This window comes from Meles meles, chromosome 1 (genome assembly GCF_922984935.1).
Source record: "Meles meles chromosome 1, mMelMel3.1 paternal haplotype, whole genome shotgun sequence".
Lineage (NCBI taxonomy): Eukaryota > Metazoa > Chordata > Mammalia > Carnivora > Mustelidae > Meles > Meles meles.
In genome coordinates, this window is record NC_060066.1 from 189,218,518 (window position 1) to 189,269,392 (window position 50,875).

Genomic DNA, 50,875 nt, shown 5'->3' on the forward strand with positions numbered 1-50,875 from the left:
AGGACTTGCAGTCTGGCGCACCTCAAGCCAAGCCCCACCTCCTCAACAAACCTTCCTTAGTTCAATAAATATTAAGTGCCTATTGTCCCAGGCCTGAGTATTTAGTGGTGAGTAAGAATAGATTCCTTCAGATCTGCTGACAATCCTCCAGAGCCTCCTTTCTCTGCAGGGCCTTTGCACATGCTTTCTCCCTTGTCTGGAAAGTGCTTCTCTCTCCTTTCTCCACATCCCTGACTTTGCCCAGTCAATACCTGCTCACCAGCCAGATCTCAGATGAAACACCATTTATTGAGGGATACCCCTAACTTAGGTTCCTCTGTTAGATGTTTTTAATGCTCTATATTCGGTCTTCATAGCAGTTACTGCATTCCCTGCATTTGTATTTGTTTGCATGGTGATTTAGTTAATTTAACCCACCTTCCCCACCAGCAGCTGCCAAGTCTGCTTGTTTGCTTACCATCCTATCACTCTGGTGCTTTGCTGGTGCTCCACACTATAATGAATGAATAAAGGAATGAGTAAAGGATTTGCTTGCAAGAATATTCAGAGGGTGCTGCTGCCAGGGAAATGTTGGGTGTCTCTGCCTCAGTGGGAATAGGAGCTGGGGCCTGAGCAGAGGGCTGGGGTTGGGGGTGGTATGAAAAGGAGATGTCACCAAGGAGAGGGCCAAGAAGCTATTAGTCCCTCCTTGGGGCTCCTGGTCACAACGCCTGAAACTTGGCCTCGCTCATCTCTCCCACGCCACCCAGCCCTCCCCAGCAACCCTGCTCCTGCCCCTACTCCCCAAGGGCTTTCCACACACCAACCCCACCACCTGCACCTTGTCTCCCTGTTCTTTCTCACATGGCTGGCTCCTCCTCCCCTCGGGTCTAATTTACATGCTGCCTCTTTAGGACACGCCTTCTCTAAGGAGGTTTCTCTGATATCGCTCATCCTTTCATCCAGTTCATTTCCTTCTTTGAAACAGACATGCACGTACATATCTGTTTATTGTCTGTATCCCTGCATGAGTTAGAAGCTTTTGGTTACATCAAACAGAGAATCCAGCTCCATTGGCTTAAACAGTTAAGTTGTCTGGTGGCAGGACTGGATTCGGGCTTGGTTAACTGAGTGGTCTTCTCAAGGACCTGGGTTCTCCCCATTTCCTGGCTCTGCCACCCTTGACATTGGCCTTGTCCTCAGGTTGGTCAGCAGGATGGATGCAGCAGCTCCAGCCATCACAGTCAAGATCCTATCACACACGCAGTTTTCCCCTTGTTAAGGGTCTTAGTTAACTATTGCTGTCTTAACGAATCGTCACGGAACTTAGCTGTCTACAACAATATTTATTATCTCACAGTTTCGGAGGGCTGGTAACCCAGGAGTGGCTTAGCTAGTTGGTTCCGGCAGAGGAGCTCTCATGAAGTTATTGTCAAGCGGTTGGCCAGGGCTGAAGTCATCTGACGGCCATACTGAGGCTGCAGAAGCTGTTCCCAAGCATATTCACAGGGTTGCAGGGGGCTTCAGTCTCTCAGCATGCAGGCCCCTCAGGCTATATGCTGTGTAGCCGCTGCCTCCCCCACATAAGTTCCAAGAGTGAGAGAGCGACAGAAACAGAAGCTGCAGTGTCTTTTGTGACCTACCCTCTTGTGTGACATGCCATCACTTCTTCTGTGTTCTGGTGGTCACTCAGCCCCACCCTGGTACAATATGAAAAGGGACAACCCAGGGTATGAACACAAGGAGGTGGGGGACACTGGGGGGGGGCCTCATTTTGTTGTTGTTTTGTTTTGTTTTTTTTGTTTTTCAAAAGTGAGGATGCCTCTCCTAGAAGCCCAGGAGACTTTTCTTTATATCTGCTGGCCCCAGTTGGGTCACACGCCTGGACCTAAACCAGTCACTCATAAGAGGTTGGGGACCATCATTTTTGCCTCATTACAATCTTGATTCACCCCTGGGCCTAGGCTCTACCTCCGCTGAAGCACAGAGCTGGGGGTAGGAGGGGATCCAGGAGGAAGATGGCCACCTGAACAAAATCATTTGTTTGGGTAAATGGGAATGGATGTTGAGTAAGCAACTGAGTGTCTAGGACACTCACCTGCTAGACTGTAGATCCTGTGAGAATGGAGGCTACATCTTTTCCTACTACTGCATTCCTAGCATGCAGCCCCCTGCCTGCTACTACATTTGTTCAATGAATGCATTCATGACAAGATGGAGACCACAGGCGGGAGGTCTAGGACTAGTCCTGGGTAGGGGTAGATAGCGCAAGGTCCTGGCTCCTTCAGTTCTTAGACTGCAGGAGGCCACCTGCTCCCACCCTCCACCAGCCCCAAGGATAGACAGGACTGGCAGAATTATTCTCACTTTATTTCTGGAGAAGTTTGATCAGATGCAATAACACTGATTCCAGGCGAGGGCAGGGGGCATGGGTACCCCTAAAGCAACCAGTATCCTGTGGCCCAAGGTGCCCCCCCATCCCCTCACCTGGGTTCCCCCTCAGTTACAGTTAAATAGAGAGAGGAAGACCACCCCGGGGAGTCCTGGGAGGGTCTGCCTCCTGCACCCGCCCCTCCACGCAGAGGAGTCTGAGCACAAGTATTTACAGTATTCACATCCACTGTACCCCACCGAACCAAGGCAAATACTACAGGCGGCCCTTCCCCGAGGGAGGAGGCCAGAGAGGCTGTGAGTGTATGTGTGTATACGGGAGGGAGGCAGCCGCGCGTGTGAGCACACGAATGCACTGAGGGGCAGGATCTGGCTCCGGCCAAAGAGACATCAGTCTATAAGGTGCAGATTAAAAATAACAGGAAACCCACCCCCAGGGGCCCAGGCCACTTCCGGCTTTGTTCTGTCTCTCTCTCTTCCAGACCTCCTGGAGGATGTGCGGAGGAGCCCTCAGAGCTGCGCCTGGATCCAAGGCGACCTCCTAAAGGACTTCTGGGAAAAAAAAAAAAAAACAGGAGGGGAAACAGTCAAGGCAAACCACGCCTCCAAGCCCTGATGTCTGGGGGTCTTCAGGGTGGAGTGTGCCAGGGTCCTGTGGCAGAGCTGGAAGAAAGGGCAGGGCTGGGGAGTCCAGGGAAGGCTGCTGGGAGGGGAGGCTGGGGGTCCAGGAATCAGGGATCCGTACCTGTGACCTGTGGGGGCTGTACCACAGCTTTCTTGAGGAAGGCTTCTGCCTCTGCGAAGGGCAGGAGTGCTTCTGGCGTTCGGCCCAGACTCTTGTCCCCAGAGGGTCCCTTAGGGGAGAAGCCATTCTCCTGGTGTGCAGGGAGAGGCTGTAGGCCATTCACCAGGGACCCGGGCGACTCCTTGTTTGGCAGGCTGTGGGTGCAGGGCCAACACTCAGCACTCCCACCCCAGGACCACCCAGGCACCCCCCAGCGCCCTGCTCAGGGCCCCTGGGACTGGTAGCCGGTACCTCCACTGAGGCTCCTGGGGGGCCAGCTCCTCTTTCTGCACTCCCTCCTTCTGGAGCCCTGAGGGCCTGGCCTCCCCGGCTTTCACAGGTTCTGTCACAGGAGAAGAAGGCCCATCAGTCAGGGGCTGGGGAGAGGAGGTTTGAGGAGGGGTGGCTAAGGGGACAGTGATGGGGGGAACAGGGCCTTTACCTGGGCTGAAATTGTTGGCTTGTGCCTCCTTCCTGTCCGGCTTCTGCTTTGAATTGGAAGAATGGTCAGACTCCAGGGATAGCTGGCCCCACCCGGTTCTAGTCCTGACTTCCTCTCTCCCAAACCAGATTCTGAGCGCCCCCTCCCACCTTCCTGGCACCCCCACTGCCAACAGGGCCTTTGGGGAATCCTGACCTTGGTTTCAGCAGCTTCTGACTTCCGAGTCCTCTTCATGATTTCCTCCAGGCGCTGTTTGGAGACCCCGCAGCAGTTAGGCCCAAGTCCTGCCCTACTTCTAAACTTCCCACCAGCCAGCCCCTGTACTGAATATCACAGCCCTTCCAGCTCCTACCAGTCCTCTCCAGGCCAGGAACCAGAACTCACCCCAACTCCTTCTTGACTCGACCTTTACAAGCCCAAGGCAGGGCCTGCTCCCGCAGCCTTCACTGGCTGATAACGGCAACCCTAACTGCAGCTGGCACCTAGCACGCGGCACGCCCACACGGCCCCGCCCACATAAGCCCCTGCCTGCTCTGCACACCTTTTTGCGCTCTTGCCGTTCTTGCTCCTCCCGCTGGAAGTGCTTTTCCCGCTCCAGACGCTGCCTTTCTGCTTCTTCCCGGGACCGAGCTTCGGCCTCTTCTTTCTGCCAAAGACCCCCATGAGCTCTAAGCAGCTGGATTCCCCCTTTCCCTCCGGGCCAGTCCCCAGCTCGCCACCAGGAGGCGCCTGCACCCAGCCCCGCACTGCCTGCCCGGTGGGGGAGGGGAGAGGGGTGCACCTGCTTCTGCAGCCGCTCCTGCTCCTCCTGCTCCGCCTGCGCCTTCTCTCGGGCCTCCTGCTCCTCCCGCCTCCGAGCCTCTGCCTCTCTCTCGGCCCGAGCCTCGGCCTCCCGCGCCAGCTGCTCCTCTCGCATGCGCCTAGGAGACAGAGGAAACTCGGGCTCCAACCTGCGCTTCTCCCGCAGCCTCCATAAAGCCCCCCTCAGTCGCCAAGGGCGCACTCACTTGTCCCTTTCTGCTTGCAGCCTCCGCTCCTGTTCCTCGCGCTCCCGCTGCTCCCGTGCTTGGCGCCGCTTCTCAGCCAGGAGCCGGGTGGCCTCTTCTCGGTCTGTGGTGCCTGCCATGGGTTTGCTAGGGGTCGTTGGTGGAGCAGGAGCTGGGGGTGGGGTCAGGACAGCAGCTTCTGGGGTGGGATCCAGAACCAGAAGTCAGCACACACATCCATCACCGCTGTATGCCACGAGCTTCCTGGACCTCAAGCGACCCCTCCCCCGCAACTTCTGCCATGGACTGGGACAACTGTGTGGTCCTCTTCTCCCGCAGGGCTTCCGGGCCTGGACCTACTAAGGGCAGGAGCCTCCTCTTCCTATCTCCCAACACTCAGTCCCCAGGCATCCCTAGGCTCATATCTCTGACCACCTCTCCCATGCAGGCAAAGTCAGTTCTCTTGCCCTGCCCACCTGCCGGCATCTCGGCTGTAGGCTGCTCCTTCTGGGGCTGAGCTGGGGTTGGGGAGGGCACAGGCGAGGGTGCTGGTGAGGCTGGAGCTGTTGGCTCCTTCTCCTCACGGGTCTTGCTCTTGCTCTGATTCTTGTCCACAGGTCCTGTCGCACTGAGGCTCTCCTTTGCCTCATCCTTCCTCCGAACCCGCCCCTTGGGTGATGCAGTGGTGCCCCGAGGGGATGGTGGTTTTGGGGGTAAAGCGTGGCCTGGCCCTGGGCTGGGGCAGGGAGAGGCAGGCCTGGGCCAGGTCGTGGAGGGAGAGGATGGCCGGGCCTTGGCTTTGGGACTGAGAGAAAAGAAAAAGTTAGGCTTTGAGTGCAGCGTCCATACAAACCGTCTGAGCATGTCATTCCCTCAGGGAAGCATCCTCCCCACCCAGGCCCGGGGAACTCAGCACTCCCCCCTTACAGGCTCTCACACAACCAGATGATTTCCTTTCAGAGCATATAGCCCAGTTTGTAATCACATATTCACGTGTGAGTCTTTGATTAATGTCCAGCTCACCAATAGAGCAAATAAGAGCAAGAACCTGGGCCTGGCTTGGCTCCCGGAGGCATCCTCAGGGCCCAGAACAGTACCTGGCAGGTCCGGTTCATTCATTCAGCAGGTGCCTGCTGAGTACTTACAGACCCCAGGCACTGTTCTAGGTGCTAGGGTACCTCAGCCATCAAAGCAAAACAAACAAAAATCTGCCCTCAAGGAGCTTTCATTTTCATGCTAGGGATGGGTGCCCAGCAACTATTTGTGAAAGGATGGATGAACGAGTGAGCTAACAGCCAGCTGACTCCGGCGCGCAGGCCCCACGGCACACACCCACCTGAGCTCGCTGTGGCCCGCAGCCAGGCGCGGGCGCGGAGAGGCAGGCAGTGACTGGCGCTTCTTGAGGCTGCGCTCCCGGGCCAGGGCACTCTTCTCCTTCTCATTTTCCCGCTCCTTGTCCTTCTTCTCCTTTTTCTGCACCTGGCGGGGAGGAGGAAGGAGAGGGGGAACAGGGGTTGCGGGCGCCGCGCTCCTGCGCCCCGGCTCCCTGCCCCACCTGCGCGCCTACTCACCGGCGAGGCCTCGGGCCGGCGGCGGACCAGGGCCGGGCTGCCCCCAGCGCTGGGCTTGCGGCGCTCCCCGCGCTCCCCAGCTGGGGCACAGCGATGCGCGCTTCGGGGGGCGCTACTCGGCGGCGTCAGGGGGCTGGCAGAGGCCGAGCGCGGGCACACGGGCACGGCTGCGGAGGGATGAGTGCGGTCGGGGTGCGGCCCTCGAGCAGGGCTGGCCCCTGTCCCGCCCCTCGTGGGGGCTCTCCAAGGGCCGCTGCCCCTACCCTGGTCCCGGCCGTTGCGGGGCAGCGTGACCGCACTGCGACTCCGTGCCAGGAAGGAGAGGGTGGGTGTCATCAGGCGGTCCACGATACTGCTCTCCCATGGGCTCAGCTGCAGGCTGCGATCTAGGAGGAGAATGCCGGGAGCGCGTTACCGCTGGGGGCCGCGGCAGGCAACGCAGAAGCAGAGGGGGACTGCTGGGTACCATCCACGTGGAGCCCAGGGAGGCTTCCCCCAGATTCTTACCCCAGTCAGGTGGGGCCACATTTGTCTGCCCTGGGGCCTGACCGCCACTGCAGACCCCCCGCAAGGAGACGGCTCCCAGGGCAAAGTCCTGCACCGCTGGAGGGCCCCCTCTACCACTTTCCCTAAGTGAAAGACCGTGCCTACACCCATCCCACCGCTGAGCCCTGCTCCTCCTGCTACCAGAGGGCTGGCCTGGGGAGGCATGACCCCATGGACTGGGGACAGCGAGGGTCCCTGTGCACCTAACTGAGGGGTGTCCCATGCCAGACGGAGGCTGCTAGGGGGCCTGGCTGGCCTGGGCCACCCTGCTCTGTCCCCTCAGCTGCTGGGTTATTTTTAAGCCTCAGTCAGGTGGAGTTGGTACAGCAGCTGATTTGGTTGCTAGGCAACAGAACAACCAAATAAAAGCTGGAGAAACTTATAAATAACTCCTACCATGGCCCCTTCACATGTGAGCACCAGGGCATGGTGGGAACACAGAGGCCCTGCTGCGTTGGTTGGCCACAACTCTGGAGCCAGCTAAGGCCACACGGCTAGGGCTCTGAAGGTAGAGAAGTGTGGGGTTGCTTGGGCCCCCCCAGGGTAGAGCTGGAATAAGGGGCCCCCTCTGCACACACAGCACCCAGGCTAGTCTGGTACTCAGTGGGGCAATGCCACCTGCCTAAGGCTAGCCAAGGCCAGCTGGCTGTGGTTGGCGATGAGGCTGCCTGCCTATTCCCACTCTCCACCCCTACCCCTAACCCCACCCCTGCCCCCACCTCCACCTGCTGTTGAGGCCCCAGCCAGGCTTTCTGTCTGCTGGGACATTGCCCCTTGTCTCTGTTCTTCTCCCCTGCAGGGCACACCTCTGTCCTCAGGGTCCAGACCCATACACCACCACCAGCTCCCCTGGAGGGGGTGCAGCACAATGAGTGGGGTAGAGTGGGGATGGAGACCTGGCATATGTGAGGGGTCCTGGGACCTGGGGTTCTTGCCGAGCTCTGGAGGAGGCTTGGCAGGGGCTACAAGGGGCTCTGGAGGTAGGGGGCTGGGCCTTCTCTTACTTCTACTGGGGGAGTTCCAGAGCGTGGCAGAGGACTTTGAGAGCCGCTTGTTGATTATAGAGTCCACGTGTTTAGGCAGGTTTACTGCCGACACGGAGCACCTGCTCCCACCTGGAGGGGAAAAGACACGGCATTAGGGCCGGGCCAGACAGGAGCCAGGGGGGGCACTGAGGCCTTCCATGCAAGATGCTCCGCGGGCAGGGTGGGAGAAGGGGGAGTGGGCAGGCTAGGAAGGGGAGGAGGAGGCAGACTTGGCTCTGGGAGGAGGGGGAGGATAGGGGACCAGAGACAACCTGGATTGGGGGAGCTGATGGAGAAGGAACAGAGGAAGGGGATGGAGCAGAACTAGAGAAACTACAGCCTTCCTGGCCAGGAAGCCATTCCCTGGGGCTGGGCGCTGCAACCCCTCCCCCACAGCCACCCAGCGTTGGCACTTGCTGGCACAGCCCTGCCAAGGCGCTATGGCTACAACACCCACATACTAGGACAAATGCAGAGACATTCCTAAACAGAAGAACCCACAGTCACGGTCACACAAATCCACACATCCCTAGGGGCACACAAAGACAAAGACATGCAGGCACGGGCATAGAGAGTAAAAGGCACACTTCGACATGCATGTGTGTGTGCAGACATGCACAGACACAGAAACACAAACACTGACGGATAATGAGCCAGACCCAGATGCACACAGGCACAAACACATTGCAGCAACTTAATCATGATATTTGTAACAGCTGACGTTTTTTGGATGCTTACCACGTACCAGGCACTGTGCTGGGCACCACACACATGTTACCTCACTTGATCCTCCCAAACATCTACCTACAACCTCGGAGGCAAGTAGTATGGTTATCCCCCTTTTACAGATGAAGAGACTGACATCGAGATGTTAGAGGTCACATTGCAAGTGCCAGAGCTGGGGTCCTAACCCAATTCTGTCTGACTTGGGAGCCCTCACTGAGGTACACAAAGCCCCATAGACACACCAAGGCAAACAAACGCATATTAAGACACACAACCCACAGATCCATGAGCACATACACCGAAAGGAACACAGCTGGAAATACTAAACTGGCCATTACATAAAGACATCCAAACACGATGGTACATACATGCCAGTCAATAATCAGACCCAAATCCTGATGGCCCTACATGAAGAAAACTCAGAGATGCATATCTACCTCCCAAGACAGGTTCACAAGGGGGCGATAGTTCTCTTAAATACCCAGCATCTGCGGGGCATTAAAGTGTTCTTTTCTGTATCATCAACTAATAGTAAAAACATAAACAAAGAAGGCTCATCTAAAACGAAAGAGGTTTGAAGAGCAAACCACATGAAGAGAATTCACCTCTGACTTGATACCAGAAGTCTTGGGAAGGGACAGTTTGTCTTAGAAGACCATTCCAGAAGACACAAGTTACACAAAGCAAGGCATACCTGCTGCTGCAGAGAGGGGCCTGCTGCTGGCAACGAAGCTGCTCCCTGGCCCGACTCGTCAGGCCCCCCCGCCTCGCCCCCCTCCCAAGGCCCTCCAGCCCACTCACTGGTCTTCCGTCCTGGGGAGCTGTGGTGCAGGGCTCCTGCCCAGGACCAGCGCTGCTGCCGGATTTCAGCCCACGTCTTCTTCACTGACCGCTGGATGGCTGCTTCATAGCGCTCCTGGTGGGGCAAGGGGCGAGGGGAGCGGTCTGGGCTCAGCATCATTCAGCATACCTGGCAGAAAGGCCCTGCTCTCGGCTGTGACAATGCCTTCTCCACCCAAGAAGTTGTCCCTGACTCATTGTAGGTAACCAAGGTTACTGAATCCCTGCTATGATTGAAGCCGGTTTGTAACAAGTCCCTTCCAACTTGTGCTTGGGGAGCTTTTCACTGTTCTTGAGTCATTTCCTGGATGTATGAGCTGTTTCTCTGAGGACAGGGTGGGACTTTCCCTGCCTGGGGCTCCCAGGTGGGGCCATGTCCCCCTGGCCCTGAGGGTCCTGACCTTGGGGCTACGTTTTCCTTTCAGCCTAAGCCCCCACCCCCCCACCCCTGCAGGGGCCAGGCCGCTTTCTCCTTCCTTTCCTCCTCACATCCTGGAGCTCAGCACACGCAGAGACACACCTCCGCATACACACAAACACGCCCCGCTGGGACCTACACACAAACACTTGCACTGACAGCACACAGTGCCCCCCACCCCGCACCAGGCATGCGCAGAACCAGTCGTGTCTGCCGCGGCAGGATCCCCAGCCCGTGCACACTCAGGAACACAACCGCAGATACGGATACAAATACTGCCGCGGGGGCACAGAAGGCACGGAGGCGCCGACACAGATGTGTGTCCACACTGAGCCAGCGTCCACACGTGTGCGCGCGTGCACGTGTCCGCAGACCCGCGCAACCCTCGCGGGCGATGAGCTCGCACGCACCTTGTTCTTCTCCAGCTTCTGCCGCTGCCGCTCCTCCAGGGCCGCCCGGCGTTGCTCGGCTTTAAGCCTCTGCTCCTCCAGCCGCCGCCGGCGCTCCTGGAGCTGCTTCTCCCGCAAGGCCTTGGCCTTCTCCTCCTTCTCCAGCCACACTGCTTTCTTGGCCGCTGTGGGGAAGGAGCCCCAGGGCGGGTGTGACGGGTCTCAGCCAAGGAAGTGGCCTTCCCTGCTGCCCTGGCCCCAGGCGGGTCTTTCTTCTGCCTGTTTAAGGGCAGTGGCGGGGAGGGGGGAGGCAGGAGGGATGTGCCTCTGCTCCCAGACCCCCGCCTCATGCTGAAGGGCTTCCAGAACACGGGCTCAGGTCTCAGAAGGAGGATTTCCCTGATGGAAGGTCTCTCTCCCCCATTGGGCTCGTGGTTTCTCCGTGCTAAAGGAGACATGAGTTCTTTAGGGCCAGAGCCCTGTCTGACTTTGGAGCCTGCTGGACAGACTTTCACGTATTGTGTGACTAAGAGAGCATGGGACAGAGGGTGAGATGAGGCTGTGGGTCTGAATGGCAGGGATTCCACGGGCTGTGTGTGGCTTAGGAAAATGATTTCATCGCTCTGAGCCTCTGCTTCCCCCATCCACAGAATGGGTGGAGAGAATTAAATGGGATAACATACATACTGCTCTTAGCACAGTGTGCAGTAATTTAGCTTCAGAAGTGTTAATGCTGCCCATCAGAGACTGATGGTGAGGGTGGGGGGAATGAGGACATTTCCCCAACACTCACCCAGGTACTTGGCCCGTTCTTCTCGCCGCTCCTTTGCCAGCTTGTGTCTCTCTCCTGCCTTCTTTACATCTTAGTCAAGGGAATGGGAACAGACTTAGGTCAGAGGCTCCCCCCAAAAAGGGGAGTCAGCCTCGGGGCCCTCCCCCAGGCCTCATCCCCGTCCCTTTTCCCATCTCCTCCTGGGCCCAGGAGATTCCCTCCAGTGGCATCATCCAGGGCTGGGAGCCTGAGCCAAGGAGTCTGGCCCAGGACAAGGGACATCATATCTACCTTGCTTGGTGGGAGGGCTGTCAGAGGCTGGCACCGTTGTCGGGGATGGCTGGCTGCCTCTTCGAGAAGGCCTGGCATCCCGTGGGCCTGTGGCTGGTGGGGTGGGTCCCCTGATCTTCACGTCTGAGAAAGGGGACTCTTCCTGCTGGGGGGCTGATCGAGGCCCAAATGGCCCTGGGGGGCTCTCTGGTTCCAGTGGGAGCTGCTTAGAACTAGCGGCATTCTTCAGGGCAGGAGGGGTGTCTGGGGGTGTGTCGGGGACCAGGGCTGACATCGGTGGTGGTGGCGGCGGCGGGGAGGGGTCACCTTCTGGAGAAGGTCTTGGCTCTGGGGGGGTCCTGGCTGCTACTGCTGGAAGACAACACAAGAGAGGAGAGAGAGTCAGTTGGCACACCCATGCCGTCAGTTCCGCACGGGGCTCTGTTCCTTGTCCAACTCACATTCATTCATTCACACAACATGCTTATCGAGTTCCTTCTGTGTGCCAGGCCCTATTCCAGATACTAATCATACCATGGTAGGAAAACAGCCATGGCCGCTGTCTCCATGGAGCCCACCTTCTAGCCGGCAGACAAATAGCGAGGCAGTTATGGCACAGGATAAGGACTATGTCTGAGGGTAACACAGCAGAGATGGTTAATCAACATTTGGGGGGCTTCCTGAAGAAGGAACAACCAAGCTGAGGGCTGGAGTTTGAGCTGGAGTTGACAAAGCAAGGAGGAGAGGGAGCTGGCTAAAAGAAGAGCATCTGCAGAGGGGCAGAAGGGAGCAGGGTGTGTTGGAAAAACCAAGAAAAAGTTGGTAGCCCTGATTAGTGGCCGGAGTGGTAATGATTGGGGCACGGAGGGGGCCAGTGCTGGGCACAAGTGGGATGCTGTGTTGCTCACTCCCACGTGGGGCGGGCAGCCAGCTGCTTTCACTTTGTCATCTTTTTTCCTTTCCCGAACACCCACAATATCTCAAGATGCCTGTAAAAGATATAGCCAAGGGGCGCCTGGGTGGCTCAGCGGGTTAAAGCCTCTGCCTTCAGCTCAGGTCATGATCCCAGGGTCCTGGGATCAAGCCCCGCATTGGGCTCTCTGCTTGGCTGGGAGCCTGCTTCCTCCTCTCTCTCTCTCTGCCTACTTATAATCTCTATCTGTCAAATAAATAAATCTTAAAAAAAAAAAAAAGATATAGCCAAGCGCCAAGTAAGGAAGCCACGTGACTTGGTCCGGATGTGTATCGGCACACAGGTGAGCACGTGTATATTCTGGAGAGTTGAAAGACAGGCCCAGCTCTGATTTTAGCACCCCAAGAAGGGACCGGAGGGCATGCTTCCCCAGCAGTTCGTGAAGCCACTCCCACTTTTTTAAGTCTCAGTTTTCATATCTGTAAAATGGGGATAATGAGCGCAAGCTAGGGAAGCGCCTGGCAGAACTCATGTGCCAGCCAATACCACCTCCTGCCCTTTCCCTGTGGGTCTTATAAAGATTTGCATGTTGAGCACACTGCCATCTGCTGCTTCTGAGCACTGAAGGGAATAAGGGGGACACAGCCCCGAACCCGGGCTCAGGGGGCAGGGCCGGGGTCCGAGAGAAGCTGAATTGATGGAAGCATTTTTTACTTTTACTGGATGCTTCCACCAGAGTCCTCTCCTCTGGGAAATCTGGCCCTCTTGGGAGGGGGCAGACCCTGATCCCTGTGGGTGACAATGGGTATGTAGGGAGAGCACACTCCCAAGCAGTCACATTTGGGACTCTCGGTACCTTTTTCAGAGAGACAGGTGTCCTGTGGCTGAATGTGGGCTCTGAAAGCAAACTATTTGCAAGTGAATGCTGGCATCCACATTAACTATGTGACCTTGAGCTGGTTACAGACCTTCCCTGTGCCGGCAGGATAGGGGTAGCACCTATCCCACCAGACTGCGATTTTAGTGAAAGCAATAACCTTTAACAGTCATAGATTTCTCCATTTCTCAGCTTCCTAGATTCAAAACATTTTACACATATTTGTTTTAGTCTTCACTGACAGTCACTTATGAAGGAGGCACTATAAATACCCTTTTTTACAGGTGAGAAAAGTAAAATTTGTAAAATTTGGGGTCACTCAGCTGGTAAGTGAAGGAGCCTGGACTTGAACCCAGCATCTGTCACCCAGCCCATGCTCTTACTCATTACAGCCTCCTGCCCCTGTTTAAGGCAGTATGAAGTAATATGTGTTATGCAATGAAATCTGAGGCTCACAGTTTTTCCCTCATTCCTTCCCTTGCAGCTTCCTGGGCTCCAGGCAAGAGCCCCAGCTGAGGCCCTGTCTCCCTAATGGCCCGTCCAAGATGGCCAGCCCCAAGGCTCTATGACAGCCCACTCCGCTTTCCCCATACCAGCTGCAGAAGGCTGCCTGGCCCCTATTAGCCTGTGTCCCAGACGCCTGCAAACTGCATTCCAACTCCAGTGGGCAGTCTGACTAGTGGCAATCATTTAGTGAGCATTTACTATATGCCAGGAGCTGAGCTAGGCCTTTGTAGCCCTATCCTGCATCCTCCTATGAGCTCTGAGAGGCAGAGATTCTTATCCCCATTATACAGATGAGATGCTCAAAGCTTACCCCACAAAGTGATCTGCCCAGGGTCATAGAACTGGCAGGTGGCAGAGGCAGGATTTGAACCCCAGGACTAGTCTGGGGCCAAAAAGCTTAGGTGTGTGCGTGCTAAGCTTGAAAGCTTAGGGTGAGGCCTGTTTACTGTCATTCTCCTAGCACCTGTACGTGCTGCTGCTGCGGGTGTTGCAAGGAAAACTGGTAGGTGGATGTTTGTCTACACCTAGGTAAATCCCACCCACCAGGCAAGACAGGGAATCTCCCAGTAGGTCCCAGCTAGCTGTGTGTGCCTTGGGAGGAGGGGGAGGGAGAGGCCTGGAGGGACCTGTATTCCCATGTCAGATGCAGTGGAGTAGAAAGAAAGGTCCTGGGCTTCCGAGTCCAACAAGCCTGGGTGGAAAACCCCAGCTCTGCTGTGGGACCTTGGGCGAGCCCTGAGCCTGTGTGAGCTTCAGTTTCCTCCCTGAGTTGCTGGCATCAGTGGCGAGTCGGTTAGCGTCTGTGGCACCTGGCAGGAGCTCAGCAAGCAGCACCTGCCCAGAGGAATCTGTCCACTTCTCCCGACCTCTGCTACTAGAGCCCATTTGGGTCAAGCCTTTACCTGCACACCTCCATGACACCACTCTTCTCAAGGGCACCAGTGAACATTGCTAAATCAGCACCTGTTCTCGGTCCTCGTCTTGCTAACCTAGGGGCTGCGTTTGACACGGTTGATCCCTCCATGCTCCTTGAACACTTCTGCACTGGGCTGTGACGACAACACACTTTCCTGGCGTGCCTTCTACCTTGCAGTCTTCTTCGCTGATCCTTCTTGAATTGCCTAACCTCCTAGTGTCAGGTGCCCCAGGCTCGGTGGAGGACCTCATCCTTTTTCCGTCTGCATGAACTCCCTTGGTGATCTCATCCAGACTCATGGCTTTAAATACCATTGCTCTGCTGACGACAACCAGGCTTGTATCTCCAGCCCAGACCTCTCCCTTGCGTTCCAGTTTCGCTCATGCAACTCCCTGTTCGACACCCCTGCATGTCTTGCAGACACCCCAGATTTAACACATGCCAAACTGAGCTCCTGATCTTCCTCCCAGAACCCTGCTTCTCCCCCAGTTTTCCCCCATCTCAGTCCATGGCAACCCCATCCTCCCAGTGTCTCAGGCCAAAAAATCTTAGAGTCATTTTGGAATCTTTTCTTATCTCATACCCCGTATCTAATCTCTCAGTAAATCTTTTTGGCTCAATGTGCAAAGTATATTCTGAATCCAATCACTTCTCGCCATTTCCACTTCTGTCATCTTGGTTCAGCCACTCTTGTCCCTTATGAAGACTCCCTGCTGGGGTGCCCTGGCTGGCTTAGTAGCCCTATCCTGCATCCTCCTATGGATGGTGGAGGTGGAGTGTGCTCTTGATTTCGGGGTTGTAAGTTCAAGCCCCATGTTGGGTGGAGAGGTTACTTAAAAAATGAAATCTTAAAAAAAAAAAAAGACTCCATGCTGCCATTTTCTGTTCCCCTTTCACCTTTTCTAAACACAGCAGTGGAGTGATTCTGCTTAAAAATAAGTTAAATCAGGGGCGCCTGGGTGGCTCAGTGGGTTAAAGCCTCTGCCTTTCGCTCAGGTCATGATCCCAGAGTCCTGGGATCGAGCCCCGCATCGGGCTCTCTGCTTGGCAGGGAGCCTGCTTCCTCCTCTCTCTCTCTCTGCCTGCCTCTCTCCCTACTTGTGATCTCTCTCTGTCAAATAAATAAATAAAATCTTTAAAAAAAAATAAGTTAAATCAAATCACTCCCCTGAAGAAGCCCTGTGTTTTGGGGAGGAAAAACCAAAGGCCTTACAATGGTCTCTGACCACGTTCAGGATGCCCCCTCTTCAGCCCATTACCTCTTGGGCCTGATCTCCTCCTCCCCTCCACCCCGCCCCCAGTCTCTTCCAGCCACTTTTCCAGGCATGCTCCTACCACAGGCCTGTGTACTTGCCGTTCCCTCCGCCAGAGAACTCTCTGCCTCCAGACTGGGGCACCAATCACCTCCTTCGGGGTATTACTCCAATGTCATTTACACCCTCCTTAACCCTATTTAAAATTACAAACTGCAATGGAAGTCTCCCTCCCGCTTTCCAACTGTGTGTTTTCTTTCCAATTCTCTTTGACTCTGTAAGTATCGACACTATTTTAACATTGTCTCCCGCCTCTAGAAGATACTCTCCACCAGGACACATACGTGTCTGTTTTGTCAGCTGTTCTGTCTCTAAGGCGGGCACATAGGTACTCCACAACTATCTGCTGAATGAATAAATTAGTGAACTCCACCTTGACTGATGCCATCAGCATCTCTCCTACCTGGCTGACTACAAAGTCTCCCCACTGCTCTCCCCACACCCATTCTCACTCTGCTCTCCATGGAGCAGTCTGAGTTCAGTGTTTGCAAATGCAAATCTGATCATGGTACTCTTGACACTTGAAACCTCTCAATGGCTTCTCATTGCTTTAAAGATAAAAACAAAACTCTTGCACCCAAACTATAAGTCTGGCTTAGTCTGATGTCCCTGTCCCCATCTCCTACACCTCTTGAATCTCTTCTCCATGCTCCCCACTTGCTTTCTGCACTCCGGCCATGCTGACCTTTGAATTCTGTTAACTGTGCATACTCGCTCCTATCACAGGGCCTTTGCACATGCTCTCTCTACACTTCTCTTAGGTAACCCCCATTTAGGCTTCAGATCTACACTTGGACATCATATACTTGGGGAAGGCTTCCCTGGCCTCTTAGATCAGAATAAATTCCTTCATTCTATACAGTCATGGTTTCGCATGCCTCTTGTTTGAAGCACTGTGACTGTTACAATTTTCAACGTTCTTGTGTGTTTCTCTTGGTATAGTCAGCCTCCCCTTAGACTGAGAGGAAGCCCTCCAAGAGCTGGGCTGTGTCTGCTTTGCTCACCACCACATCACCAGCAGCTACCGCAGTGCCAAGGACATGGAGAAGGTCACGAGATGCTATTGAATGAGAATAAAGTGCTGTACTCGAGAGCCACCCCAGCCTACAGCTGTGTACAGAGAATAAGAGTTTTGCTCTAATAAAGAGCAAATCCATGTGGTTGATAACTTATTGCAAAAGGACAGACACTTGAAGGGAAGCAAATCGACCCCTCCATCTCAATGGAAGGTGGGCAGCTTCCTGGACTACGGCACTCAGGTGGAAGCTAAAAATCATAATAAATGTTCGACTCCAGCAGCTCAACAAGAAAGATTTCTCGAGAAGCAAACGGGACATTTGGACCTCTTCTTTTGACCTGGTGGACGATTGACCCGAAATACAAATATTTCCCTCAGAGGCATGCCAACACTGATGAAATGGCATTGGGACAGTGTTACCCAGAACAAATCATAGTAAACCGAATTAAGTACTTGGTGAGTTATCGACAGGGCATGGTTATACAAACTTCTGATTATTCCTATTTTCACTCATCCAATGTAATCCTTATGCGACTGCCTTGTCTTTTTGGTGTGTGTCAAATTGTGAGGTTTTAGCCACTGTTAGTTCTATTTTGTGAAGCTGATATCTACCAGAAGTATTTGTTAAGAACTGGATAAGAGACATAGTTTGTGTTTATTTCTTGGCACAAAAAGCATTCGCCGGGCAGAGGTGACAGAAGCTGATCATAGTGTCAGTGAGTCTTGTCTTCTCAAGAGCCCCACGAGGGCCTGTACCTGGGGTCCACAGAAAGATCTGGACGCAGTGTCTCAGTGGGCCGGTCACACGTCTCAGGGTGCTCGCTCCCCATCTCTTCCCTTCCTCTAGCCCCTCCCTCCTCCCATACCAACAAGTGCTGTTGGTCCAAATACTCCTCTCGCAACACTGATAACTGAGTCTGGCTTTTCTATTTGCCTGCTGCCCCTATCTCTGCCAGCATGACTGCTCATGGAGAGAAGAAACTGGGCCTTGCTCATTTTTAGAGGCCGGGGTTTATCTAGGACCGGCTGGTACAGAGCAGGAGTTCTGGGTCTGTTTAATGAAGGCACAGATGGGTAAATGCGTGGATGGATGGGGGGACTGCGGGGAGTCACTTAGCCAGCACATCGTCAAACCTCGAGCTGCTCCAAAGCCGAGCCTTCCTGATCCTAAAGGTCGTGCTCGAATCAGAGCCCTGAGTGTGCCCTGCCAGCTCGTAAACCCTGGAAGGGTTTCTAGAAGGCCTACTGTATGCCAGGCACTTCTCCTCATCTCATTTCATTCTGATGACAGCCCTAAAATGGAAGTTCTGCGGATGACCCCTGTTTCGCAGGTGAGAAAACTTACTCAGACACATTAAGTGAATTGCTCATGTCAGCATCAGAGGGAGGATTTGAACCCAAGGCTATCTGATGACAAAACCCTTATGTCACACTGTTTCTGGCAGGCATCACATCACCCCTCCTTGAGGCTCCTGCCTGTTCCCTAAAGAAGGAAGGGATTCGGTGGTTCCCTCAGGGAGGTTTCCCCCAAGATGGTGAAGGGTGCAGGTGGGGCAGGCAGGCACTGAGCTCAGAGGGCAGGAATGCAGGAAAGGCAGGCTCCTGCCCAGGCTGGCCACCAGGAGGCAGGAAGTGAGACACCTGGGCAGGGGGTGGGGGTGTGTGGCCATCCTCCCGGACAGAGCAAAGGAGCACCCGGGGAGAGCCAGCAGAGGGGGGTGCAGAGAAAGCACCCCTGGGCAGGGAGCAGGGGGAGCAGAGGCACAAGGCAGAGAGAGGAAACAGGACAGAGAGGGGCACCGGTAGTCAGAGCCCTCCGGCTCTCACAACAGCTCCTCGGATGGCAGCGCGAGGCCAGACAAATGAAGATGGCGAGTCCAATGGAGGGTCAAAGACACACAGAGAGACAGAGTACACACCACAGAGGGAGAAAGACACCCAGATAACGTGGACAGAGCCTGAACAATGGCAAGAGACAAGACACGTTCTTTTCTCCCTCGCCCACCCCCCCCCCCCCACATACACAGGAATCAGACTTAGCGGGGATTTGGAACTCTACACACACACACACACACACACACACACACACACACACACACCACACCACACCCAGAGCCAGGTACCCCCTCCAAGGCACAGATGAAGCCTCACAGATGCACACAGCACACAGACATCGTGTCCCCAGGGTACCTGCACAGCCTCATCCAGGTCATGTCCTCCCTGTCCCTTCTGGACGCCCCCTTGCCTGGGCCCAGGGGAAGTCCAGTTAACAGCAGCAATACCTAACGCTGTGTCAGATCCAGCTCAACACTTTAAATACATCAGTCCCTTTCATCCTCACCACAACCCTACAAGGTAGACATCATTACCCCATTTGACCAGTGAGGAAACAGATTCGGAGAGCTTAAGACACGTGCTTAAGTCACACAGCTGGTGAGTAGCAAAGCTGGGGTTTGGGGCCTGAAGCAGCGTTGACAGTCTACCTTCACTCTGCTACTCAAAGAGGGCAGCCTCTTTGAGGGTTTCCCCGCCTGGAGAGCTCTGAGCTGGGAGGGTGAGGATGGGGGTAAGGGCGGGTCCCGGAAGGATGAACTCTGAGAGATGCCTGGTCATGGGGCTGGGACAGAGGGAACCCTTAGGGGGCAGCATTACTCTCAGCCTGAGTGGAGCGGAGCCAGAACTGGGAGGGAGTGAGCGAGGAGGGGGCAGCCTGCTTCAACAGTCCTTAGAACCTGGGCCACAGGCCCTTAGGAGCAGGGCACTAGGGCCAGGCCATGGGCCTCTGGTGGGGAGATAAAGCCGGGATCACCACTGAGACTGCAGATCTGAAGGAGCTCTCTGGCCTGGTTGGCGGCCATTGTTCCCAGCCTCCAATCAGGAGCACCCACTTCCTGTTATTTTAGGCGGCAGGAAATGACCCCATCCCGTAGCCCAGGCCCCACCGCAGGCCCTCCCTCGGCCCCAGCAGGGCTGTCTGTGCTAGGGCCTAGCAGCTCAGGGAAGAGGCCTGAGAATGGCCTGCTGGCTGGACTGTGACCACGGCCTGGGTCCAGGGCCTCCTTCTGGTCTGACTTCCTCAGACTCCAACTCGACAAGATGCACAGGGGACTCAGCTCTGCTGACTCTACCTCTGCCTGCCAGAGAATAGATCACGGGTCCCTAAGACCAAGATGCCTATAGATCAGTCATGCCAGGGAAGCAGGTCAACTCTTTCACCGGCTGGCTCAGCCATGGTAAGTCATCCTAGAGGTTTGTTGCAGAGACTTTAGCATCAGATGAACCTGGGTTCAAACCCTGCCCCTGCCAGTTCCTAGCTGTGTGACTTTAGGCCAATGATTTCCATCTCTGATCCTCACCTGTAAAATGAGGATAATATTGGGCCCACTCAGGGACTGTACTGAGAATCAAATGAGACCAGGCACATGATATGCTAAGCATTATGCCTGGCACAAAGAAGGCCCTTAAGAAATAGGAGTGGGAGGGACGCCTGGGTGGCTCAGTTGGTTAAGCGGCTGCCTTCGGCTCAGGTCATGATCCCAGTGTCCTGGGATCGAGTCCCACATCGGGCTCCTTGCTTAGCAGGGAGCCTGCTTCTCCCTCTGCCTCTGCCTGCCACTCTGTCTGCCTGTGCTTGCTCTCTCGCGCGCGCTCTCTCTCTCTCTGACAAATAAATAAATAAATAAAATCTTTAAAAAAAAAAAAAGAAATAGGAGTGGGAGATAAGATGGACTTACCCCTGGTGAGGGGCTATATCTCCTCTTATAAGTGGGGCTGGAGCTCCGATGGCGGTAGCAACTCCATGCTCCCTACCCCCTGCCTCATGCTCTCCGCTCCCCTCAGGGCAGAGCTGAAGCTGAGAGGTGGCAGACGGCCGAGGGCTGTGCCCCGGGGTGCCAGGCAGTGGCTACCACAGCCAACAAAGCTGCATTATCTGGGCCTGGCTCTTTGGCTCCCTGACTTGTCCCAAGGCCCAGTGAGGACCCAGGGACATGGTTCCCTGCTGCTTGTGGCCCAACTTCCAGCCTCAGTTAGACCTGAGACCCGGCCTGGCCACCCTCTAGTGCCATCACTCTGGTCAGGGCCCTGCTTTCAGCTCGTTCTCCCCACCCCACCCCCCAGCTAATGCCCATCCTGAGGGAAAGGGGGAGAGCATGGCCCCATGCCCCTTCCTCCTTATTTGCATATGCATGACTGCACATTAGGGGCTCATTAGAGGCTCATTACTGGGCCCACAGGCCCAAGGGGGCACGAAGCTGTCAGTGGGAGGCACCAGCTAGGCTCAGCCCATTGTGCCAGTCTTGCCAACTTTTACTCGCCCTTTTAGGTTCACCCGAAACGCCTCCTCCTCTGTGAAGCCTTCCACAAGCCCACTGACCACCGTACCACCAGTATTCCTGTCAGGTTTCCCTCCACTGGGCGCATCTGCTTCCCTCATAGGGCCAGGAGCTCTCAGCGGGTAGTGACACTGTCTGTCACTTCTCTGCCACCCGCACAGCCAGCACGGAGCCAGCACCTGGCAGTCATCGGTGTGTGCTCTGGGTGGCTGTCTGCTACTGCCCCAGCCCCCGCTCCCTCGCCCAAGCACTGGGGGGCCCCTCAGTTCCCCAGATCCACCCTGGTTCACATGTGTCTAGAACCCCCTCCCCCTGGCTCTCTGTCCCATATTTACCTCCTGAAACTCTAATGAATCACACCTCCTTCTCTGGCCTCTAAAGGAATTAAAAAACAACAATGACAAAAAAACAAATAGAGTTTATTGACCACTAACTATGCACCCAGGCCCAGGCTAAGGGCTTCATGTATTCCTCTAATTTAATGATCCCCATCTCTCCACAAGATAATTTCTACATTAGTCTCATTTTATAGATGGGAACATTTAAGACTCAGGTTAAGCAACATACCTAAGGTCACACAGTAGTAGGTCATGTTTGAGTCCAGAGTCTACATTCTTAAGCAAACTGGCTCCCAATCCCTGTCCTCGCCTCCCCCGTGTTTCGTACCTCCCTGCTGGCACAGGTTCTGATGAGCATAACCACAATAATGGTAATAGCACTGTACTGCGGCCGTCTGCTGCTAGGCTCCTTGGGTACATCATCTCCAACCCTCACATTAGCCCCAAAAGGTTTGGTAACACCACCTCCTCTTCCAGGGGCATAAACTGTGACTGGAGGAGGCAAGTCACTTGCCCCAGTCCACACCTGTCCCCCACTGCATGCTGCCTCCTGGAAATGCTCAGGGGAGGGGGAGGTAGACGGAACTCAAGGACGGCAGGGACCGTGCCATGGGCATTCCATGTCTCAGCCCCATGCCTCAGACTCGACAGGACACATGCAGTGGGCACCACCTTTATTCCCTGGAAGCCCTTGGCTTGGAGGGGGCCCCCCACCTTCACCTTCTGTGTGGGGATTTGCCACCAGCCTGATCTAGGTTCTCACGTAACTCCATCCAGGCCTGCATGTACAGAAAAGTCTTCCCAACCCAGGACCCTGTATGCAGACCCCCTCAGGCCCCTCAGTACAGCCAAGCATGTCCCCCAGACCCTCAACCAGACCCCCATCTGTGGCCCCGTCATCATGCCCATTCAGGCCCCCATGTATGCACCAGTACCTGCACCCCTCAGATGCAGAGGGCCAATAAGCAGATGAAATGGACCCAGTCGAGGACTGTCTGGGTGTCCCCTCTCAGGCTCAGCAGAGCCAAGACTGACCCAAGTGCCACTGTTCCAGCACAGTCTACAAACCACCCCAACCACAACAGTCTGATAGCTAACCCCATCACCACCACCACCTGGGTCCCTCAGCTCCCACACCCACGCGGGCCCCTGGAAGCGCCCACGCTGGCATGGGGAGGAGCCCACCCACAGCCAAGCAGCTCCGCCTGTCTTGGGCTCTCCGCACCCACAGACACTGTTTCATGCTGGGCCCACGCCCCAGGGGTCAGGGAGGTGGCAGGGATTAGGCTCTAGAACTCTATGGAGGTGTGAGGTTGGGGCCGCCTCCCCCCCTGAGTCAGTGGGAACAGAACTTGGGTCCTCAGTAATCACGCTCTTCCCTCCCCTTCCAGGAAGAAAGAAAAAGAGAAATCCCTCCCTCCAACACTAGGCCCAACCAGAAACCTGTCCCCACCCCCTCATCAGCTGCTCCCAGATCCGAATGGGATTTGCAGAAGTCCTGGGCACTGGTGGTTGGTGGGGTGAGAGAAGGGGAGGGTAGCTTTGATGGTCTTCTGGGGCCTGGAGTGTTTGTAGGGGGGGCGGGGGTAGGCATCTCAAGCTTCAGGCTGAGGAATGATGTGGCAGGTCCCGGGAGTGCCGCCTCGAGCCTTCACCTCATTCTCAAGAGAGACTCGGGCCTAGGGAGGCTAGGAAGGAGGATGGCAGGATACAAAGCTTTACTTCTGTCCCTTTCCTCCCCAAATCCGGCTGGGTGGGCTCCGGAGTAAGCCAGGCTGCAGAAGAGGCGGCCCACTCCCCAGCTCCCGCCCTCGCCCCAAACAATGCCGCCTCCCCCTCCCCCTCGTCTTTATCCGGCGGGTTACTTGGCAGCCGCCGCTAGAGACCTCCCCCTGCCCTCCCCTCCACTCCCCGCCAGCCCGCAGCAGCAACAGGCCCTTTGCGCGGCAGCTGGAGAGATGGGGTGGGGGCGATGTCTGGGCCAGGGCCTGGGCGTGGGGGGCGCCCAGGGCCTAGGCTTCGCTATGCAGGACTCCAGGCCTGAGAATCTGGACCCCCCAACACACACACTCAGGCTGGGGTCACCCTTGCCCACAAGAGATGAAGAGGCGGACAGACGCCCCAGTTCGATTTAAGAGGAGCATCGGGGCCGGGGTGGATCAGAAAGGGGATGCAGGCTGGGAAGCCGAAGGAGCAACGGGCCGGGGCGTAAGGGTCACCCCAACAACTCCGGAGCGGGGTCCTCGAGGATCCCGCCGCCCAGGGTGTCCTAGCGCCCGGAGTGGGGGAGGGGGCAGCTGTCAGAGGATGCGTCGGTGTACCCGATCCGCCGCCGCGGCAGCCTTTATTTTTAAACTTCCAAGTGGTCAGAGGGCGCGACGGGGGAGGGGTCCCCGCCCAGCGGGTTGGCCTCCTCCTTGGCCTTCCCGAGGCCCCGCGACCTCCCCCCATCTCGCCTCTGCGTGGCTCCCGGCATACCTGGGGGTGCGCCGGCACCTGGCTCTGCATGTGGGCCACTCTCCATGGCTGCGGCGTCACCGGGTGTTTTGGGGTCTCAGCGGCGGCGGCGGCGGCGGCCAGTGGCCAGGACAGGGGTCCCGCGGCGCATCACGCCCGGCCCTGCCCGGCGGGCAAGACTCGGAGGCGGGGGCGCTCCGGAGAAGGTCTGGGCTGCCTCGGCTGGTGGGTGGCCTGCGAGGCTCGGAGTCGCCGGCCGCCCAGTGTCTGTCGGTCTCGGCCGCGATCCCGCTCCCTGCCCGGCGCCGGCCCAGTCCCGGCCGCGGCCCAACCCTATTGTACCGCCCGGGCTGGGCCTGGCCTCCCCGCTGGCGCGTACCAAGTGCGACACGGGGAGGACCTTCCCCCCCAGCGTCCGGGATCCGAGCCGCTGCGCGCCCGCCTCGCTCGCCCCGCCCCGCCTCCGCCCCGAAGCGCGGGCCCTCGATCTCGGGACGCCTCCCCTGCCGCCGCGGCCGAGGGGACGCCACGGTTCCCCGAGGACGCCCGTGCCGCCGTCTCCCCCTGCGACCGCGCGTTGGTACGCGCCACAGCGCCAGCCGGCTATGTAGGGAGCGCTCTGGTGACTCACCCGCTTCTTGGATTGGGGGGAGTAGAAGGGAGCGGGCATGGGAGCCTCCAGTCCCACCCTGGAACTTAGGGGCTCCGGCTCCGGAACCTTGGCGGTAGCTTCAAATCCAGATTCTCCCCCAATCCCACCTCAAACCAAATCCGCCCGGGGAAATGTCGAGAGACCTGAAGGAGGGTCCCAAGGAGAGCCCTAAAAGGGCTCTCTGCTTTCTCTCCCCTTTCTGCTGCCCTTCCTCCAGCATCCTACGGCTGGTGTCTTCCATGCTCCCCCGGGGTAATTACAGGCCTGCACCAATGCTTTACCCAGGTCTCTAATCTGCTGGGTCCCTCCCAGCTCCAAACTGGGTGGTCCTGGCCCTGAACCTCCCCCATCCCCATCGGGGGACCCCTCCAATCTCCCCAGAAGGACTTTCTCCCCTGTAGCTTGTCAAGGAGGGAGGGGGTCCCTTCTGACTCCCCTCCCCTCCTGCTTCCCAGCTCTCTGAGGTGGAACCCCCCCCCATTTCCCTTGTTAACGCCAGCAGAGGTGGGGCCTCAAGCCAAGTCTGGGCAGCCTGGGCAGTTGGGGGGAGGGGGGTAGCTTGCTGGGAAGGTGGATCGATGATGGTGCTGCAGGGACTGACAGAGGGGAGGAAAGAGGAGGCACAGCTGGGCCCTGCCATCCCCTCCCTGCCCTTTGTCCTGACCTCTAGAAGGTCAGTTCTCTGGTTCTCCATTGTCCAGAGATTAGGCGCAGTGAGATGCTAGCCTGCCCCTCTTTCCCGCTAGCGTCTTCTTTGAACAGTTCCAGAAAGCAGCCATTTCAAGGGTGAGAGTGGGGAACAAAAGGGTCTGGGTCTCAGGCAACCTGGGAACAGCCAGTCCTAGGAGGAGTGAGTAGCTGGGGGGCCTGAACTCTCTCGGAAGGGCCCCCCACCCCACCCCGGGAGGGAATAGTGCCACCACCTCTGGCCCCAGATCATTAGAAAATGATGATGATGGAAAGGCAGCAAATGGACCTTAAGCTAGTATCTTAACTTTTCTGAAACCGAGTTTGCTCACTTAGAAAACCAGGAAAGTGATAGCACCATGAGGTGTCATGGGGGCATTAAAGGTTAAATAAGGCAACACTGATGAAGTGCTTAGCACAGAGCCTGGCATCTAAGTAAGAAGCCCGAAATGAATATGATGATGGTGCTTTAGGATAAAAGCAGATTAAGAGGAGGAGCAGACCCCCCCATCTTTGCTGTCAGCCATCCCACCTGCAGGGTGAGGGGACCCCGTGGATGATGGCATCCAGAGCTGTGCTTTGTGAGGTCAGAGGTCTCAGGGCCTGTATCTTCCAGATATACACAGGTCTACCCTGAGCCAGACAGTGAGTAGACTCAGTGTTCATGAACAGAACCCAACAGGGGGGAGAGCCCTCTGTGATAGTTCTTCTCCCCCACACCCCCGGCCCTTGTGAACTTGAGATGACTTCAGGGATGAAGGCCCTGGGTGGGAACAGTGAGATAGATACCTGCATTGGCTAGACCTCAGCAATAGTGGAGGGGGCAATAAACTAAAGATGAGAAGATAGATCAGGGATGGTCTCCATAGGAGGATTTGAATGCCAGTTGGCATCATGATCTATACGACACTGATCATGGGGAGTTGTGGAAAGGTTTTTTTTTTTTTCTTTTTTTTGCAAGGGGAGGGGTGAGCAGTGTTTTAGAACTAGAAATTATTGTGTCTAATGATCTGGGATTGACTTTGAGGAATCATTGCAAAGGGGTAGTGTGTGGTATTAGCATATGTCAGTGGTTCTCAACCAGAGGCAATGTTGTCCCACAGACGACTTCTGGCAATGTTTCGGGGCACTTTTGGTTGTCAGAACCAAGTGGGGGTATCACCGGCATCCAGTGCTTAGACATCAGAGATGCCATTTAACACCATACGATTCTCAGAGCAACCATTAGGCCCAAAACATCAACGGTGCCAACACAGAGGAACTCTTCCCTAGACTGTGGGAGGAGGCAGCTATACCCCCTTTTACAAGATGCTAGTGGTGGGGACAACAAGACATCTGGGAGTTAGCCAACTTGACGGACAGTTCTCCTGGCCAGCCCCAGGCCTCCTGTACAGCTGAGGGGTCCAAAGTGAGTCTTGGGAGGATGGTTAAGCAGGAGCTAAGAGAGCACCTGTGTCCCGTGATTAAGTCAAAGCAAACAGATGGAAAGATGGGGTCTGTTCCTCTCCATTTACCCCCAGACTGGCCAGGGTCCCTGGCAGATCCCAGGCCCTAGCAACTGAGAAGGCTTGGAGTGTGTGTTTCTCTGAGTTTGGGGCTGGATGATGGTGTCTGGGAGCCTCATATGGCCCCCCGAAAATTAGACATCCCAGAGAAGGAGCAAATGAGGCACTTGCAACATCAGGGACTGAAAAAGCCCCTACAGGATGCCTCGCCTTTTGGTGAGGGGCAGGGAAGTCTGTGCCTCCCCCACCACCTAGGGCAGTCCCCTCCTCCTCGGAAACAGGCAGAATGAGCTGTTCCTCTCACCACCACGAGGATGGGCTGGTGCTATGCGTCAGGTGGCTGAATGGGGATCAGAACTATGTCCCCTTTCTGATCCTTCTAGGGGGAGGGCAGGAGCAAGAGCATTCACAGCCTCCTTGGGTTGGTGGGGCAGGTTCCAGGATGAACCTGATCGAGGGGTGAAGGAAATCGCTGGGAGACTGACACAGAGATAGGAGATATGAATCAGGAGCAAGGCCCTGGAGGCTGCCTCCACTCTCAAAGTAGGAAGTGGGAGGGGCCTCATAGCGGGGGCCCCACAGAGAGAACAGACACCGGACTCTCACTCCTACCCCACCCCCGAGGCACTGCACATAAATGGGTCTCTAACCCATATGGCTCTCCTGGGGAGTCTTCCAGGCCCACTCCCTGGGGCTGAGGGTGGAGAATGTCCTCAAGGGCGGTGACACCAGCTGCAAATAAGGCCTCCCTCTAGCTTGGGGAGGGGTAGGAACAGGGACAGACTGGAGGGGGAGAAACTGAGATCCAGGATCAAATAGGCTCAACGCTTTGGATTTCTGGGAGGGTCTTTGTGTAGAGCCCCTGCTAAGAATGGGAAGCTGTCCCTGCTGTGCTTTTTCTAGGGAGAAGGAAATGGGGGTGGGAAGGAGGCACCCAGCATTCCTAAATATGCTGACACTGAGCAGTGGTGGAGAAGGACTGGGATTTGGGAATGACGGCAGTGGAACTGAGAACCTTTGGAGCAGCTGTCTAAGAAGCTTTAGGCTCCCATCTGAGCAAGGAGGAGACCCTATAAATCAGCTTGAAATGGAGCCCACTCCCATCCTTAATTCACAGCTTGTGACGCAAGGAGGAGTCCCAACAAAAAAGACTCCAAATGGAACAATCATAGGCAGACAGGGAAAGAATCTCAGAGGTCCTAAGATAGGCAGGGAGAGACTCCGCCTCAGCTTCTCCAGAACCACCCTGCCTGACAGCAGGCTGGGTGGGGTCGGGCGGCTGGCGGTGACTGTGACTCAGGTTTCTGTGGGCAGCCAAGGGCAGCCGGCAGGGAGGAGCCCAGACCGACAGACAGGCCAGCCAACTGCAGCTTTCACCTCAGCTGTCCTCTCTCCTGGGAATGCAGGAGGTCCTTGCCTGGCCATGCTGGCCTGGGCGGGGGTGGGGGGGTGGGGGCGTGCTAGCTGACCCTGACTTCCTCCCCCCAAGGGCGACCCTTGTGTTCCTTCCCAGAACTCTCAGCCAAGGCGCTGACTTAGGAGGGGAGAGTCAAAGGTCACTGCATCTAGGGAGGCCCAGAATGTCTGTGTTGCAGGGAGAAGGGTATAATAACCATTGGTCCTGCACCCTGAGGAAGAAACTGGAGTAATCTTGGGAACCGGCTTTTAGCCGGAGCAGCCTGGGTCCCCCAGTCTTCCCCAGGCTGGCCGGCTCACAGCTGGGCAGGCTGGTTGTCATGGTGAAGGCTAGGGGCTAGAATGCAGCTGCCTACAGAGTCTGGCTGCTAGGCTTAAGGGAGGAGAGGGTGCTCAGGGACTCCCAGGCCAGCCTTCCCACAACTGACCAGCCAGAGGGGACGGCTGGAGCTGAAACCAAAGAGCTGTGGTCAGGGACTATAAGACTTCCCCCTTGGTGATGGGCTAAGGGTGTGGCCCGCACATTCCCCTGACGTTTCTGGGACCTGTTTGTTGGTCTGTTTTGAGAGAGTGGCTGGGAGAAAAGGATTATGCATTTACTCTGTGCCCAAGTGCTCTGCCCTGTGTCTTACCAATCTTCACAACAACTGGAAGAGGTCCAGCAAGTTGCCTAAAATGGCAAAGCTGAGCTTAAAATCCAGGACTGGCTGTTACCAACTCTGGCGATCTTTCTTTTCCAGGGACCAGGCAGTGTTGTTCTTGGGAAGGGAGGGGGACAAAGTGACCTGAATTTTAGCAACAGACTCGATATTCCATCATGAGGCCACAGTGGTAGGATCCAGGTTCTGGCTGCTTTTGGAGTCTGGGGGACAGATGACAATTTGGAGAGAAAACTACTCGTGAGTGAAATGCTTAGCACATAGGTTGTCATTAAATATTTTTGCAGTAAGAAGCCAGATTTGTGTATGAGCCACAGCTAGTTTTCTGGGACATCCTGGAAGCTTCTGGCTCTGAATTGCAGCAACAGCGGAAGAAGTCAGTTCGAAAGTGGGACTTTCCAAGACCAACCCGTTGAGAGAGGAATTTGCGGAGCATCTGTGAGGGTGAAGTGGGTGGGAAGAGAGGGAAGTGCGTGGACGATACAGGATTATCGCAAGCTCCGGACGCCACCCAGTGGCCAGAATGCAGCCCTGTGGGGGGAGCCAGGCTCTAAGCGACAACTGCGCGCGAAGCACTCTGGGAGTTGTAGTCCAGCGGTGCTTCCAGTGGGGCTGTTGGGTGTTGTAGTCTGACGTTATGGGGCGGGAATTATCTTCGTCGGACGGACCACGAGTCCCGTGGTGCCCCGCGGCAGGCCGCGCAGGCGCGGTGAGTCGGTGCCGGTCAGTCCCGAAGGCTGAGGGGCCGCGGCTGGGTCGAGCGGTGTCAGGAGGGGTGGCGGAGCGGGTCTCTGGCGAGGCGGGGTAGGGCGGCCGGCACCATGTCTAGGCAGGCGAACCGTGGCACCGAGAGCAAGAAAATGGTAACTCGGAGCGCGTGACCTCTGCGGGCGGGCGGAATGGAGGGGTTCTGGGGAAGGGGCCCGGCGCGGGGTGCAGTTGGAAAAGGGGCTCCTCCCGTGAGCGCGGGGTGCTTCTGCGGGAAGGAAGGAGGAGGGGGCTGCCCGTGGGTGAGCAGGGGAGAGCGGGCGTCGCAGGCCTGTGCAGGTTGGAGGGCCGCTGGAGCCTCTCAGAGACCCCTCCCCCGGGTCCTGAGAGCGCCGATAGCAGGACCCGCGACAGCGGCGGTAGTAACAGTAACTACCACCGTCGTTCGCTCTCTTACTGGGTGTTAGGCACTGGGCCAAGCACTCTATGTACCTTAGCTCATTTAATCCGCAAAGTAACTCTCTTAGGTGGATAATGTTATCGGAGTTTTACAGCTCAGTTAAGTTTACATAACTTGCCCAAATTTACAGCTTGGAAGAGTTACGATTTGAACACACGTCTGTCTAACTGCGAAACTTCAGACTGCTGGGCCCCGCTGTCTCTCGCGCTGGGAGAGCAATGCTGGGCATTGCAAGAGACGCTCAGACACTGGTCTTAGCAGAAAGAACTTTCTATTTGGAGGAGTGTGAGGTGGGCCAGAGTAGGCAGTTAAGTGGTGCCCCTCTGGTGAGTGGGGGCGGCTCCTTTCTTGTCTTGGGAAGAGTGGGATACCATGTAGTTTCATAAAGGTTGGCTGCAGGTGGCAGCTGGGACTGGAAAGTAAGGTAGATGACGTTTTTCTTCAAGTTAAGACTTCTTCATAAGTGTTCTTTTCTATGCCATGTTCTTCCCTCCTCCAGAATTGCTCATGCTATTTGTTTTCAGATTTAGAAATTAAATATCCAAGGGGCGCCTGGGTGGCTCAGTGGGTTAAAGCCTCTGCCTTTCGCTCAGGTCATGATCTCAGGGTCCTGGGATCGAGCCCCGCATCAGGCTCTCTGCTCTGCGGGGAGCCTGCTTCCTCCTCTCTCTCTGCCTAGTTGTGACTTCTCTCTGTCAAATAAATGAAATATTTAAAAAAAAAAAATTAAATATCCAAGGGGCGCCTGGGTGCCTCAGGGTTAAAGCCTCTGCCTTCAACTCAGGTCGTGATCCCAGGGTTCTGGGATCGGCCCCGCATCGGGCTCTCTGCTCAGCGGGAAGCCTGCTTCTTCCTCTCTCTCTGCCTGCTTCTCTGCCTACTTGTGATCTCTGTCTGTAAAATGGGTGAATAAAATCTTTTAAAAAAATTCTATAAAAAAAAATTAAATATCCAAGGTTACAGGTTGGGCCAGTCAATCAGGGGCCCTTTGCCGACACTCAGCTCTAGAGGGGTGTGATTAAACATCCCTCACATCGTGGCCTCTTAAAACAGGAACAGCACCCAAAATGGGCTGCAGGAGGCCCTTGTACTTCAGAGTAGTACTTACCCTTTTTGTCTCTCAGACCCCTTTTGAGAAGCTGCTGATGCCTATGGATCTTCTTCCTAGAAATAGTAAATTGACAGACATATATACAGACATGTACTTATCTTTTGGGTCGATTTGTGGGCTCCCTGAAGCTCCTCCATGGATAACAGGTTAAGAATTTCTGTTTGGGGGGCACCTGGCTGGCTCAGTATGAGGAACTTGCAGCTCTTGATCTCAGAGTTGTGAGTATGAACCCCACATTGGGTGTAGAGATTATTTAAAAATAGAATTTTTTTTAAAGATTTTATTTGTTTACTTGAGAGAGAGAGAGCATGAGAGGGGAGAGGGTCAGAGGGAAAAGCAGACTCCCTGCTGAGCAGGGAGCCCCATGCGGGACTTGATCGCAGGACTCCAGGATCATGACCTGAGCTGAAGGCAGTCACTTAACCAGCTGAGCCACCCAGGCTCACCCTAAAAGTAAAATTAAATATTTTATTTTAGGCTCACCCTAAAAATAAAATATTTAAAAAAGAATTCCTGTTTTGGAGGAAATAGCAAGAATTTCAAAGAAAAAAAGTATATTTTGCTAGGAAACAGTCTTGTATAGGGGAAGAAGCATGGACATTGTTAGAATTCTGTCTTGATTGATCCTCAGTTTCCTTATGTGTAAACTGGGGACAATAATGCCTACTTAGGGTTAAGTAAGATAGCAGTGTACAATGTATGGGGCATGGTAAATGCTTCCTCTCCTAAGATATGAGCAGATACAGATGTCTTCCTGTTTAGTTTTCATCTTACTCTTGTCCTTTTTTTTGTTTTTAAAGATTTTACTTATTTATTTGACAGAGAGAGAGAAAGATCACAAATAGGCAGAGAGTCAGGCAGAGGGAGAGGGGGAAGCAGGCTCCCCGCCGAGCAGAGAGCCCGATGTAGGGCTCGTTCCCAGGACCCTGAGATCATGACCTGAGCCTAAGGCAGAGGCTTAACCCACTGAGCCACCCAGGTGTCCCCCTGCCTTTTTTTAAACCTGAAATCCCTATTGAAATCTTTAATAATATTTTAAACAGGAACCCCCAGGTTCCACCCTTAACCCCCAGTGTTCACTCAGCTTTGGTGAGTGAGGTAGTTTAGGAAGGTGCAGTAGCACACTCCCGTCTCAAGGATTTTGCAACTCCTAGTGTCTCTGTTTAGAACTTCCTTCCACCAGGGGCACCTGGCTGGCCTAGTCAGTAGAGCATCCATAGAGCATGCGACTCTTAATCTCAGGGTCCATGGGATTCTTGGGGGTTTTGAGTTCAGGCCTACGTTGGGCATGGAGCCTCCTTAAAACAAAACAAAAAAAGGAAAGAAAGAAAAAAAACCTTCCTTCCTTCAATGAGTAAACCTAATCCTCATCTAACTACTCCCCACTTCATTCAGTTACTCAAATGTCACCTCCTCTGAGAGGCCTTCCCTGACTACCTGACTAGTTTTCTGTCTTTTTACTCTACTCCATTTTTCTTAATAGTGCTATTTCATTATAAATTGCATAATTGTTTATTTTCAGCTTCCCCCATGAGAATTTAACCACCAGAACAGGGATTTGTTTTGTTCACTGCTCTATTCCTAGCATCTAGAATGATGCTTGGCACTAGGCAATCAATATTTAGTGAATGAATGACATGAAGGTTTGGTGCAGCCTCTCATTCACTTACTGCTGGCACCTACTTGGGGCTTGTCACGTGATCCTCTTTGTGGCCATCTGGTTCTGACTTGCTCTTCTCCTCCCAGGCAGTCTCCCCCTTAGCAGCCCTCTTTCCCAGTTGACTGTACCTTCTGCTAATTGCTATGTTCCCACTTAAACCTTCCAAGACTTAAATGATTAATATGCCAAGGAACTACATCTCTGCTTTCAGTGTGTGTGAACAGAAATAACCGATGTATCTGGCAAACTCTTCTTGAGCCCTAAACTCTTCCACAGCCCAAACTCTGTGCTGGGTGCTGTGAGAGATGCAGTCCTATTGTGTAACCTTGAGGAGCACATTCCATGAGGCAGGAAAGTATACAACACAGCGGTATAATACTGTCTGGTGTGGAGTCCCAGCTTAACCGCTTACTTGACGTGTGACCTTGGGCAAGTTTCCTCATTGTCGTAAGCATCAGTTTCATCATCTTTAAAAAATAAGTTAGAGGGGCACCTGGGTGGCTTGGTGGGTTAAAGCCGTTGCCTTTGGCTAAGGTCATGATCCCAGGGTCCTGGGATTGAGCCCTGCATCAGGCTCTCTCTCCGCCTGCCTCTCTGCCTACTTGTGATCTCTGTCTGTCAAATAAATAAAATCTTTAAAATAAATAAAAATAAAAATAAAAAATAAGTTAGTGTAGTAATAGTATCTGTCATGGGGTTGTTCTGAGAATTCACTGAGGTGATGCATGAAAAGGCAGCAGTGTGACGGTGCACTTAATGCACTTGGCGCTCAGTGAAAGTCAGCCAGCAAGCGTCTTAGTGCAGATGTAGCCTTTATGTGTCTGTATCATGTTTAGTTCCTGAATTCCTTGGACAATCAACACTTCCCTTATTTTGTTACTAGTAACTAGTCACGTTACTAGTAACTAGTCACGTTACTAGTAACCCAACCCCAGTGGCTCTGTTCTCCAGTGCTCCGGTGAATTACTCCTTGGACAGCAGCACTCCAGAGTCTCTAAGGGAAGGCCAGAGGGTGAGAGAGAGGGGTGAACTCCGTCCTGTCACTGATCTTCACTCCCAGCTGTTGGGGGCAGTCACACTGAATCACTTATGTTGATAAAAATAGTAAATGTGACTCTTGGAGCATTAGCTCCAAAGATCAGCCCCCTTAGGGAGATTTGTTACTTGTCTGGGACACTAACTGAAAAGGCTTTTGAAAACCCTCAAGTGCCATAGCTCACCTGAACTAGGCCTTGGCTTAACTTGCTCTGTTCAGGTTGTGCCGGGAGTACTTGGAGATCAGATCAGCTGTTCAGTATGAAAACACTCCTGTGGTTTGTTGATCTGCAAAGCATATTTCAGTCCATTATCTCATGAGATCCTCCCAACAGTCCTGTAATCAGCATGACATATTTTACTGTTAAACATTTTTGTGTGAGGAGATGGAGATTTGCAAAGTGAAGTGATTGACCTAAAATCTCACCAGAGTAAGTGGCAGTCCAGACTCAGAATCAGGTCTTCTGACTACAAACCCAGTATTCATTCTGTATGCCTTATTAGTTGTTACCGAGTTCTTTATATTAATTCAAAATCTCCTTCCTTGAACTTAGTTCAGGGTACTCTCAGATACCACACCACAGAAAACTAGTTTTTCTTTTTTTTTTTTTTTAAGATTTTATTTATTTACTTGACAGAAAGAGATCACAAGTAGACAGAGAGGCAGGCAGAGAGAGAGAGGGAACCAGGCCCCCTGCCGAGCAGAGAGCCCGATGCGGGACTCGATCCCAGGACCCTGAGATCATGACCCGAGCTGAAGGCAGCGGCTCAACCCACTGAGCCACCCAGGCGCAATTTTATTTATTTATTTGACAGAGGGAGGGAACACAAGCAGGGGGAGTCAGAGAGGGAGAAGCAGCTCCCCACAGAGCAGGAAGCCCGATGTGGGACTCAATCCCAGGATCCCTTAACGACTTAACGACTGAGCCACCCAGGTCCCTCAGAAAACTAGTTTAAAAATAAAATTGGGCCCCTGGGTGGCTCCGTCAGTTAAACATATGACTCTTGATATCGGCTCAGGTCATGATCTCAGGGTGGTGAGATCCAGCCCAGCTTTGGGCTCCAGGCTAGGCGTGGAGCCTGCTTAAGATCCTCTTCCTCTGCCCCTCCCTTTTTCTCTCTCTCTGTCTCTTTTTCAAAGAAATAAATTAAATAAATAAAACAATATCTACTTTTTAAAAAAGATTTTATTTATTTGACAGAGAGAAAGATCACAAGTAGACAGACAGGCAGAGAGAGGGAGGAAGCAGGCTCCCCACCGAGCAGAGAGCCCGATGTGGGCTCAATCTCAGGACCCTGAGATGATGACCTGAGCCGAAGGCAGAGGCTTAACCCACTGAGCCACGCAGGCGCCCCCAATATCTACTTTTTTAAAAAGATTTTTTATTTATTTGAGAGAGTGTAATAGAGACAGAGACAGAGAGCATGAGTGGGGCGGAGAGGAGCGGACTCCCTGCCAAGCAGGGAGCCTGATGCTGTGCGATGCGGGGCTTGATCCCTGGACTCCAGGATCATAACCTGAGCTGAAGGCAGACACTTAATCAACTGAGCCACCCAGGTGTCCCCAGCAATGTCTACTTGTGTAGGTGCTGGGCCGCAGGTGCTCTACAAACATTATCTCACTGGGATCTCACGGTAACTTTCAAGGGCAGATAATATTGTCACCATCGTGCAGATGGGGAAAAACTGACTCAAGATACTAAGTGGTGGCTTAGATGGCATAACTTTTCACAGGATGGTGCTCAGCTGTAAGAGGACTGAGTCTCAGTTACTTAACCTATCACCTGTAAAGTGAGAATGAATAATGTTTGTTTTGCTAACCTCTCATGGTTATGATTAGGATCAATGAGAAACTCTGAAGGCATTCTGAAGGTTTTATAAATGCTTATGGCCATTATTATTAATCATAATTAAAGCATCTAAACGTAGAAATGTTGCAGAAGAGATTCATGTTTTCTTCTGGGAGGGGTAATGTAGTCACTACGTTTAGTGAAGAAATTGGATTGATTGAATTAGCTGACCTTTAAGGTCCCATAGAACCATTTGTTACAAGGGTCACAGGACTGAAAACCCAGGTCAAGAGTAACCTCTTGGGGCGCCTGGGTGGCTCAGTTGTTAAGCGCCTGCCTTTGGCTCTTTCTTTCTGCCTGCCTCTCTGCGTACTTGTGATCTCTCTGTCTCTCTTTGTCAAATAAATAAAATATTAAAAAAAAACTGATCTCTCACTCTCCCTCCCTCCTCTCTCTCTCTCTGTGTTTGTGTGTGTGTGTGTATATTATCTGTTTATTATCTGTCTCCCTCCCATTTGATAGTCCCTGGACATAGTAAACATTGAATGAATGACTTTTTCTATACCACAACCCCATTCGTATTTTTAAAGTATGAAGACCTTTAAGTTGTATATCTGAATTGTGTACTGTTTCAAGTAGACTTGATTCATAATCAGAGATGGAGACAGACTTACAAATTGAGAGAATGTGGAGAGCCTGGGTCAGGAATCCCATTCCCAGATCCCAGGCATACTGATTCTGTGACCATGGACAGATCTGTCCAGAACCGTGGATTTTCTTATTGGTAAACTGGAGGCTGCTGCACGTATAAGCGGTTGACAGCATCATGGTATGGATGTTACTTGGCATCATGGTGGGCTGAGGCTGTTAGGAGTCCCCATCCAAGGGCTCATTAATAACGGAAAGAGAGCTCTCCTGATTTAATGCAGCGGTGCCAACTCTGTGGACTGGTAACTGCTGGATTGTCTCCATCCATTCATGTCCAAGCCATTCTAGTGCCAAACCCTAAACTTTACTAAAAAACATTGTCCTCCTTAATAGCTTCCCTTAATTGCCATATTTGGTAAATGGTCTCTTGGAGACACCCTGATCTGGCTGTTTTAGCTGAGTTCAAAAAGCTTCCTGATTCTGAAACTGATTGTCTTTGACTTCCTAGTGCCGCTAAGTTTTTTGTTTTGGGGGTGTGGGGAGTTATTAATATTGCAGTTGTGGGGATCAGTGGATAGAATGAACATTGGCTTAGAAACTCTTGTTTTTTTGTTTCCCAGAATTACTTTTGTCAATAGCTGTTTGTCCTTGGGCAGATTACTTAATCATTCGGAGTCTCCATTTCTTCATCTCTAAAATGAGATTAATTCCTTCCCGTTCTGCTTTACAGAATTATTGTGGGATGGAAGATGACGTGATAAAAAATAGAATGCAGTGTATAAGCAAAAGGCACTCACGTCACTGTTCTTACGGTGACCTTGCCACCAGGCCATGGGGATGAGATGAGGGGCCCTGACGTGCTGAGAGCCTGGGCCTTAACATTACACGGACTTTGTTCCCCCAGAAGACTTGAGGACAGAAAGGTGCTGTGCTCGGAGTTTGACACGCCTCCATTCAGAAGGGTGTGGCTGGTTGATTGCTCCTCTGTGAATCCATTGGTCCAGACGTTCTGTTAGCTTTCTTCTCACTTTGTTTAGCTCTGTTAGTGCCTTTCTCCCACCTCCTGCTTTCATTCTGTAGTCTTGGCATTACTCATCTTGTCACCTTCCACACTTCTGTTTCTTGGTGGGTAGGTGCCAGGAGTCTTTATCTGAGAAAGGGTTTCTGTGATTTTAACTGCGGTTGTAATAGAAACCAGTCCAGATCAGTATTATGTTCCAGGTACACAAAAGATTGGATTCCTCTCAGAGTTACCCCTTTCCTGGAAACATTTTCACTCTGTGTCAAGGAACATTATTTTTCCTGGTGCTGGTGACTTAGGAGGGGGCTTATCAGTGCAATGGACTCTGGGACTTCCTTTCCTTTCCCTTCCTTTCCTCCCCACAGACCAGGCTCATGGGTTCTTTGCTGCTCCTCGTGGGGCACTGGGAGTGCAGCTGGACTCTAGGCCCTGACACTGCAGACATCCTTAGATGTGGAGCAGCCATGGGTCTCACCATCTAAGGCACAGAAGCTAATATGTAAATGTCTTCTTCTGGTCTGTGTTTCATAGTATCCTCTGGACGGCTGCTGCTTCCTCTGCCCCCCTCCAGTTCTGGCAACCTGAGCTTAGGCTTGGCAGCTGTGGTGGGGTCCTGGTTTAGCAGAAACCCACCTTGATGTGTTGGAAGAGTGACTGCCCCATGTTTGAAGTGCCTTTTACAGCCCATTCTGTAGTGGACCTGGCTAAAGCCCTGCCACCTTGACCCTGGGGGCAGGGCACACTCTTTGGCCACCCCACAGGGGATGATGTTCTTTCCCACCAGACACAGATGACCTTACTTTGAATCCTGACAGCTGCACTGAGGCTGACCTAGACTCACTAAACTTTTTCTTTTGTGCTTCTTGGGCCTGATTGCCTTTTGAACCTCTTTTAGAGCTCTGAGCTCTTCACCCTCACCTATGGGGCTCTGGTCACACAGCTGTGCAAGGACTATGAAAATGATGAAGATGTGAATAAACAGCTGGACAAAATGTGAGTAAGCTCCTCCGCAGGAGAGACAAGAATGGGGCTCCCTAGTGCTCAATCTACATGGGCCTTTAGAGCCCAGCACCGCGTTCTCTCTCATAATCAACATTTTGGGCACAGTTTCCACTGAGCTCATTTATTGGGATGTTTTGGGATTATCCCCCATTTTTCCTTTACCACCGCAGCCTTACGTTCAAACATAAGACTTTCATACCCCATGATAGAGTCTGTTCTCTCATTTTCTTCCCAGGGGCTATAACATTGGAGTCCGACTGATTGAAGATTTCTTGGCACGGTCAAATGTTGGGAGGTGCCACGACTTTCGGGAAACCGCAGATGTCATTGCCAAGGTCATTATCCTGGGCCACCTGGCTTTGCTGAAGGATGTCACTGGGAGGCACTGTTTACCACTCTCTCCATCTCCCTTAGAGAGATAGAGACTATTTCGGACTATTTCAAAAGTCTGGCAGCTTAGGCAGCTGTCTGGGCCAAAGAAGCCTTCCTGGTGGTGTGGGAATGTGTGCGTTTTGAAAAGGGAAGAGTGGTTGGGATCATCCGTGTGGATGAAAGCCCCACTGACGTGAAGGCCACATCTCCTCGGCTGTGAAGATGTGGCAGAGTAGCATGGGTGTGAGGTAGAGAGGCTTTGGACTCAGACAAACTGGCTTCAGATTCTGGCTCCAGTACTTACTAGTTAAGGGTAAGTTAATTTTAACCTTTTTAATTACCACTTACCTCATCTTTAAAAGAAAATAAGAGCTACCTCATAGGATAGTTGTAAGGAGTAAATGAAGTAATGAGCGTGAGCATTCAGGTAAATGCACTTAACGTAGTGTGCTTGTGGTAAATGGTCGCTATTGATAGTATCAGCTTTACATCTTGTAAAATTAATAATAAATGGTATTACGCCTCTAGCTTTGTGGCATCTGTTACGTCAAGGTTGGTTCTTTCTGTTGTAGAGTACGCTGGCCCAAATCCTAGAGAGGGCTGGCAGTGAAGAGCTCTTTGTGAAGGTTTAGAAGTAGAAGAGTGGATAGAGGAAAGGACGTCTTCAGAGTAATTCGGTCTCAGTGACCATATTTGCTTTCATGAAGAAGGGTTCAAGGTAGCACAGACAGAAGACAGGGCAGGGGGCTGCGGCCTTTCAGTGCTGGTTCCGGGAAGCCACGTGTGTCAGAAGTGTAGGCGGACAGGAGGTTGCCTGATTGTATGAGGCCTTGAAGGAGAAGGGTGTGGAATTGTGCATGGATGCTTTTCCTCTATTGCCCTGAATACCTAAAGCCCCAGTGTTTTGCAGAGGCCACAGTTTTTTTCCCGAGCCACTTACCTCTCCTTTACCAGTCCCATCCCTTCCCATGTGCAGCCCCCATTGCTCTTCCCCACGGTGCTGTTGTGTTCCTCTGACAGGTGGCGTTCAAGATGTACTTGGGTATCACTCCAAGCATCACCAATTGGAGCCCAGCTGGTGACGAATTCTCCCTCATTTTGGAAAATAACCCCTTGGTGGACTTTGTGGAACTTCCTGATAACCACTCATCCCTTATTTATTCTAATCTCTTGTGTGGGGTGTTGCGGGGAGCCTTGGAGATGGTGAGTGCAGCTCCTTACCTTCCGGGACACTGGAGATATAATAGGGGCTCAGAAAATGTTTGCATGAATGAGAGAGAAAAGAAAGGGCTTTGGCTCATCTCAGCACTCTGCTGCCTGAGATGTGATGGTTCCGAGCATAGGATCCAAGTTGGGTGTCTCTATGCGCTGCTGATTCTCCCTGAGAGTGGTGTTGTCAGCCCCCAAAGCCCGGGAACACCCATTCCCAGACTGGCTCATTTGGTGATGGTCTCATTTGTGGGTGTTCTTTGCTAAGTCTGTCCTGGGTCGGGGCCACTGCTTTCTACAAGGGAACAGTGGAACCGGCAATCTCATCCTTGTGGGAAACCAGCCCCCTCAGCTGGACTGCTGTGGATGGTCAGTTACAGCCCCCTCCCCTGTGGCTCCCCAGAGGCTGTGGCTAGCAGCTGCCCCTTCATTTTCCCACTGTCCCCCAGGTCCAGATGGCTGTGGAGGCCAAGTTTGTCCAAGACACCCTGAAAGGAGACGGTGTGACAGAAATCCGGATGAGGTTCATCAGGCGGATTGAGGACAATCTCCCAGCTGGAGAGGAGTGACCGTCCCCAGGACTTGAGGGTCACTAGCAGGAACACTTGTTGGAGTCAGAAGCCTCAGAGCTCCCTCTGCCCCTTAGAACTCAGTGACTCTTTAACACGGTTGTTACATACTCTCCTAACTCTGTTTCCATTCGCCAGCTAATAAAGAGCAGACTGTGGTAACAGTCCATTCACCCCACAAGTGTGCACATTCGGGAGGGACACTCTTTGCTCCCTTTCCCTTCAGAGGGGTTGGATGCAGTCATCTTTGGTCCGACTAGAAAGAGCTCAGCCATTTTACATTCCCGTTCGGATTTTCCAAAGCAAAACCCATTTTGACCCCGTTAAGAGGCAAGCCTTGACATCTGTTCCTGGGCCTTCGGAATGCCATTGGTGAATGGCTGAGAGAATCCAGGGTTGTGGGGCGGGGGAGGGGAGGCTGATGGGGTGGATAGGAATTGCTAGTTGTAGTGTGGCACACTCTAGTGCTTGCCGGGAAAGGGGAGTCATGCCGGGAACACTGACTTCTGGGAAGCCACCCAGGTCTCGTTCCTCCCTGCTGTTTGGAGGCGACATCTCCTCTTTTTACAGAGGGTCCATCCTTTTTTCTTACAGATTCTTCAATAAATACACATTCTTGAGTGAAATCCTAATCATGTCCTGTTTTCTTTCTGGAATTTTACTACAGTGGAATGAGGAGGCCAACTAAGTTCCTGGGCCCTGCCTCACACTGACCCGGTCTAGGAATGGCTCCTCCTTGCAGACCAGAGAGTCCGGGAGACCTGGATGCAAATACCCCTGCAAAGTCATTTTTGGGTCTATTGTCTAGCAAAACCTGGAAGCAGACCATTATCCCAGATATACCTAAAATGGACTATCTTGAGTTCTTGGCCACTGAGTAGGAAGGCGTGGCTAGAAAGACCTTGTCTTTCTTGGAGCGAGGGAGGGGTGCCTGGCTGGCTCAGTCAGTGGAGTGTGTTACTGTTGATCTCAGGGGCATGAGTTCGAGCCCCATGTGTGGTGTAAAATTTACTTAGAAAATAATGATGGGAATGAAAGCCAGATTGGTAAAGGTTTGAGAGAATAAAAGAGTTCTAAGGGTACTGAATTTTTCTTTCAAAGAGCTTTGGAGGTGCCTCGTGGGTGGTGCAGTCAGTTTTGGCTCTGGCTCTGGACTTCAGCTCAGGTCCAAATCTTAGCATTGTGAGACGTAGCCCCCCGGGTGTCGGGCTCCGCGCCTGGCAGGGAATCTGCTTGGGATTCTCTCTCTTCCTCTGCCCCTCCTCTTGCTCATGTGCTCGCTCGCTCTCTCTTTCAAAATAAATCTTTAGAGGGAGGGAATAAAAGAGCGAAGAAGTAGGGTAGTGTCTAGAGAGGGGTGTGAAGTCAAAGGAAAGTTAAACTTTTGATGTTGGGTACAATTTATTGCGTGCTTACCACATGTCAGACATTGTACTAGCACTTTACGTTGTCAAATCCACAATAATTCCCTTATTTACAATAATTCCCTTTTTATTTTTTTATTCTCTTTTTTTTATATTTTATTTATTTGACAGAAATCACAACTAGGCAGAGAGGCAGGCAGAGAGAGAGGAAAGGAAGCAGGCTCCCTGCAGAGCAGAGAACCCGATGTGGGGCTCGATCCCGGGACCCTGAGATCATGACCTGAGCTGAAGGCAGAGGCTTTAACCCACTGAGCCACCCAGGCGCCCCTTTATTCTGTTTTTTTAAAGGTTTTATTTATTTGAGAGAGAGATCACAAGTAGGCAGAGAGGCAGGCAGAGAGAGAGGGGGAAGCAGGCTCCCCGCTGAGCAGAGAGCCTGATGTGGGGCTTGATCCCAGGACCCTGAGTTCATGACCCGAGCCAAAGGCAGGCACCTAACCCACTGAGCCACCCAGGCACCCCAATAATTCCATTTTTAGAGGGGAGACTACAAGTTGCCCAAGGTCATACAGCCATTAGATGGAGAATCTAGTGCACAGAGCCCATATTCTTAACCATGATGCCTGGTTAGCCCTGTGGGGAAGGAGGGGAGCAATCCTACAGCCCCCTCTCCAAGCCTTACAGAATTTAGGATAGCTTTTTGGGCGCCTGGGTGGCTCAGTCAGTTGAGCGTTGGACTCTTGATTTTGCTTAGGTCATGATCTCAGGGTCATGAGATCAAGCCCTGTGTTGGGTTCTGTGCTCAGTGATGGGTCGGCTTGTCCCTCTCCCTCTATTCCTTCCCCTGTTCTCTCTCTCTCTCTCTTTCTCTCTCTCTAAAATAAAAATCTTGGGTGCCTGGGTGGCTCAGTGATTGGGGCCTCTGCCTTCGGCTCAGGTCATGAGCATCTCCTCTTTTTACAGAGGGTCCATCCTTTTTTCTTACAGATTCTTCAGTAAAGACACATTCTTGATGTAGGATCGAGCCCTGCATCCTGGGATCGAGCCCTGCATCAGGCTCTCTGCTCAGCAGGGAGCCCGCTTCCCCCTCTCTTTCTCTGGCTGCCTCTCTGCCTACTTTTGATCTTTGTCTGTCAAATAAATAAATAAAATCTTTAAAAATAAATAAAATAAAAATCTTAAAAAAAAAAAAAAAGAACTTGGGATAGCTTTTCAAGGGAGGGATCAGAGATTGTCAGGCCATATTGGCAGCACTGTTCTTGGAGACAGCCTAGGCCCTCAAAGTCCAGATACTCAGTTTTTTTGGGGGGGATGGGGCCCCCAGGCTTTTCCCAAGGTTAGGTCACAGGCCTGTGTTGAGGAGAACCATTATAGATGTGTTGTGCATGAAGTGTGTCTTGATTGCATAGGTTAGGACCAGGGTTCTGGGACACATGACTAGAGGCAGTTTGCCAAAGATCTGCCTCTTCCAGCTGGGTCAGGCCACTGAAGCAGGGGAGGGAGAGGTCACTTTTGTGTTCCCAAGTTTAGGGAAGCTCCCACTGAGATCCTGTCCTCTGAGCCTCTTCACCTCGCCCTCTAGGTACAGTTTGGGGCCCCAGGGCAGGTCAGCTGTATCCTTAGCATCCACTGTCCAATCACTCCAGAGTGTGAGTGAATGAAGGAGATTAAAGGAATGGCTGCTCGGCCCAGATGTGGAAGCACTGTGTGGTATCTGGGGTCTGCCCAGACAAGGAGCGACCCACCCTTTCCTTCTGTGGAGGGGTGGGGACACCCTTCCTCTTCTAGGACCACACCTACTTTCCAGCAGCCATTGTCTGGTATGAGGTTTTAGGTCTTCCCTTTTCCAGAGTTAAACACAGTCAGCGTTACAGAGTCGGCAAGCTGCAGGAACAAAGCCCCCTTGGTGATTTTTCCCAATGGCAGCCCCACGATTGTGTGATGTGTGCCCAGAGGCTGAGGGAAGGGAGGGGCTGTTGGACTGTGAAGCTGCTTGGAACATCACCTCATCATCTCTTCCAAGTGAGCCAAACATACAGGTCTCAGCAACCTAACTTCAGGGCCACCCCCCCCCCCCCCCCGCCCCGAATTAGTTCACCGCAGATCATAGAGTTCTCTACTGCTGCGGCTCTGAGGCTGGGGCAGCCCCTTCCCGCCTAGGCCATTCCACATTCTCCGTGATATGCTGGCACACCCTCCAAGCAAGATGGGGCACGTTGGCTGGTTTTCTAGGAGGGGCTGAACAAGGAGGCCAGCAGCCTGGTTGAGTTCTGGGGCTGCAGGAGTCGGTCCTGATGGCCTGGGCTTGACACAGGCTAGGCAGAGCTCCAAGGAAAGGCCTTGCTCTGCAGCCTTTGGCCACCAGGGGTCTCCAGATCACCACTCTACTACCCCAGAGTGACCACTGGACCCCTGGTTTCCATAATTTGCTAGGAGATGCACCTGATGGGACAATTCCCAGAGGCCGGTCAGAACTCGGAAGCACCCCCTTCTTCCAGCCACTCCCACAGCATCTGACAGCAAAACTTGCGTGCTGCCAGGCTGAGGGCCTGCCTGCTGAACCCAGAGCCTGGGGAAGAGCACTTTGGCAAAGAAGTACGTCGCCCCTGTGCCTACCCCAGGCTCTCCTGCTGGCCTCAGTTGTGTAAGCTAGCGCTGAGCCCTCCCCTCATCAACCCCCTTACTTCCCGAGTGGAGACCAGAGCACCAGCACTGTTCCCCTGCCGCAAGAGAGTCCTACTCCTGCCCTCCACCCCCATCAGTCACGTTTCCCCTGGCAGATTGGCCTCCCCTCTATTTGTACTGGGCATCCAGAGGAGGAGGTGGCAACAGAAATTGCATTAAGTAAAATTAAAATAGTCTCCTAACAAGCAGTTCATTGTGGACGGTTGGGGGTGGTGGGGCAGGAAAAGCATCCTCCCGTTCTCTCGGAGCTTAAGTGCTACCATGTGCTGTTCCCTGGAAGCCAAAGGGCTGCGAGGGGGGGTGGGGGGGTGACGGCAGGCGAGGAGCCTCACTGTTACAGATCCCCAGCCTTTGATGTAGGGCCAGGCCTGACCCTAGGACAGCCGATGGCCACTGCCAGGGGAGCTGTGGGACACAGCACATTCCTAGGGGCAATTTACCCTTCTGGCTGGAGGAGAGGAAAGTTTCGACTGTGGGGAAGGGGGTGGAGAGAGGGCGCAGCAGATGAAGTTAGAGGGTGGGTGTTGCAAGGGACTATGGAGGGAGCCAAGGTATAGGGCAGCACCATTTTACCACCTCTGGCTCGCTGAACTGGCTTGGGCAGAGGCCTCCTCCAGGAAGCCTTCTCTGATGGACCCAGAGCTGCTGAGGAGCAGCACCTTCACTCCACCAGATGTGTGGGCCGGTCCAGGTAGAGCCCCGGGGATGCCGCTGCTCTTCCCTCCTGGCTCTTGGGGTCTGGACTATCAGCCATGGAGACATTCGGGACTGAGCCGGGCTGAGGAGGCTGGGAGGACAATGCGGTGACATGAGAGTATGTGTGAGTGAATGTGGGTGACAAATGTTATTCATAGCAACAGCGGGTATTTATCAAAGAGTGGGGCGCCTGGGTGGCTCAGTGGGTTAAAGCCTCTGCCTTCGGCTCGGGTCATGGTCCCAGGGTCCTGGGATCGAGCCCCACGTCGGGCTCTCTGCTCAGCAGGGAGCCTGCTTCCTCCTCTCTCTCTCTCTCTCTGCCTGCCTCTCTGCCTACTTGTGATATCTGTCTGTCAAATAAATAAATAAAAATCTTTAAAAAAAAAAAAGAGTGACTAGGTGCCAATCAGTGCTAGCCTAATTGCTTCACATGTTTTTCCTTTAGCCTTCACAACAACCCCATCCCTGTGCCCATTCTGAAGATGGGAAAACCGAGGTACACAACTAGGGCACAAACCCGAATAGTCTAGTATCGGAACCCCAAGCCCTACGTTATGTGTTCTGTGTGTAAGTGGGTTTCAGTGTGTGTCTGTTTTCTTGTGTTCCTTGGAGAGAGTGTCTGTATGTAAACTCTTTCATTTAACAAAAATGGAGCCCTGTGCTGGGGGCTTGGGTCCGGGGACAAGAGAACAGGGAGATGGTGGCAGGGAGGAGAGATGTTGAAAACAAGAGACAAAGGCAAGTTCTGGCTCACTGCTTGCTGGTTATAAGACACTGAGCAAAGGATTTGATTCTGAGCGTCCGTTTCTCATCTGATTCAAAATGGGGACTATAGTAATGCCCACATTACGGACTGTACTGAGGATGAACCAAGATGCAGTGTATGTTCCGAGTGCTCCCTAATTGGCAGTTATGATGAACAGGATTGCTATTATGAAGCTGTCTTGTAAGACTACTATGTGTGAATATCTGAGGGGCAGAGTGTGTGCCGAGAGTGATTCTGTGAACTCAGGGCTGTGTCTGGGATGTTCATCGTTGTATACCCAAGCATCCAGGGCTACTTTTCAGCACAAAGTAGGTGCTCAAGAAATGGTTATTAATGGTGTGTTGACTGAGTGAAGAAGAAGCCAGGAGGGCCCACACAGAGTGGGGTGTGTGGGCCTCCACCGGGACCTGCTACACCGTTTTATGGGGCTCAGTGCAAAATGAAAATGTAGAACATCTTGTTCAAAAATGATTATGAATTTCAAGATGACCAACAGAGCAGTAAACCAAGCCCATCTGAGCAGGGAGCTCTGTGTGACTGCACAGGCAGGCATGCCCATGAAGCCAGCCCTGACCTCCATTTGCCTGAGTACCCAGCTGTCCCCAAGCCCAGATGTCTCGGAGAGAGAGGAAGCAGACTCCAGCCGTGGTCTGCCATGCTTCCCAGCCTGCCTGAGAGGAGGTAAGGAAGGGAGGGCAGCGGGGGGAAGCAGAGGGAGGGGCCAGAGACCTGCAGACCTCTTCCCCAGGGAGCCCTTCCAGAGCCAGGCCAGGCTGACAGCCGCCCTCCATGCTCCATCTTCAGGAGCTCACCGCTCCCACCACCAAGCCACCAACCAGGGCACTGGGTGGTCTGGACACATGTGGTCACATTTAGATGTTGATTGAACCAAAATTGTTATAAGATTAGAACATTTAAGGTACCTTTAATTTCCCCAGCATTACTGGGATTTTTGAGGATGGGGCTGAGAGACCCCTGGGGTGAAAGTGTATTGGGGTTGAAGGAGGGTCTTTTCTTCTCTAGTCCTATAGGAGAGGCCTCTGGCAACAGAAAAGGAAGGAAGGAGGGCGAGACAAAGGGAAGGACTTCCCAGGAATTGTAGAACCAGGAGTCAGTCCTCCAGCAGATGTGGGAGTTGGGGGTGGGGATGGGGGGTGCAGAATCGCCAAGGCCCTGATAGGGCAGGAATTTGCCAGCACCATACCCCTCCCCAGACTATCTGCACACCCTAGGTCACACATCTGTGCAAACATCCCCCTCCCCTCCTCAGCTTGCCAGACAGATGGAATGGTGGCAAGAAGAAGGTTCTATCCAGGCCCTCCCCAGGATCCAACCTGGGGTGGTTGGAGCCTAGAGAGTTTTCTTATTGGCAGATCAAGATAGATATTTAGAATGAATGGGAGACATATGGTAACAGCCATAAAGATTACGCACATTAATTGAGTCACTTCTATGTCCTTGGCTGGTGTAGACTCTATTAACTCTCTTCCATCCCCTGTTGCACAGTGGGTAGACGGGGCCAGTCTGCCTGAAGTCAGCTCCTAGCTCAGCCTCTTCCCAGCTATGTGACTGGGGGTGAGTCAGTTAACCTGTCTGTGCCTCAGTTTTCCCATCTACAACATGGAACTGTGATGATACCAATCTCAAAGGGTTTGCGAGGATTAAATGAGTTAATCCACATAAAGTCCTCCCAATAGTGACTGGCAGGGAGGAAGGGCCCTGTGAGAGTTAGCTGTTATCATTCGGGACTATCATTATCCCTCTTTTAAAGAGGAGGAATTTGAGGTTTGGGGAAATGAGGTCACTTGCCCACAGTCACGGAGAAGCAGAACTGGGATCCAAACCCAGGTCTGCTTGACTCCTCAGCCCATGCTCTGAACTGTCGGGCGGGTGCCAGCAGGGGCTGCGCTAAGCAGGTTATATGCCTCATCTGGTTCATTTTAACCCCCCACCCCATTGGATAACCCTGCTCAGGTCTAGAACAATCCTTTTTAAAAATTAAAAAAAAGGGGTGCCTGGGTGGCTCAGTGGGTTAAGCCGCTGCCTTCGGCTCAGGTCATGATCTCGGGGTCCTGGGATCGAGTCCCGCATCGGGCTCTCTGCTCGGCAGGGAGCCTGCTTCCCTCTCTCTCTCTCTGCCTGCCTCTCTACTTGTGATCTCTCTCTATCAAATAAATAAATAATCTTTAAAAAAAATTAAAAAAAATTTTTTTAGATAATAAAATTTAAAAAATTTTTAAGTTATATCTGTGTCCAATCTGAGGCTCAAACTCATGACCCCAAGATCAAGAGTCACACATTCTACTGACTGAACCAGGCGGGTGTCCTAGAATAGTCCTTGCATCCTCTCTGCCAGCCTCTGATTCTTGGGGCTGAGGGAGCTGAAGCCCAGAGAGGGGCAGTAACTTGTTCAAAGCCACACAGCTGGCGACCCCTGGCAGAGCTGACCCACTGATATCCAGACACCACCAGAAACAAACCAAAAGTGGAAGCCCCTGGCAAGTGGGATGGCCTAGCCCAGAGGTGAGCCTTGATGGGACAATCTGCAGACATCTGGCTCTAGGAGACTCATTTCCTGTTTTAAAGTTTGCTATGCAAAGAGCTGGTGGACAAGGAGGCAGCTATGGCAAGGTCATGGCAAGGCTGTCTCAGTCTCTGTTGGGGGATGGGCAGCTGAGGTCCACCTGCCCAGGAAAACACCAGGGCTCCAGGACAACAGGCCAGGCTCCCAGGGTGGGTTGAATGAAGGAGCTGAACTCTTTCCCGCTGCAGGGCATTGGGCAGAAGAAGAGAGAGGGTGGGGACCGTGTGTGCCACAGAGAACCAGGCCCCAGGGCCTCAGGAATGTTCAAGGAGTGAGTCAGGAGAAGCAGGGGTGGGATCCTGTGGGCACTGGCTGACTGTGTGTCAGTGTCTGTGTGCATGAAGCCCAGAGGACGCCTTCCCCGGCACAGTGCAGTCCCCACCAGCCGGCTTCCTCTTGCATGAGTGCCCCTCCCCTCTCTAAGAACAGCTCACACCCAGAGCTAAGTGCTCTCCGTGGTTTGAGGGGTGTAATCTTCACAACTAGCCCTAGCCTCCCTGAGAGCTGTTCAGATGAGGAAACGGAGCACCACAAGTTAGGTACCTTGCTGCAGGGCGTGCAGCTGCAGAGTGGGGGCACTCGGACTTGAACCCAGGCCGTCTAATTTCAGAGTCCAGGCTGGCAACTTTCAGTCCCTGCTCCTCAGCTCCCACCCCCTTCCCAAACACTCGCCAGCCCCCATCTGATCCCTACCAAGGGCCTGGTTCTCAAATCAGCCTTGGCGGAGGGCTAGTGTCCTCTCAGGTCCCTCCCCCACTGGCCCCCTCCCCTTCTTAGGGGAGTGCCCCAGCCCGGCCCAGCCCCCCATGGTCCCTCCAGGCTGGCTCAGGCCAGGAGGCCGGAGCCAAAGACCTCTTGTAACCTCCCTAGTCTGAGGGGTAGGACAGGAATGGGCCCAGGCTTTGGAGGTGGGCAAGGGTGAGAGGCCCCACTGAGGAGTGGTGGGGCTGGTGTGTACCTTGGCAGGAGGACAGCAAAGTGGGAGGCCCTTGGAGGGCAGGCAGCAGAAGGGGGAGGGGGCAATGGAGGCGGCCCAGAACCAGAGACAGGCTGCCATTGGCCCTCCCTATTCTTTTTCTAGACCTATTGAGGGCTCAGCCATTTCCCATTTAGAAAACACGCGCACACACACACACACACACACACACACACACACACCCCACACATACACACACACCCTCACCCCAAACCTCCTGCTGACCTCAGTTCATCTGAACTCCCCCAGTGCACTGGCTGTCTCTACCTCCCCTGAGACTTTTCCTTCCCCCTCTGCAGTCTGGCTCCTCCCCACCCTAACCAGCAGTCCCTCATTGCTGGACTTCTGTGACACCTGACCCCGGGGGATCCTGGGCCTTCTAGAAACACTCTGTGCCTTTGCCTTCTGAGTCACTGCTCTCCTGATTTTCCCCCTCACCTTCTTGCTCTGTTTTGCTGATGTCTCTTCCTTTGCATTCCCCATGAGTGTCGGTGTTCCCTATGTCCTGGTCCTGGTGTGGGCTTCCCCCTCTCCCTGCCCTCCTTCCCTAGGCATTGCCTAAGTGGCATCAGTCATCATGTGTCACCATGGGCCCCTAATCTCTAGCCCAGAACTCTCACTTCCCTTCTGGACACATGGAAACCCCACAGGTGTGTCCAACTCAATGCATCTGACCACCTTCCTTCTTAGGGACTGCCACCTCCCCATTGCCTAACCACAAACCTAGGTGCTGTCCTTGATACCTCCTTCCTTCCAAGCCCCTCACCCCTACATCCAAATTCTGCCTCATCCACCTCCTTTTTTTTTTTTTTTTTAAGATTTTACTTATTCATTTGACAGAAATCACACGTAGTCAGAGAGGCAGGCAGAGAGGCGGGGGGTGGGGGTGGGGGGGGTGGGGGGGGGGTGGGGGGGTGGGGAGCAGGTTCCCTGCCTGCCGAGCAGAGAGCCCGATGCAGGGCTCCATCCCAGCACCCTGAGATCATGACCTGAGCCAAAGACAAAAGCTTTAACCCACTGAACCACCCAGGCGCCCCCTCATCCACCTGCTTAACTCCTTTCACCTGCTTGGGTGGACCAGCAGGATTATCCCAGCACCACCACCCCACCACCCCGTGTTCTGCACAGACAGCAGGAGAGGGGCTCTTTCTAAAGCACAGTCCTGACCATGTCTCTGTGCTCTGCTCCTGTCTTCGGTGACTTCCCATTTCCCTGAGGGGAAGTCTAACCAGCTTCAGCACGGCCTACAAGATTGCACAGCATGGGTCCCTGCCTGCCTCTGAACACACAGGCTCACCTCCCTTGACCCAAAGGTGCAGCCCACGACAGCTCCTCCTCCCTCTCCTTTGAGGGCCCGAACCCTCCACCCTCAGCAGAGGTCACCATTTGCAGGAAGCCGTGGACTGCTCTTTTAGGGATCACAACTCCGGTGCTGCCCCATCCCCGCACTGACCATGCCTTCCTTAGTGGCAGGGTCTGTGTCCCCCT

At 53.5% G+C, this 50,875-nt stretch overlaps 2 protein-coding genes across 6 annotated transcripts; one reads left to right on the forward strand and one right to left on the reverse strand.

The window, feature by feature from the left end:
- Positions 1-2,331: 2,331 nt before the first annotated feature.
- MAP7D1 (MAP7 domain containing 1) lies at positions 2,332-24,229 on the reverse strand. 5 transcript variants are annotated; one of them, XM_046018991.1, is made up of 18 exons: positions 23,834-24,225; positions 11,161-11,511; positions 10,891-10,959; positions 10,119-10,282; positions 9,252-9,366; positions 7,704-7,814; positions 6,417-6,539; positions 6,154-6,320; positions 5,919-6,061; positions 5,059-5,387; positions 4,604-4,781; positions 4,378-4,516; positions 4,138-4,242; positions 3,792-3,845; positions 3,597-3,639; positions 3,407-3,497; positions 3,116-3,309; positions 2,332-2,922 (listed from the first exon to the last, which is right to left on the reverse strand). In XM_046018991.1, the coding sequence occupies exons 1-18, from the start codon at positions 23,877-23,879 to the stop codon at positions 2,912-2,914; spliced, it is 2,433 nt and encodes an 810-aa protein (XP_045874947.1). In that variant the 5' UTR covers positions 23,880-24,225; the 3' UTR covers positions 2,332-2,911. The 5 variants fall into 5 exon arrangements, with proteins under 5 accessions (XP_045874947.1, XP_045874938.1, XP_045874928.1 ...); XM_046018982.1 differs by having other exon boundaries at positions 6,154-6,539; positions 11,161-11,508; positions 23,834-24,229; XM_046018972.1 differs by having other exon boundaries at positions 6,154-6,539; positions 23,834-24,227.
- A 5,208-nt stretch (positions 24,230-29,437) lies between these two features.
- On the forward strand, positions 29,438-40,948 carry TRAPPC3 (trafficking protein particle complex subunit 3). Its single transcript, XM_046021257.1, has 5 exons — positions 29,438-29,594; positions 38,060-38,157; positions 38,402-38,501; positions 39,559-39,741; positions 40,197-40,948. The coding sequence occupies exons 1-5, from the start codon at positions 29,553-29,555 to the stop codon at positions 40,314-40,316; spliced, it is 543 nt and encodes a 180-aa protein (XP_045877213.1). The 5' UTR covers positions 29,438-29,552; the 3' UTR covers positions 40,317-40,948.
- Positions 40,949-50,875: the final 9,927 nt, after the last annotated feature.

What these genes read in the sequence shown, in the direction of transcription:
- TRAPPC3 (XM_046021257.1), top strand. Translation starts at nt 29,553, where the DNA reads ATGTCTAGGCAGGCGAACCGTGGCACCGAGAGCAAGAAAATG. An exon ending in AATAAACAGCTGGACAAAAT is followed by an intron (nt 38,158 to 38,401) that starts GTGAGTAAGCTC and finishes TTTTCTTCCCAG; the next exon opens with GGGCTATAACATTGGAGTCC. An exon ending in CCGCAGATGTCATTGCCAAG is followed by an intron (nt 38,502 to 39,558) that starts GTCATTATCCTG and finishes TTCCTCTGACAG; the next exon opens with GTGGCGTTCAAGATGTACTT.
- MAP7D1 (XM_046018972.1), bottom strand. Translation starts at nt 23,879, where the DNA reads ATGGAGAGTGGCCCACATGCAGAGCCAGGTGCCGGCGCACCCCCAG. An exon ending in AGAAGCTGGAGAAGAACAAG is followed by an intron (nt 9,367 to 10,118) that starts GTGCGTGCGAGC and finishes TTGCCCCACCAG; the next exon opens with GAGCGCTATGAAGCAGCCAT. An exon ending in CTGCAAGCAGAAAGGGACAA is followed by an intron (nt 4,517 to 4,603) that starts GTGAGTGCGCCC and finishes TCTGTCTCCTAG; the next exon opens with GCGCATGCGAGAGGAGCAGC.